This window comes from Saccopteryx leptura, chromosome 3, assembly GCF_036850995.1.
Source record: "Saccopteryx leptura isolate mSacLep1 chromosome 3, mSacLep1_pri_phased_curated, whole genome shotgun sequence".
NCBI classification, from domain to species: Eukaryota; Metazoa; Chordata; class Mammalia; order Chiroptera; family Emballonuridae; genus Saccopteryx; species Saccopteryx leptura.
The window spans coordinates 222,781,876-222,853,964 of NC_089505.1; the positions used below are offsets into that span (position 1 = coordinate 222,781,876).

General features: G+C 43.4%; 2 protein-coding genes across 4 annotated transcripts; both read right to left on the minus strand.

Moving 5' to 3' along the window:
- Positions 1–6,407: 6,407 nt before the first annotated feature.
- Positions 6,408–34,810, minus strand: MRPS5 (mitochondrial ribosomal protein S5). Of its 3 annotated transcripts, none has more exons than XM_066377680.1 (12): positions 34,587–34,809; positions 31,143–31,223; positions 26,138–26,275; positions 23,735–23,860; positions 21,431–21,664; positions 19,736–19,770; positions 17,780–17,870; positions 16,969–17,015; positions 16,475–16,532; positions 16,137–16,199; positions 13,080–13,216; positions 6,408–6,803 (listed from the first exon to the last, which is right to left on the minus strand). In XM_066377680.1, the coding sequence occupies exons 1-12, from the start codon at positions 34,645–34,647 to the stop codon at positions 6,579–6,581; spliced, it is 1,296 nt and encodes a 431-aa protein (XP_066233777.1). In that variant the 5' UTR covers positions 34,648–34,809; the 3' UTR covers positions 6,408–6,578. The 3 variants fall into 3 exon arrangements, with proteins under 3 accessions (XP_066233777.1, XP_066233778.1, XP_066233779.1); XM_066377681.1 differs by lacking the exon at positions 34,587–34,809 and adding an exon at positions 34,251–34,538; XM_066377682.1 differs by lacking the exon at positions 31,143–31,223 and having other exon boundaries at positions 34,587–34,810.
- Positions 34,811–49,517: 14,707 nt separating this feature from the next.
- On the minus strand, positions 49,518–53,269 carry ZNF514 (zinc finger protein 514). Its single transcript, XM_066372697.1, is given in 7 exon segments — positions 49,518–49,615; positions 49,618–49,681; positions 49,683–50,068; positions 50,071–50,411; positions 50,413–50,584; positions 52,555–52,645; positions 52,994–53,269. Coding segments are annotated over 7 exon segments (1,428 nt in total).
- Between the last annotated feature and the right edge of the window lie 18,820 nt (positions 53,270–72,089).

The window sequence follows — 72,089 nt, forward strand, 5'->3', positions numbered from 1 at the left end:
TGGGGGGGAGTCTGTCCCCAGGGTGAACTCTGTGCCCTGGCATCATCCCCCAGAGTAATGGAAAGAGCAAGGGCTTCTAGCCTCACTAGGTAGGTGGGGAAGGGGTGATGGTGGGGGAGGAGCTGCCATGTGGCCAGCACTGGGCCCCATTCAGGCCAGCACCCTCTGCTCAGCTTTGTTTCCTCAGCGTTAGATATGAGGTCCACAGGCCCTGGGGTCATTCTCAGTGTGACTGAAGGTAAGGGCTCTCCATACGTTCTTCACTACCATCTCATGATAGTTCTATTCGGTAGGTGCAATGGTGAGTTCTGCTGTGCAGACAAGGAAGCAGGTTTTTCTGACACTGAGTCATGCCCTCTGGGGCCTGCTACATGGTTAACCAGGTCTTGAGATAGGGCAGGACAACCTGGAGCTCAGGCACGGCCAAAGCCATCCTGTAGGAGTGTCACATAGATGAGTGCCTCCCCCATGTTCCCCTGCCTGCCTCCCCAGCCTCCCACCACACCCAGCCCCTGGGCTTGGCTGAGTGCAGGCTCCTAGCTTCCCATTCACCTCTGGGCTTAGAAGGTCCACTGCTCTGGGAGGACCCTGGAAAATCTGAGAGAAAGGCCTTACTGGTAGTGTTTCAGACACAGGACCTGTTCTTTCCTGTCCCAAAACTCTTCTCTCAATGAGAGTCCCTGCTGAGGTGGCAGAACAACCTAGCCATCAGTCTTGAGGAGCAGGAAGAGCTTGGGTAAGTATGCTTTGTTCTCTTTGGGCCCTGATGAGTTATTTCCCAGACACAACACCTGTGAGGAAGAACAGAAGTGGCTGCCGTAGCCGTCAGGGTCTGCGTGTGGTCAGGTGGCTGGAAGAGGTGGATGGGACTAGGATAGATAAAAAGTACCCTTCCTTTCTTGGGCATGACCACATGGCAGATGTGGGCTTGATGTCCTGGTTTGTCTGGCTTGGTTCCCTGACAGTTTCCACATCAGCATCAGGACCAAGGCATCATGCAAGTCCTTCTGCCAGCACCCAGAGGGTAAACACCAGAGAGAGAACTTTTGTTCCTCAGTCTTTTTTCTGTTTCGTTTTGGGTATTTTTTTTATTGCTCTGTCTTTCTTTTTTTTTTGTATTTATCTGAAGCTGGAAATGGGGAGAGACAGTCAGACAGACTCCCGCATGCGCCCGACCAGGATCCACCTGGCACGCCCACCAGGGGCGAGGCTCTGCTCACCAGGGGGCAATGCTCTGCCCCTCCAGGGCATCGCTCTGCCACAACCAGAGCCACTCTAGCGCCTGGGGCAGAGGCCAAGGAGCCATCCCCAGCGCCCGGGCCATCTTTGCTCCAATGGAGCCTTGGCTGCGGGAGGGGAAGAGAGAGACAGAGAGGAAGGAGGGGGGAGGTGGAGAAGCAAATGGGCGCTTCTCCTATGTGCCCTGGCTGGAAATCGAACCCAGGTCCCCCACACGCCAGGCCGACGCTCTACTGCTGAGCCAACCGGCCAGGGCCTTATTGCTCTGTCTTTAAGTTCACTGGTCTCTTCTGCAGTCTAACCTGCTCTTAACCACATTCAGTATAGTTTTTATCTCTAGAAGTTTGATTTGCATAGTTTTGGCTCTTAACGCGTTAGCTTTTTCTCTAGTTTTTTGAACATATGGAATACAGTCCTTGTCTACTAAGCTGTTCAATGTCCTTGTTTACTAATTATTGTGATTTCTGGGTCAGTTTCAGGTGGCTGCTTTCCCCTCATTATGGGTTGTATTTTCATTCTTCTTTGTATCCCTAGTGATTTTTTATTAGAAGCCAGGCACTGTGAATTGTATTTCACTGGGTATCATATTTTATATATACATATTATTTTATATATATTATTTTTTTGAGAGACACAGGGAGAGAAGTTCCTATATGTATCCTGACCAGGGAATTGAACTGGCAACCTCTGTGCTCCAGGATGATGCTGTAACAGACAGAACTATTTGTCCAGGGCTTAATTCCTTTTGATTTTTTGTTTCAGAGAGACAGAGAGAGGAATGGAAAGAGAGGGGAGGGGGAAGGGAAGCATTCATTTGTTGTTCCACTCAGTTATGCATTCATTGGTTGCTTCCATGTGTGTCCTGACTGGGGATTGAACCTGCAACCTTGTTGTTTCAGGACAATGCTCTTAACTGGTGGAACTAAATGGCCAGGGCCATAAATATTCTTTAAAATTTTTTTAAAATTGATTTTAGGTCCTGGCCAGTTTTCTCAGTGGATAGAGTGTCAGTCTAGCATGTAGACATTCTGGGTTAGATCCCCAGTCAGGGCACACAGAAAAAGCAACCATCTGCTTTTCTCTCCTTCCCTCTCCCCTTCCCACAGCTGAAGATAGCTTGTGGGTTGGAGCTTCAGCCTCAGGTGCTAAATATAGTTTCATTGACTGAGCATCGGCCCAATAGGGGTTGCTGGGTGGATCCTGGTCAGGGTGCATGTGGGAGTCTATTTCCCCTTCTTTCACTTAGAAAGAGAAAAAATTTGATTTTAGAGAGAGAGGAAGGGGAAGAGAGAAACATTGATTTACTGAAACATTTATGCATTTATTGGTTGATTTTTGTGTGTGCCCTGACTGGGGATCGAAGCCACAATTTTGGCGTATTGAGATAACACTAACCAACTGAGTGACCCAACCAGGCTCTTACAAATAAATATTCTTTCACTTTGTTCTTGAACACAGTTACTTAAAACAGTCATGTTCTAATTGGGTCTTGCTTTTAAGGTCTATGAGTTGGAACCAGAGGTAGGATTAGTGTGGGATTAATTCTTCCACTCTTAAGAGTCTTCTTATTAATCCTCCAATGCCACACAAATTATGAGGTTTTTCATTCTAAACACTGTTTCCTCTAACACTTTTGGGCGGGTCTTATCCTGGCCCTGAGTAGTTTCCTCACCAGTATGTGCTGTTTCATACACAAGTGAATATTTGATGGATGTCTCTGTGGACCTCCTCAGTTCTCTTGCTGTGCAGCTCTGTCTTCTAAGGAATTCTCTCCAGTGAACTCTAGCCACCTTGACTGCCCTTGACCCCAACTCCATCTCCTCAACTCAAAGAGACACAAGGTCACAACAGGAGGACCCTTCCTGGAGCCTTGGACTTTTTCTAGATATTATGTAGGGATAATGTTGTTTCCCATCTCTTAAGAGATCATTGTCCTTTGTTGCCTGAAGTTCAATGTCTTGATATTCCTTAGATATGTAAGGACAATAATCCAGCAATGCAAAAAACTTCTTTACTCAAGTCAAATATCACACACACACAATGTGGCCCCGTTCTCATCTGATGTCACGGGCTGAGCACTTTCACTACCATCCTGCCTGGCAAGGCCTTCTCCCTGTCCTGCAGTGTCACTGGGCTTCTCCCCCTGCATCCAGGCAGTACTGCTTCCCAGAGGGGAGCCATTTCCATCCCCACTGACAGCAGTGAGGCAGTACTCCCACCCCTGCCAGATAGGAGGCTCCTTAGAAGAGATTTAAATAACACCTTGAATTTCATAACAATTTTCTGAAAATGTCCAGTCTACAGCCAAAATCACTTGTCATAGCAGTAATCAGGAGATTTTCACCTTGAATGAGAAAAGACAATCAGAGGATGCCAACACTGAGATGACACAGATGTTGAAATTACATAAAGATTTTAAAGCAGCCTCCACAAACATATTTCAGCAATTACAAACACACTTAAAACAATAAAAAATCTCATCAAAGAAATATAAAGAAGCAAATGGAAGTATTAGAACTGAAATACGCAACAGTCGAAGTAAAAATTTTGAATGGATGGGCACAAAAACAGAATGGAGAGGAAAGAGGAAAGAATCAATGATCCCCGAAGATAACACAATAGAAATGACTCAATGTGAACAACAGAGTAAGAAGACCATAAAAAAATGAAGAGCCTCAGGAATGTGTGGGACCATAACAAGATCTGACATTGGTGCCAAATATGTCCCAGGAGGATGTGGGTACAACTGAAAAAACACAAGAAAATAATATATCCAAGGAATGGGAGAAAACTTCTCCAAGTTATATATCTAATAGGGGGCTTGTATCTAGGATATCTATTAAAAAGTATTCCATTCAATGAAAACATGAATAAATCCATTTTTTAAATGGATAAAGGACTGAATAGACATTTCTTCAAAGAACATAAACAAATGGCCAATAAGCACATAAAATGTTCAACATCATTAGCCATTGGGGAAATGCAAATCAAAAACATAAGATACCAGTTCACATCTACTAGAACAGCTACCATCAAAAGAAAAAATAAGTGTGGAGAAAACCTCATACATGGCTGGTGGAAATACAAAATGTTGTGGACACTGGAAAAAGTCTGGCAGTTGATCTTGGTTCCTCTTGGTTCCTAACAGAGTTCCTAAATCTTTGTCACTTCCTGGGTGATAGAAATGTCTTTTGTTCTAGTGAGGTGACTCTGGGTGGGTTCCTGGGTGGGGGCTGGCCACCAGAAAGGACAGGTCATGATTCAAAGCTTTGAATTTTCAGTAACACCCTCCCCACTCCCATCCTTCAGCTAGAAATAGAGTTAATGCTCAATTGGTCATGCCTGTGTTAATGAAACCTCCATAAAATCGCAGGTGTATAAGGCTAAGAGCTTCCTTCCGGGCTGGTGAACACAGGAGATGCTGGGAGTAGCACCTGGAGTGGGCCTGGACGCTCTAAGCCCACCCCACATACTTTGCCCTAAACGTCTCTTCCCTCTGAATGTCATCTGTACCTCATCACATCCTTTTATAATCAAGTAATAAATATAAGTAAACTTCATGATTCTGTGAGCTGCTCCAGCAAATTAATAGACCCTAATGAGTTGATCGTGGGAACTAGTTTACAGCTGGTCAGTGGCACAGGTGACAACCCAACGTGGGTTTGGCATCCGAAATGGGAAAAGGGCAATCTTGTGGGACTGAGCCCTTACCTGTAGAATTTAATGCTATCTCCAGGTAGAGTGTCAGAATTGAGTTAATGTAGGACACCCTGCTAGTGATGCAGAGAACTACACTGCTCACAAAAATTAGGGGATCAGGAACGTGCAGATACTCCCGTACTTTCAGCCTTTTGTCTAGTGCACTTTCACCAATGAAATAAAAGTTGGTTTTTCATCTTATTTGCATAACCAACTTCTTTGACTTGTCACTTTTCTGATGAGTTTATTAAAAATAATCAAGTGCTTTTTTTATTCCTTCAGATTTATTTTGAAATATCCTCTAATTTTTGTGAGCAGTATACTTGGTGGGGGAGAAATCTCACATCTGGTGTCAAAAGTGTGAGTGTGGTGGCGGTGACAGTCAAGGAGAAACAATGAACTGGGTTTTCCCTCAATATGAGAAAAGGACTCTTGAAGTATCAGGAAGAAATAAAAATCAATGGAAAGAGTAAACCTATGGGTAAATATAATAGGCTTTTTTTCTTTTCTTGTGTGTGTGTGACAGAGACAGAAAGAGACAGAGAGAGGGACAGACAGGAAGGGAGAGAGATGAGAAACATCATTCTTCATTGCGGCACCTTAGTTGTTCATTGATTGTGTTCTCATATGTGCCTTGACCAGGGGGCTACAGCAGACCAAGTAACCCCTTGCTCAAGCCAGCAGCCCTGGGCTCAAACTGGTGAGCCTTGCTCAAACCAGATGAGCCTGCACTCAAGCTGGCAACCTCAGGGTTTTGAACATGTGTTCTCTGTGTCCCAGTCTGACACTCTATCCACTGCACCACCGCCTAGTCGGGCTAGGCTTTTCTCTCTTTTTGAGTTTTCTATATTATGTCTGATACTTGAAGCAGGAAATACAAAATTGTCTAAAGTGATTTTCAATGTAGGTAAAAAAATTTTTTTTAGAGGAAATTTTAAAACAATTAGAATTGGGGAGGGTGAAGGGATTTAAAGGGAGATAAAGTTTCTACATGTCACCTGACTGGTCAAGGCATCATCAGGAGACTGGTGGTAAGTGAAGTATGCACAATGTAAGACCTAGAGCAACCACTAAAATATCTATGCAGAGAGGCTTAATAAAAATAAAATTTCTAGAGTCAAAAAGAACAAGGTTTTGTCCACTTTCCTGTATTTTCCAGTTACTATAGTCAAATAACTACTACTTGACTGCATATTATTTTTGATTAGGTCAGACTATAAGCTCTGTCTCACTAACTCATTTATTTTTACTGGCTTACATGAATATTTAAAGTAGTCTTTTGTTGTTGTTCCACTTATTTATGCACCCATTGGTTGAATCTTGTAGATGCCCTGTCTGGGAATTAAACCCACAGCCCTGGTGCATTGGGACAATGCTCTAACCAACTGAGCTAACCGGCCAGAGTAGTTTTGAACTAAGGTATTATGTATAGTTCCTATCATAGTGACTGGCATATACCACATGTTCAATAAGTTAAAACTATAATTATTTATTATTTGTAAATAAAGAAGTTATAGTTGGTCTTTCTTTTAAAGCGAAACAAAACACAAAAACCCTGACGGTCCAGGTCCAAGGCATGGGAGTCGAGTCCCCTGCAAGCATGGAGCTGACCAGCACTGGTGGATGAGGCCAAGGGAAGCTCAGGTGGCAGCTCGCTTTAAATCTGACCACACAGAGCGCTTCATTCCCTGGGTCACCTTCACCTCCTCCCAGTCCAGTCTGATGTTCGGAACCTCGTCTTCTGGCTCTGGATCCTTTCTCACGGCCCCCTGGGGCGAGGCAACCACGATGGGCAGGGGTCCACATTCCTCTCGAAACTCCACAACATGGAGACTCTTCTTATCAGCCAGCTGTTGGTGGGTTTCCTGGGGGAAGACAAATGGAGAACAGCAGTTAGGTGAGGCACAGCTGTCATTCCAAGAGCAGGAGGTGCCTTCAGCCACAGGGAAGCCAGCAGAGTACCACTTAGGGACTTCAAAACCCTTTCAGACCCTGGCCGGTTGGCTCAGTGGTAGAGCATCGGCCTGGCGTGCAGAAGTCCCGGGTTCGATTCCCGGCCAGGGCACACAGGAGAAGCGCCCATCTGCTTCTCCACCCCTCCCCCTCTCCTTCCTCTCTGTCTCTCTCTTCCCCTCCCGCAGCCGAGGCTCCATTGGAGCAAAGATGGCCCGGGCGCTGGGGATGGCTCCTTGGCCTCTGCCCCAGGCGCTAGAGTGGCTTTGGTCGCAACAGAGCGATGCCCCGGAGGGGCAGAGCATCGCCCCCTGGTGGGCAGAGCATCGCCCCTGGTGGGCGTGCCGGGTGGATCCCGGTTGGGCGCATGCGAGAGTCTGTCTGTCTCTCCCCGTTTTCAGCTTCAGAAAAATACAAAAAAACAAAAACAAAAAAAAACCCCTTTCAGTTGATTCTGAGGTGACCTGTTATAGGTGCAATCACCTCAGCCCCACCTCCCCACCTCCAACTAGGATGGAAGGGCCTTGGCCTCTGGTCTCCGGTGTCTAAGCCCTCCCAATTACATGCCATACTGTGCCCCAAATCAATCGGAATCTCATCAAGCCCAGCCTAGCTTTTGATTCACAGGACTCAAGGGAAGAAAAGATGTGAAGGACCCACAGACATGTAGTCAGCACCAGACTGGGAAATCACAGGACGAACAACCTGGTTTCTTCAACAAATCCTTCTTTCAGAGATGGGCAGATGTGTGTATGGATGAAATAAAATATCTGAGATTTGGCCCAAAATAACTGGAGCTGGGTGGTGGTAATGAGAAACAAAACTGACCACAAGCTGCTCCCTGCTGGCAATGGATGAGAGTGCCAGGGAGATTTATGATAGAAGGCAGCCATCAAGGCTGGAGACAGGCAAATAGATCTAGTAGATGGTTTATAGATGGTTCATTAAAATACCTATGTTCAATCTCATGTTTCCAGACTCTGTCCACCTTGTAGTGTTCTCCCTAATTCTATACATGTTTGAAATTAGAAAAGAGATGGGCTATTTCATAAGAACAAAATAACAAATTGGTGCCTTATAATCAATAGCATTTTATTTAAATTGGTGTCCTTTTTTCTCTTGAGTAGCACATAAGTAACTCAACTTCTTTATAGCTGATGATATTTGAGATAGTTTGTGATACAGTAATTACATCGGAAGATTCAAAGTACTACCACAAAACAAAAATATCACATAAGTGACCAAGTATACTTGGTCATAATATGACCTATTTAAAACTAATCTTAGTCACATCAAACAATTAAACCTCTCATAAATTTACTGTATTTTTCGCTCCATAAGATGCACACCCCCCAAAAAAAATGGAGAGGAAAAGGCCCATGCATCTTATGGAGCAAAAAATACGGTATTTTATTAAATATTTTAACACACCATTTGGTTCAGAATATTTTTTTTCTTATTTTCCTCCTTAAAACCCTAAGTGAGTCTTATGGTCAGGTGCATCTTATGGAGCGAAAAATACAAAAATACAGTAAATTTAGAAGTTCTTTTGAAGGATGTTTTGGACAGTGTATACACACAGCTGTTTTAAAAAGATCTTTTAAATAAAGCTTTTTCTTTTAATTAACTTTCCTATTTTAAACAGAGAGATCTATAATTATTGCTAAGTCATTTTATTCAAAAACAGCCATCAAACTCTAAGTGTCAGGAAACCTGTCAAAATCCTCAACAAACGGAAACCAGAATAAGGAGTCTCATGAACCTGGTTGTCTTCTGCTCATAGCTCTGCTAAGATTTTTTCATCCTTCCAGGGGACAGTCAGCCCTTCCTCTCCACAGCAGTGCAGTGACTGTGAGGTGAATGGACCCCGTACATTCGTGCTCATGGCTCCTCCCAGCTCAGGTGTCTGTCTCAACCACTATGCAGTCCTGTGAAAACTGCTTCCACTGAAGACAGCTCTCATGAGGAGAGGGGGCTGAGGGGTTTCACCCCAGTCCCAATGAACAGAATAAATTAGGAAATAAACTTTCTTTTTACTTTAATTTTTATATTGTTGGAGATTTAGAAAAAGCATGTATTCTTAATAAAACACAGATTATAATTAATGGCTTTTAAAAATACTTAGTTTTGAAAGTTCAAAACACCCACAAAGTATTTTTAATCACTTTTTATTTTTCAATTACAGTTGACATACAATATTAGTTTCAGTTGTACAACCCAGTGATGAGACATTATATAACTTAAGTGGTTATCCTGCTAAGTCTCACACCCTTCTGACACCATACATAGTTACTAGAATACTAGTGACTATTTCCCATGCTGTACTTTACATCCCTGTGACTACTCTGTAACTACCAACTTGTACTTCTCAATCTCTTCACCTTTTCACCCATCCCCACAATTCCCCTCCCATCTGGCAACTATCAAAATGTTCTCTGTATCTATGAGTCTGTTTCTATCCTGCTTGTTCTTTTGTTTTTTAGATTTATATGTTGATAGATATGTATCTATCATCATTTTATTGTTCATATTTTTTATTTTTTTTCTTCTTCTTAAGTCCCTTTAAACATTTTATGTAAGAATGGTTTGGTGGTGATGAACTCCTTTAGCTTTTTCTTGTCTGGGAAGCTCTTTCTATGTCCTTTGATTCTAAATGATAACTTTGCTAGGTAGAGTGACCTTGGCTGTAGGTCTTTGCTTTTCATCACTTTGAACATTTCTTGCCATTCCCTTCTGGCCTGCAAAGTTTATGTTGAGAAATCAGCTGACAGTCTTATGGGAGCTCCCTTGTAGGGAACTGCTCTTCTGTTGCTTTTAACACAGTGTTGACCAGCAATTTTACACAGAAGTTATCTCATGTCACCAGCTATATTTTTGTAATTGAGTAGTTAAACAATCTAAATAAACTTCAGTATACTTTATTTATACATAATAAATTTAAATGAAACCTTTGCACTTATCTGCTACATATTATATTTTGTACATATTATATATTTTAGTAATTTTTTTTTGGTGTGGTATACTGTATAGCAATCACCTACGTGTAATGGTAAAACTGTTCCATTTGGTGGTGGTATAAATTGGTTTGAGAAACAACTAAATCAAAAAAATCATCACTAAAAAAGTAATTCCGTCACTTCCCTGATGCTCCGTGGATCACTAAGATTGGCAGTCACACCCAAAGTATTTGAATAATCCTCCAAAGCTGGTGTAATATCATTTTCAATCCACTCTTCTTCAAAATCACTTTCACTATCAGATCTTATTACATTTCTTTTTTGTCGTCTAATATCTGACTCATTACTGTCTTCTGATAACTATCAATTTCTACATCACTACAATATATTTCAAAATCACTCAGAAAATCAGATAAAATGTCTGCATATAATTCATTGAAAAGTTCTTCACCTTCATGATCCATCATGATTGAAACTTTTGTAATACTATAATTGTGATAAAAACCTAAATATTAAGAAAAATCACTTATTTTATAATAAACTGAACACGATTGAACAGGACTTAGAAGGATTTTACAACATCCTTGATATGTATGTCCAAACTGCGAGCAGTCAGAAGATAGTCCAAGTTTAGACGGCTAGACACTGTGATTGTTTTTGTTTACTGTACCTTTGATTTTGCGGTCTCACGCCTGGAGGAGCAGGAAAAGGAGTCCTCATGAGAATATAGAAGGGAATGCTGTTTTTTGAACTTTGACTCTCAGAGCAAAAAGTCACAAATACAATAATCCTATATTACTCTGAGCTTCAAAAATTGAAATAACTAATGTAAGTGCAAACACGAGTTAACTCGTGAGTGGTCAACAATTAAGATTCTCTCTTTGTCTTAAACCTTTGGCATTTTAGTTATGTACAGTATCTTGGTGTGGGCCTCTGTGGGGTCCATCTTGTTTGGGACTCTCTGTGCTTCCTGGACTTGTATGTCTATTTCTTCACCAGCTTAGGGAAGTTTTCTGTCATTTTTTCAAATAGGTTTTCAATTTCTTGTTTTCTCTTTCCTCCTTCCGGCACCCCAGTGATGCAACTATTGGTATGCTTGAAGTTGTCCCAGAGGTTCCTTATACTACCTTTCTTTTTCTTTATTATTTTTGCTGTTCTGATTTGGTGTTTTCTGCTTCCTTATATTCCAAATTGCTGATTTGATTCTTCTTTTTTTTTTAATGACAGAGACAGAGAGAGGGACAGATAGGGACAGAAAGACAGGAAGGGAGAGAGATACGAAGCATCAATTCTTCATTGCAGCATCTTAGTTGTTCATTGCTTGCTTTCTAATATGTGCCTTGACCGGGGAGCTACAGCTGAGCTAATAACCCCTTGCTCAGGCCAGCAACCTTAGGTTCAAACTGGTGAGCTGTGCTCAAACCAGATGAACCCATGCTCAAGCTGGTGACCTCGGGGTTTCGAACCTGGGTCCTCAGCATCCCAGTCCGACACTCTAGCCACCACCTGGTCAGGCCTGATTTGATTCTTGACTTCATCTCCTCTACTGTTGATTCCCTGTAAATTATTCTTCATTTCAGTTGGTGTATCCATTTCTGACTAGTTCTTTTTTATAGTTTCTATGTCCTTACTAAATTCTTTGAGCATCATCATAACTCAGTGTTTTGAACTCTGTATCTGATAGTTTGCTTGCCTCCATTTCACTTAGTTTTTTTTATGGAGATTTATCTTGTTCTTATTTCTATGTATTAGATAGAGCTGCTATATCTCCCAGACTTGGAAGAGTGGCCATGTGTAGTAGGTATCCTGTATGCCCCAGTGACACAGCCTCCTCAGTCACCCAAGCAGGGCACTCCAGGTGTGCCCCTGTGTGGGTATGTGCACTGTCGGTTGTGACTACAGTGGAGGAGGACTTGCTGCGATGGAGTAGGACTTGCTTCAGTGGGGCTTTGGTGCCCACTGAGTCCGTCCGTCTCTTGAATGTGTCACTTGAGGCAGTACAGTTGTAATCTGGAGTAGTCTCAAGCTGTCCACCAGGTGCACTGGCTCTGGGGCCTCCCATGAAGTACAAGTTCAGCCTTTGCCTGTGCCCTGCCTGGGCCACACACACAAGCTACAGAGCAATGTGCAGACGGCTGCTGCTGGTGCTAGGCTTGGAGGTGCCCAGGAGAGGCCAAGCTGTGAACCGGCCACTGCTAGCATCTGGCCTTGGGCCATTTAGCAAGAGGTACAGAGTACACAGAGGCCAGATGCTGCTTGTTTGATAGATTTAAGAAAAGTCCAAAGCATGAAGCAAGAGAGGCCATTTGTATGGAAAAGCCACTGAAACTGCTTGGTGGGCCTGCAAGTTGGGTGGGGCAGGGTCTCAAGGAGTCAGCCAAGCAGGGTGAACAGTGTGAGCCAGGTTGATGGAAACTCGGATATGGTGCTTACCTGCTGGCTGTGTGTGTGTGTGTGTGTGTGTGTGTGTGAGAGAGAGAGAGAGAGAGAGAGAGAGAGAGAGGGAGAGAGAGATGGTATCTCAGACAAGGAACAACAGCCTCTGCTAGCACTTTTATCGGACAAAAGCCTGCCCTCCACATCAGCTCTCACCGTGATGCCAGACAATCCAGTTCTCCCTTCCACTCCCCCAATGTCCCTGGTTCCTTTCAGGCTGCTACCCCAGTGCTGGAGCTCAAAGGGAGTGAGTCTAAGTAAGTCCGTATACAGGCCCTTTAAGTGAAATGCTGGGTACTCCAGCAGACCTCTGCCTCACTCAGCAACTTTTACAGCCAGAAGTTACGGGGACTTTTCTTCCTGGCACTGGAACCCTCACTCCACAGGGGGAACCTCGGCAGCTGAGCTATCCCTCCCGATTATAAACCACCACATGTGGGCTAAAAACCAGACTGGCCCACATCTCCAGCCCTTCTGCTTGTCTCAGTGCGACGTCTTTAAATCCTTAGTCTTAGGACTTCTACTCAGATAGATTTCAGGTGGTTTTGAGTGATGGTTGTTCTACAGTTCTGATGTGGTTGTGGGAGAAGGCAAGGATCACGTTTACTTACACCACCATCTTCACTGGACCCCATGAGATAATTTTTTAAAGGTTAACCTTCAGGAACTGATTGTTCAGTGATTACTTGATTATACAGCACAGAACCATGTCCTCAGGTGGCCCCAGGACATAGTCTCAATGCATACAACTGAAATGCAAACCAGAATTCTGTTTCAGACCCAAGGTGGGGTTACCTGATGAGAGAGCCCATGGAAGAGGCCGCGGGTGAGGTTGAGCATGTTGACGGACCCAGAGACCTTGGCATACATGTCTTTGATGCCAATGAGACGGCAGATGGTGATGATAGCCCGGTGGCAGTGGAGACCATAGCCTAGAAAAGGGGAAAATCGAAGTGAGTCACCCTGCTGGCTATGCACAGCTCCAGACTCTGGGTTTAGGAATCCTCATCATAATTTGGCTTCATCACTCCCCAGCAGGCTGACCCCGGACAACTTATTTAACTTCCATGATGACCCTTATTTAAATGAGACAGTCAGATTAAAGAAATAATATAAATTTTCTGAGCACATGGGCAAAACAATAGGGCTGTGATGAAGATGAACTGAGCTGCCTAAAGTTTATGGCATGCTACTAAGAACTAAGGACCAAGGGACACACCTGCTGTCACTCTTGATTGCATGGTTGCACTGAGCAGTGTGTGCACTTTCTCTTCCTGGAAAGCCTCTTCTGCATTTGGTAACACTCTCCAGATGTTCTTCTGTCCTGTCCTTCTCACCTCCTGTTGTCCTTCCCTCCAGCCACATGCCCTACTCATGTCTACTTATAAATTATAAATTATCTTCTCTAAGAAGACCTATAAAAACAAACCAGGCCCTGGCCAGTTAGCTCAGCTGGTTAGAGTGTAGTCCCGAAACATCAAGATTGAGGGTTCGATCACCAGTCGGCACATACAGAAGCAACCAATGAATGTACAACGAAGTAGAAAAACAATGAATGCTTCTCCCTCTCTTCAATCAACCAGTCAAATCAATAAAAATTATATCGATATAAAAACACAAACCAAACACACCACATCCCCTTTAAACCCCTCACTTCTCATTGTTCTCTGAATTAAAAGAAAAGAAAATAAGAATAAAGAACTCCATCCCCACAAAACCGTCTATGACCTGACACTTTGCTAACTTCATGCAGAGACCCCACCCTCCTGGTAGTGGCTTTCCCACCTCAGGGACTTTGCACTTGGAGTTTCTCTGCCTGTTCTCCCATATGGCTACTTCTCACCTTCAAGGTCTCACTGAACACATCCTCAGAGAGCCTTCTTTAACCACAAGACTGAAGGTGTCACCCTTCCTTCTCCAAGACCAGGATCCCCCCCAAACTGGCATCCTAAATGCTGTTTCAGGCCCTCAGCAGAACCTGTCTATCTAATGTTACTCTTGGCAGAATTTAGGCACCCTGATTGCTGGATATTACTGCTGTGTTCCTGGAGTGTAGATCGGTACTTGGCAAATGCAGGTGAGAGTGAGAAAGAACCCACAGTTAGATGCTAACATTCTGAACAGCCAAACATAAAACTCAGCAACCTCTCCTCACTTTAATGCAGAGCACTTGTCCTGGTGATTCAATATATGCATCTAAAAACTATTTAAATACAAGTACCTAACACAGTCTTACCCAGCACTGTCCTTTCTGTTTGAAAGAGAAAACCGTGGGCTCTACAGTATGCCAGATCATTTGAGAACTGAGGGCTTTAGAGGGTGGCTAAAGACCGGTTACCAGTGGGGTGGTCTGTCCTCCTGGGTGTAACGTGTCCATGGTGAACAGTGCATGCATATACTGACATGTACAGATGCACATCCACCTGGAGATGTGCACATGCAAGGAAGTACAAGGCGGATGTCTGGAGGGGCCTCGGAGGCAGACCCTACCCTGCCACTGCTCACTGGATGGCCCCAGCTGCTGGGCAGCCCTTGAGGAAAGGCATGTATGTTGGACAACACCTGGACCACACAAGACACTCCAGCAATGGTAGCCACTATTTTGAAGAACCTATCAACAATGTCACATGGGGGCTTACTGTATGTACTTTGATTGCGAAGCTTCCAGGCAGGGACTATGTAAAAAAACACTTGTTAAATAAAAGCTAAATTTGTATGTATACTGTATGGCAGGGGTCCCCAAACTTTTTACATAGGGGCCAGTTCTCTGTCCCTCAGACCGTTGGAGGGCCGGAGTATAAAAAAAACTATGAACAAATCCCTATGCATACTGCACATATCTTATTTTTAAGTAAAAAAACGAAACGGGAACAAATACAATATTTAAAATAAAGAACAAGTAAATTTAAATCAACAAACTGACCAGTATTTCAATGGGAACTATGCTCCTCTCACTGACCACCAATGAAAGAGGTGCCCCTTCCAGAAGTGCGGTGGGGGCCGGATAAATGGCCTCAGGGGGCCGCATGTGGCCCGCGGGCTGTAGTTTAGGGACCCCCGCTGTATGGGAAATGCTTTGTAGTGCTATGTGGGAAATTAAACACTGCCATGCAGCCACGGCAGAAGTGTCCGTGGTTAAGGAAGTTTGGGAATGGTGCATTCTTGGTCCCCCTCTGGGAGATGCATATTGTACAGCAGCGCATCAGAGATACACAAACATATTTTTCACTTTCCTTAATTCAGTTTTCACACTTGGCGCTCTTTTTGAAGTAGCACCTATTAATAACTTCTCATAGAAATAATGACACACATGTACTTACTTTAGGAAAAACTATCTATAATGTATCATATTATTTGAGTTTCAAAATCAGAATATTTAATCCCAACACATAGGTAATAGGTTAAACTATACGGAAACCTGAAAAATACAGCATGGATTAGAAGACAGAGAAGACAGGCCCTGGCTGGGTGGCTCAACAGATAAAGTGTTATTCTGGTGCACCAAGGTCGCAGGTTCAACCCCCAAACAGGGTATGCGTCACAGGCAGTCAATGGATATAAAACTAAGTGGAACAAGTTGATGCTTCTCTCTCTCTCTCAAATCAATGGGAAAAAAAGAAGATAAGAGAAGAAAAAGTGGTAACTTCTACAATTAAAATTGGGGCAATCTTTCAGAAATCATTTAGGTATAAAAATCATTCAGCCTTTTTAAAATCTAACTTAGCACTTTCTGTTTGGCATTTTAAAAATGAGGTCAAGGTAAAAGATAGTGAAATGAAGGGCATGATAGAAATACTATAACGGCTCTGCTTAATCTGAAAAAAAAAAAAGGATAAAGAGTGTTTTAATTACCTCTGGGTTTTTTCTTCATCTTGATATGTGTCCTTTTAAACGTTAAAGAGATATCATGGAATACTGGAGGGTGAAAACACAGATGAGCAGGATTAGGTGTGCAGCTTTAATGACCTTTCAAATATTATAGAGCAACTAATACGACCTTCAGCAGCCAACACAGCGGCCAAAGGTGAGTGACCAAGTCTGATTTCACCCATGACCACCCTGTCAGGAGAGAAAGTGTGTTTATTGTAAGAATGTAGCAACAAGCAGAGAAAAACAAAGCTATCATAGATACACTGCCACACATTAAGAGCAAGGACAACCCTGTAAATTTTTAAAAGATTAACACTCACTTGTATGGTCTTCATATCGTTCTATGTAATGTAAATAGTGAACTGCTCTGTTCTTTGCCTGAAAAGAGAAAAATATTTTTCTCAAAATCTACTATTAGAATTTACATTTTCTCAGATTTCCATAAAATATTTTACTATGAAAAATTCCAAACTTACACAATTTCCATATACACGTCTAAAAGCTAAGAACTTAAAAGCAAAATCTTAACCACAATATTCCTATCACATGTCAAACAATGAATAATAATTCCTTAGTGTCCCTGAACATTCTGTCAGTGAGAGACACTTGTCTCACAATTTTGGTAACAATCGCAGGTCTGATGAAAATGATGTAATAAAAACACAGTCATTTCAGAAATGGCTCTTTCTGAGATACGGAAACTCAGACAGAAAGCCTCAAGGAGGGTTCTTGTTTTCTTTTGCTACTGTGCGTGCTTCCTTCACATCGTGTCTAGCACACAGCCTTACTGTCAGCAGAGGAAAAATACACCTACTTTTCTGAATGCATCCATCCGTTCAGTGGCTTTCCCAATGGCGAAACCTTTAAAAGAAAAAGCCAAAACATGAAAAGGGGCATATATTTGGCACATAATACCTCTCACCACATTTTAAGTTCCAGCTCCCACAATATTTCACTGCACTTCATTTTTCTTCTGCCCACAGAAAACCTGCTATCCAAAGCAAATGACAAAGCACAAGGCTACAGAGATTTGCCTATCTGTTTTGGGGCACCTGGGAAATAGTACACTTGAATATCTATGAAATCCACGGCTCAAAAAAGGTTGAAAATCACTGAATTAGAGTAAATGTTATTAACCTTTTTGGTATATATCCTTCCAGTCTTTTCTTTGCATATAAACATACTTGAAAAAAACAAAAATTGGGATTATATTTGGTCTTTTACCAAGTTGTTTTTTTTTTACTTAGCATTATTTTGTAAGTTTCCATAACTGTTTAGTGGTTGCAAAATATTACAATGTATGGCTGTATTTTTTTTTAACTTTGTCCCTACTGTTGAAAGTGTAGTGGTTTCTCTCCCCCTCATTTTTCACTATTATAACACAGTAGTGTCTTAAGTTTTTAAAAATATCCATTGGTCCTCACAGGAAAAGGCAGATGTGGGAAAATCTAGTCTTTCTTTTCCCTTTGAAGGATTTTCAGGGGCTGACCACAGGTTTGTGAGCGCAAACCCTGAAAGATCTCATTCATCAGTATGGCCAGAGGCATGAAGCCAGGGACTCAGAGCTGAGTACAGGCCACACCCACTCCCACCTCTGCCAGCAGCACTGCAGGGGCTACTCTCACCTGCAGCTCCTCTGCCGTTCCCCACAGCGACCAGGACACGGACTGATTTCTTTCTTCCCTCTTTTGCTGTCATATTGAAAACATTTCTTACCTAAAAGACAAAATGTTTCATAAATATCACAACTTAAGGAAATTGTGAAGTGGGGAACTGGAGTAGCTTCCTTACATGTGCACACACACACACTTGTGGTGAGACACATTACCCTTGAGTCCAGGGCACAAACTGCAGACTTCCTCTGCAGGAAGCCTCTCCCTAGGCTGCTTCCTCAGGAGTAAAATGGAAATAAGACACTCTTTTCCTATTTCTTAAGGTTGTTAGCAGTTCAACTGAGGTAACTTGAAAGGATCTGAAAGTGCACAACTCAATGTACCGCATTTCAATGACAAATGTACACAACTGTTGCTGATTAAACTTTGACATAGTTTTTAATTGGTGGCTATAAGACACATCCCAGTATCAGAAATGCTGAAATATGAAAAAATCTATACTTAGAAACAATAAATGCCGTACACAGAACAAATTAGCATGCCCTGGCCAAAATGCAAAGGTTGCAGGTTCAATCCCTGGTCAGGGCACATACAGTAAGCAACTAATGAATGCATGAGTGGGTAGAACAATAAATCGATGTTTCTCTCTCTCTCTGTCTCTCCCCTTTCTCTCTCTTAAAAAAAAAGAATTAGCATAAAACTGGATGTCTATGCTAAGGATTAGGCTTGCCTGAAATTAGAAAATGTTAAATATCTGCTTTCTATGAACTACAGGAAAATGTGCTTTATTGTTACTATTATTATTATTATAAAAGGCCAGGAACCTGTTAACTGAACTGCTTACATAATACCCTTTTTTCTCAGAAAATGAAGTTAAAGAGAAGGGAGCTGGAGTACATTGCCTGGGCATCATCTTACAGAAAATCACCCACATTTACAAAATTTCTTTAATGGAATTAACTTCCAAAAGGTATACAGTGGCACCCAAAGACATAAAATACTTGGAAACATATTTTAAATTCTCTAATACAACTAGTATTGAAGAAACTATATACAAATTCAATCACAAACTCAATAAATTATTACTCCCTGTGGCAATGAACTTGGACCAAGTCAGCAGCACTGGCTCTAAGGCAGGGATCGGGAACCTTTTTGGCTGAGAGAGCCATGAACACCACATGTTTTAAAATGTAATTCCATGAGAGCCATACAATGACCCATGTACGTTATGCATTATCCAATAAAAATTTGGTGTTGTCCTGGAAGGCAGCTGTGATTGGCTCCAGCCACCCGCAACCATGAACATGAACTGTAGGAAATGAATGGATTGTAATACATGAGAATGTTTTATATTTTTAACGTTATTTTTTTTATTATTAAAGATTTGTCTGCGAGCCAGATGCAGCCATCAAAAGAGTCACATCTGGCTCATGAGCCATAGGTTTCCAACCCCTGCTCTAAGGGAAGATGACTACTGGTATTTTAGGGACTGCCCTGGAAGCAACTGAAATTTACCTGACACAGGCTTCAGTTTCAAAGGCCTGCTAGGTGATTTCCCATCAAAAGCTGCACACTATATCAGCTCCAGGCCTCCCCCCCCACACCCCATGGCTCCTGCCGTCTCTGCTCCCTAAACTGAAGCCAGATACAGCTGGTTCATAATTTCATGACAGACTGCTAATGCTACTTTAGCTTTAGGAAGCAGGAGGTGTACATGCAATCACCAAATTCTTTTTATCAAAACCAAAATTGCCTTGCCATAAGACCCCCAAAAGGCAACAAGAAAACCAGTATCAAGTGACTGAAACTCAAGTTTCATTATTTTCTTACCCAGATCAGCTATGTCTTAGAAAAGGTCACGCATCAAGGCTTTTCCTCACAGCCCTCTTGCCCTATCCCTGCTCCACCTGCTCCAACTCTCCCGATTTCTCTAAAGCCCTAACTGGGTACTGAATTCAGCATGCCTACCTCAAGTATCCTGGTATCAAAATCATCATATGTTTCTGCAGAAAGAAAAGAAACAGGTATATAGATATGTGTCTATATAATTACTGTACAAAAGCACTTTCAACACAGGCATGGTTATCAATATACATGTGAGAAAGAACTTGGATCTTTGGTGCCACTCCCCAGGCCACGCCCTGGTCCTCTGCCACCACCAGACCGCTCCAGAATTAAACTCAAACTCAGCTACCATCCCCTTGGCTGTGTCCCCAGCCTTCCAGACCCTTGACCAGTTTCCTTTCCCTCTCAGCCCCTCTGGTTTTCACAGCCTCTCCCACTCAGCCAACACACCACAATCCACCATTTCCTCCAGATCTTGTAACTATCCTCAACTCCCTCACTCTTTTCTCTCCACCGTGCTGTCCAGGACTGAATCAATGTAGCTGTCTGGCCACCCCTGGCCTGCTGGGTGCCACTGGAGGTCAAAACATAGTACACACATGGACCCCTAAACAGTTACGCTAAGTCAACCAAGCGCTCCCTGCCACCTGTTGGCCTTTTATGTCCTTTTAGTTAGGCCTCTCTCCTCTCACCACACAGCATTTCAAATACTTTGTCCTTTTGATTATAGAAAATTTCAATCATATACAAAAAACAGAACAGCAGTTCAATAATCAACTAATGATCAGTCTTCTTTCCTCTAAACTGTTCAATTCCCACTCCACTGGATGATTTGGAAGCCAGTTCTAGATACCTTACTTTTCATCAAAATATCCTGGTGGCCATGGTCATCGTGTCCCATCCTCCCTTCAGCAGATGGCCCCTTCTCCTCACAGTCTAGCTGAAACCACCAGGCAGGCACCCCTCACACACCCTGCCCCACACCAACAGTACAAGCTTACCTGAGTCCATCACCAGTTTATTATCCACTTTACTCTGGACCCCAATTAGGGACTCAGACACCCTGCCCCACACCAACAGTACAAGCTTACCTGAGTCCATCACCAGTTTATTATCCACTTTACTCTGGACCCCAATTAGGGACTCAGCTGATTGCATTTTTCTCCCTCCTATAATCTTTCTCCTCCCAAATGAAGCATTTTGTTCAGTTCTCTGCATGTTCACCAGAGCTGCTCCATCTCAACCTCTGCTCTTCTTTTTAAGCCAAACTTAAGAAAGCAGCCACACTCTTGTCTATTTCTCCATTTTCCTCCTTAAGAATGAATTTTCAAGATAATTTTTACTTTTCTACATACACAGGGAGTGGGCATGTGCGGAGTACTTTGTTTTCTAATTTGGCCTAGTAAGTGTTGACAATTTTTTTTTCATGTGTGCTTTCATAAGGCTTAATGACAACTATCTGGTTTGTCCTGTTACAGAAACAGCACTCCCATGCCACACAACTCCAAGGCATCCCATGACCAGCTGTGTTGGGAAACTGCCCGTGTAGAGCCACACGCACACCACCACACTTGAGGTTCTGAGCAGCCACATGACAACCATGTCAGAACCCAGTGCTCTGCATCCTGTTCATGGAATGCTTCTTGGTTATGGGCCTTCAATGTTCTATAAGATACAGCTGGATAATACTGTGAAGTTATTTCAATGATGTTCAAATCCTTTTTTGGAAAAAAGCAACCTAAACAGGTAAATAAAATCATATTAAGGAATACTAAAACTACAAGTACTCTCTTGTAACCAAAACCAGGACTCTGCTACCTCCATTGGGACCAGGATCAGGGGGGCCAAGACTGACACCTCCCCACGAGTTTCCACTCCAGCCTCGCTCCCGCTTAACCTTCATCTTCCTCTTCCGGTCCCACTCTTCTCTCTGCTGGATGATATCAGCTTCCACCTTCTCTTGCTCTTCCTTGCTTCTCTGGGCAATGGTCTGCACAGCTCCATCCCTCATAAGAGGGACATTCAGACCAGGCCACAGGAAGCCACTACGCCCTGAAGGGTTAAAAACATACATGAATAATTTTTTTAAAGCATTCCTTTCTTGAGTGTTAAAATGCCAGGCAATAGGTATACAGATGACACTGCTGCTAGGAGCTTAAGCTAACATAACCACTTGGCTGGCCACCTGGCATATTCATTAAAATTTCCAATGTACCTACCCTAAGAGCTAATAATTTCACTATACAGTGTTGCCTACAGAAATACTCCCACACAGGTAGGCATATGTGTGCCTGAATAAGGATGTCCACTGAAGTGTTATTTATAAAGACAAAAAAGTGAAAACAACATGCTTGCTACATGTCCAGCACTACTGGAGTGGTTAAATGAATCATTGCATATCCAACCTATGAAATCTACACTAAATTGAAATGAGGTAGTTCTATAGGTTCTGATATGGAACAATTTCTAAGACCTATTATTATAATAATTATTATTATTTCTTGACAGAGACAGTCAGAGAGAGGGATAGATAGGGACAGACAGACAGGAACGGAGAGAGATGAGAAGCATCAATTCTTCGTTGTGGCACTTTAGTTGTTCATTGATTGCTTTCTCATATGTGCCTTGACCATGGGGCTATAGCAGACCGAGTAACCCCTTGCTCAAGCCAGCGACCTTGGGTCCAAGCTGGTGAGCTTTGGTCAAACCAGATGAGCCTGTACTCAAGCTGGCGACCTCGGGGTCTCGAACCTGGGTCCTCCACATCCCAGTCCGACGCTCTATCCACTGTGCCACCACCTGGTCAGGCTCCAAGACCTATTATTAAGTGAAAAAGGTAAACTGTAAGACAGTATGTGTAGCACATGATATAATTTAATTATTTTTAAAAAGAAAACATTTTTTTTTAGATTTATTTATTCATTTTAGAGAGGAGAAGGGAGGAGAGGGGAGGGGAGGGGAAAGAAGGGGAGGGGAGGAGAGGAGAAGAAAGGAGGGGGGGAGGAGTAGGAAGCATCAACTCCCATATGTGCCTTGACCAGGCAAGCCCAGGGTATTGAACTGGCGACCTCAGCATTCCAGGTCAATGCTTTACCGACTGTGTCATTACAGGTCAAGCCTATATATTTATTTTAGGGTCTTTATGTAGATAAAAGCATTTAAAAATGTCAGAAGGAAACACACTAAAATGAGAGGTCTCTTTGGGAGGGGCAACTGGGAAGGGGGGGGTATCAAAAGGCACCAGGATTTAGGTTTCTCCTAGTCTGAATTTTTTACTGAGAAGTATACATATATAATAGTTATAATTTTTTTAAATATTAAAAAATAATATAAAATACATGGACAGTGGACATGCATTAACTAGAAGAACAGTGAAGGTATTTTTTACATGCCTGAAAGTTGATTCCTGTCAACAACTTGTCAACAACCACAGTACAAAATGCCAATTCAAGTACATCACACTATCTTTGTCTTCAAAAAAAAACAACAACACAGAATAAACAATCATGTGTTCCCCGGTTTGGCAAACTAAGGGCCATGAACCAAATCCAGCCCACCACTTGTTTCTGCAAATAAAACCTTATTAGAACAAGCTATGCCAATTTGTTTATGTATTGTCAGTGACTGTGTTTGTGCCCAACAGCAGAGCTGAATGGTTGTAACAGAGACCTGGAGGTTCACAAAGCTGAAACTATTTACTATGTAGCCCTCTGCAGAGACAGCTTGCCACTCTCCATTTACTGCATCTTTTATCCTGAATCATAGGCTAAGAATGGGAAACGTGAAAGCAGATCCACACCACAGGGAAGGCGGGAAGGCGGGCAGGACTTCCTTTCTATAAAATTTTCTTCCTTCAGAATCCTGGAACAATAAATATGCAGCAGATCCTAATGCCCTTCAAGAGAAATGTTTTAATGCTTCTAGATTGTAAAAATACCTGTAAGATTTGGGGGGGGGGGGGAGAGTACATTAGCTGTTTACTGTATTTTATTAAATATTTTAACACACCATTTGGTTTAGAATATTTTTTTTCTTATTTTCCTCCTTAAAACCCTAGGTGTGTCTTATGGTCAGGTGTGTCTTATGGAGCGAAAAATACTGTATTTTTTAATGCAAGTTTACCTTCACCGATGATCTGACCCCTGTTCAAATCTTTTCTTCTCTTTCTCTTAGTTCTCTTGCCTCTTCCTTTTCTTGCTCCAGCACCAGTCTCTGCTAAAGCACCTTTCCATAGCTCATCTGCTGTCACTGTAATGAAACAGGTTTCTATTTATCTCCTTTTCATTTACTTACTTATTATTTAAAAAAAGAATTTTATTTCATTTTAAAAATTTATTTCACTAATATTTAGAGAGAGGTAGGGGGAAAAAGAGAGACAGGAATGTCGATCTGTTCCTGTATGTGCCCTGACTGGGGATCAAATCAGCGACCTCTCTGTACTTCAGGACAATAACCAACAGAGCTATCCAGTCAGGCACTTATTTATTTTTAAGCAATGATCTATGGTCTCCCATTGAATCAAAAGGAACAGAAGAGAGCAGCTCCACTTGCACCACTGCAGCAATGAAAGCAAAATTAAATCATTCTTGGCACATATCATATGGTTACTTTGGAAAGCCCAAGAGGAGATGATTCTGCTACTTTCAAATTTGACTTCCTTCACAGAAAATAGCCAACATTTAAATCCCAATCAGCAAAAACCAAAACAAACAACAAAAAAAGCTAACCAAACCAAACCAAACCAAAAATCAACACACACACACACACACACACACACACACACACACACACACACACACACACATACACACACACACACACACACACACACACACACACACGTGCGCCACTCACTAGCATATTTGCTTCCCAGACATTTTACCAACTATGTTACAGGTGTCTTCCCTGCCCTCATGCCTCCATTATAACCACTGAGATAATCAATAAATTTCCTTCTTAAATACACATTATTTTAGCCCAAACAAGAATCAACATGTCAATCTGAACCCATAAATCTTAGTAATTTGAATGTTTTGCTCTACTCTTCTATGAATACCCTAAACATCTCTGTGTAGCCTTCAGAATTAAATGCCCAAATTCACCTTCAACTCTGACTAAAGTATAGCCCTGCCTCAGTAGTAGAGTGTCGGCCTGCCATGTGGATGTCCCAGGTTTGATTCCTGGTCAGGGCACACAGGAGAAGTGACCATCTGCTTCTCCACCCCTCCCCCTCTTGCTTCTTTTTCTTTCTCTCTCTCTCCTGCAGCCATGGCTCGACTGGAGCGAGTTGGCTCTGGGCAATAAGGATGGCTCCATGGCCTCTGTCTCAGCTGCTAAGAAGAGCTCAGTTGCTGAGCAATGGAGCAACACACCAGATGGACAGAGCATCACCCCCTAGTGGTCTTGCCGGGTAGATCTCAGTTGCAGCACATGTGGGAGTCTGTCTCTCTGCCTCCCCTCCTCTCACTGAATTGAAAAAAAATCCCCAAGGCCTCTGAGTCTGATACAGCCCCTAAGTACAGAATCAGCTCTGAGAAACACTTGGGGGCAGGGGCACTAAGAGACTCCAACTTCATCCACTTCTCTTTTCTCTTCGCATCCAAATTCGCAGATACATTGAAGCCTATGCTACTTGTAACATCCCTACCACCTGGTCCTCTTTCCTTCATTGCTGCACAAATTACCTAGTTATACCAGACCTCCACATTACAGTGAATACATTCACAAGGAAAATACTCCACTATCATAACACTGCACTAGAAGAGCCTATCAATGAATGTAGAAAAATATATACTATACTGCTGCATGAAAAGATGGCAAACCCAGGACTTCAGGGCAGTGGTTACAAGTGCTTTTCTTTTTAGATGTTCTGTATTTACCGAATAGTTTAAAATAAATTGGCGTTATAATTCTAATTTTTAAAAATTTTGCCTACTGCTGAGTTGTAACTTCAATCTCCATTTATTTCAGTTCAGATTGGACTCTTTCAAATACTATCACAAATAGGAGTAGTGTTAACAAAATATCTACTTAAAATGAACTTTTTCTGATTAGATGTCCTACCTCAGTGGTTTTCAACCTTTTTTAAACCTGGGGACAGATGAAAATAGGAGAATCACAATACTTCAAGGATCCCTAAGGCAGAAATTACCCTGAGCATAAGTGAATTCGACTTATGCTCACTGGGATCACGGGGTCTATAATCTTCATACAATAGCAGGGTAACTCTACTGCAGACCAGCACAAAACTTCTGGCAGACCAGTCAGTAGACCGGCAGTTGAAAACATGGTCCTATCTCACCTAAAACACAATCGGAAAGAAACTCTGAGTATACTCTCATTGGGAATGTAAATCAGCCTCAGGTGCCCCATGAAGAAACATTTTTACTTTAATAGCACATCACATACTAATAATTGAAGTCTTAATTCATTTAAGGAAGAGGAAAAATAAAAATAATTAAGATATAAAAGCACCTTTTATTTCCCTGTTTCATGAAATGGGAAGTTTGTGGCCAGTCTACGTACATTTAGTGAAGAAACTATAGGATCTGTACTGTTGGCCCATCGAGTTGCTGGCAGAAGAAATCCAGCATTGTGTCTGTAGTGCGTGGGTCAAGCTGCTGAAATGACAACTGTCCCTGGTTCCTGAAGTTGGCAACAGACCTGTAGGAAAATAAAAATTTGAGTTAGATGCTCCATGGCTGTGAGAAAACATTGCCAACACCAAATAATTAACTGTTCCTAATAAGAGTAAGTCATAAAATCCTGAACTTTTAAGAATGATATTTTGAGGACAGTATTTCTTTTAAAACTAAAACAAAGTGTTGGACTGATAACCTAAATGGCCATTCTAGTTAGAGAAGTTACAGTTCATTCACACAATGGATAGAGCTGTCTATGGAAGGAACTAGACCTGCCCAAGCAGGGATGCTATACTGCAGGATAGGACCCCATGCTGCGTGCTGTCTACTCCCAGCAAACGGTGCCCTCTGCTGTGCAATGCCAGACAATGGAAAGACCCACATGGAAAGCAAAGACCTGGTTAGAAGAGCAAGGTACAGAACAACATCTTACTCCTCTTATTTAAAAAAATAAGGGGGGGGGGGTGGGTATGAATATTTTACAGACTATATAAGAATCTGCTAACAGTCATTGCCTCTGGGGAACAAAACAGATACATCAAAGGCTGGAGATGAGAGAAGACTGGCTTTTTTGTTTTGGGAATTTTTTTAAAACTATATAAATGTATAATTTTGAAATGTGTTTTTAAAGAGCTATGTCTTAGAGGCAGTCATTTTATCAATGCCATGGACGGTGGTATCCTATGAGAAGCTGGCAGGGGTGAGAGGGACTAGTGAACTCAGGGATGTGGAAATAGTGATTTAAAAGTACACATGCTTGAGCTTTTGTATTTTGATGGAGAACCTATTGACTATAAGAAAAGTCAGAATGAGAAGAGAAGTGAGCTCTCCAGAGAAAAAAAGGCAGTTTATGGGTACCGGGGCTGAAAAACAAGAAGCCAAAGAGTGACCACCACTATCCTCCAGTCTGAGAATTTATGAATAATATGGTAATGTCCCACAGAGCACCAAGAACCAGAAATGATCTTAGTGGCAACAAAAAGAATCTGGTTGAGCATATAAGGAAAATTAATACTAAATGACTACAATAAGCTATCAAAATATCTCCACCATAAATCGACATTAAAAAAAATAAAGTAATAATCTCCATTAATAACTAAAAACCGTATCATCCAACCTCTTCATTTCACAAAAAACTTAGACCTACAAAGTTAGGGATTTGTCAAAAGTCATGAGACAAGTTAGTACTTTAGATTTAATCACCAACTTCAATCCCAAATGAATTACTCAATGGAATAAAGGTGTAAACTGCCTCAGATAACATCGTCAGGTAGCTAATTACTTAATAAAAAAATAAATATGAAATACTGGCTTTTCACTTTATTTTTTTGTACTTTTCCGAAGTTAGAAGCTGGAAGGCAGACAGACAGACTCCCGCACGCGCCTAAGATCCACCCAGAATGCCCACGGGGTGGGGGAGGGGGGAGCAGGCCAATGCTCTGCCCATCTGGGGTGTTGCTCCACTGCAATCAGAGCCATTCTAGCACCTGAGGCAGAGGCCATGGAGCCATCCTCAGCACCCAGGCCAACATTGCTCCACTGGAGCCTTGACTGCTGGAGGGGAAGCGAGAGACAGAGAGAGGGAGAGGGGGAGGGGTGGAGAATGCTTCTCCTGTGTGCCCTGAGCGGGGAAACGAACCTGGAACTTCCACACACCCGGCTGACCCTCTACCGCTGAGCCAACCAGCCAGGGCCCTGGCTTTTCATTTTAAATAAATTCAGGGCTTCAATGATCATTCCAAATCCCATTCTATAGGACACATTTTAGCTTTTCTTGTAACCTCCTCAATCTACAAGAAAATATTAACTGCACATAAATTTTATCTTGCACTGCAATCTCTGATATACTTCCAGTGCAAAAATCACTCCTATCAGATTTAGAATTCTTTAATCTTTTTTCAAAAGACTGAAACTATTCATCGCTAAAAAAGTATTTAGCTTAAAAAGGTCCAACTATCAAAAGTAGAAATTCTAGAAGTTGATTTTAGAATTTAGAAACAATCTTTAGAAAATGATTTTTTTATTGATTGATTTTTTTTAAAGGGGTGGGGAAGGAAATGAGGGAGGGGGGAGAGACAGAGAGAGAGAGAGAAATATTGATTTGTTGTTCCACCTATTTATGCGTTCATTGATTGCTTTTTGTATGTGCCCTGACCAGGAATCAAACCCACAAACTTGGCATATTGGGACAACATTCCAACCAACTCAGCAACCCCACCAGGGCTCCAGAAATAATCTCTTTTAATACACAATTGTTACAACTAAGTTTACTTAAATTGTGTTGTCATTTTTGGCCCTAGCTGGTTAGCTCAGCCTGTTAAGAGTGTCATCCTGAAACACCAAGGTTGCAGGTTCGATCCCTGGTTAGGGCACACATGGGAAGTGACCAACGAATGCACAACTAGGTGGAACAACAAATGCATGCTTCCCTCTCTCTGTCTCTGTCTCTCTAAAATCAAACAAACAAAACAAAATAATTGTGTTGTGATTTTTAAAACAGGAGATGGCAGCAGCTCTTGCTAAGTCACAGATATTATCCACTGATGATCGATGACCACTTTTGCTCTTATCCTTTGAATTCTTATTAATTTCAAACCATGACGTCCCCATCTGAGTACAGAGCCACCATGAAGTCCACAGAGGAGCAAGCCTAGGCAGCCCCTGTGGGTGGGCCTGTTAAAAGACCCAGAGACTGCCCCGAAGGTCTCACTTCTTCATCTAATAGTTTCACCATGAATAATTTCTTCCTTCTAATTAAGTCTCTTCTATTAAATCAAACTGGCTAACTAGTGACATTTAATTGATTTTAGAAAAACTGTGGTGCCCTGGTTAGCTCAGTTGGTTAGACATCATCCTGAAACACCAAGGTGGCAGATTCAATACTTTGGTCAGGACACATAAGGAAAGCAACCAATGAATGCACAACTAAGAGAAACAACAAATAAATGCTTCTCCCTTTCTCTTTCTCCTTTCCTCTCTCTGTCTCTCTAAAATTAATCAATACACAAAAATTATGGCTATGTGTATAAACAATCTGTTCAGGATTTAGAAAAATATCACAATAGGTACAAAGAAACAGCAACTTTTAAAAATCAAGGCCATTATTAACTATAGAAGAAAATGTTGAAGAAAAAATGAAATGACAGAATACTTAACTAGCTCAGCTGTGATAATAATATCCACACAACCTTCATAATGAAAACACCATCCATACAGTTCATCAGAATTGTGCAGACGACTAATAATGGGAGAAAGCAGGGATGGAGGTGTGTTAGCTCTTCAATTAGCACAACATTGGGTGGTGGGCACACAATGCAATAAGCAGGTCAATGTTCTTATGGAAATGTACACTTGAAACCTGTATATCTTATTATCCAATGTCACCCCAATAAATTTAATAAAAAATACTAAAAATTAGCATAACAATGTTAACAGACAAAAACAATAAGCGCAATCTATTAAGAAATATAACCAGAAGAAAGGTGAAAGAATTGAAAGTACCTGACAAGATGAAAGTTGGGAAAGGAGTAGGAAAGGGAACTGGTTCTGAGATATAAACTTAGTATCTTGGAGAAATCTAATACTTTAAGAAATAATACAACAATCTTCAGAGCAGGGATTAGTCCATATTTTATAGATGTGAAAACTGAGAGTCTAAGGGGTGACATTTGCTCATGTTTGAAAAGGTAGAAAGTGGTGGAGCAGAGAAATGTGCCACCATTCTTCCTCACGCAGGGCATTCCGCAGGGCTACCCTCAGCCAAGAGCATTCCTCTGACCTTCCTCACATCAGCTCAGGTCAGGGGCACTGCCTGGCTCATAGTAAAGGGCAGAGTAAGTAGTTTATAAATGAATCACCCAACCAACAAACAAATGAACATAAAGGGAAGAGCCCAGGTCCACCAGATACCTCTACTGGACCTCTCAAGCAAGGTACACAGGCATCTCGACAGGGGGCCTACCAATGAAAGGGAGTAACAGTAAAAGTAGTCCAGCACACAGAGTTCAGAAACTCAGACACAATGAGACTTCAATTCTTCCATAAGAATAGTCCATGTGGTAAAGGAAGAAATTAACTGACCAGAGGTACAACATGGGCTCAGCAAGGCTTAGCTCCCTACCCTCCTGGAGACTGACTGAAGAGACGGCCTGCACTATGTCAGTGCAGGAGCAGAGGCCTCTACAAAGACTCTGTTACATGGAAGCATCAGAGTATCCAGACAGCTCAGGACCCAGTCCTGCCATTTACTGTCAGTGTGACCTCATCCAAGTCACTCAGCCTCTCAGAGTTACTTCACCATGTGTAAAATGGGAAAAACAACTTCCTCATAAACACTGGTGTGAGAGTTAATCAAGATTACATGTTATTGGCCCTGGCTGGTTGACTCAGTGGATAGAATGTTGGCCTGGTATATGGATGTCCCAGGTTCAATTCTTGGTCAGGGCACACAGAAGCAACCATCTGCTTCTCTCCCCTTTCCCCTTCCCTTTATCTTAGCCTCCCTTAGCCAATGGCTCAATTGGTTCAACTATGCCCGGGTGCTAAAAATAGCTTGGTTAATTTGAGCATTGGCCCAAGACAGGGTTGTCAGGTGGGTTCCAGTCAGAGCGCATGTCGGAGTCTGTCTCTCTATCTCCCCTCCTCTCAAAAAGAAAAAAAAAAATCTTAAAAGAAAATGATTATATGTTATAAGCCTGACACACAGTAATCACTCAATAAATTGCAGCTATTTTAAAGCCTTGAACTATAACAATTGCAATCATAAATAATAATCTTTAGACCCTATGCATTTCCACTAGAGAATGTGCTCTGTTCATTTACATTTCTAAAAACTACATAAAGTACCCTAACAAAGATCTTATAAGAGAAGGTAGTTAGATAAATCTCACCATTGCTGAGAAGAGTTTTCAGTGCCAAAGTGGAAACTCTTGGGAAAGTGTTTAGGTAAAGCTGCCTGGACCATAAATGACCTTTAAAGTAAAAAAAAAAAAAAGAAAATTTTAGGGGGTAGGGGAAGGTAGAAGAAGATAAAGAGGGAATAAATGGATGGAGACTTGTTGTGGGGGGGACATACACAATACAATACATCTGAAACCTACATAATTTTATTAACCAGTGTCACCCCAATAAATTCAATTAAAAATTTTTTTTAAATAAAAAGAATCATACAACAATAATAATTTAAGATACATTTTTAAAAAGGAACTTTAGCCCTGGCTGGTTGGTTCAGTGGTAGAGCGTCGGCCTGGCGTGCGGGAGTCCCGGGTTCGATTCCCGGCCAGGGCACACAGGAGAAGTGCCCATCTGCTTCTCCACCCTTCCCCCTCTCCTTCCTCTCTGTCTCTCTCTTCCCCTCCAGCAGCCAAGGCTCCATTGGAGCAAAGTTGGCCCAGGCACTGAGGATGACTCCATGGCCTCTGCCTCAGGTGCTAGAATGGCTCTGGTTGCAACAGAGCAACTCCCCAGATGGGCAGAGCATCGCCCCCTGGTGGGCATGCCGGGTGGATCCCGGTCAGGCGCATGCAGGAGTCTGTCTGACTGCCTCCCCATTTCCAACTTCAGAAAAATACAAAAAAACCCAAAACAAACAAACAAGAAAAAAACTTTAAAACCACTACACTCCACATTAATCTACAAAATAAAAGAGCCAAGAGAAGTAAATGAGTAATTTCTGGACTCCATGACCATTTTGCCCAAGTGACATCAAATCACATCTCCTTCACTCTTGTGTCCAACTATAGTAGTTACCAAGCCCAATATATTCTTCTTAAAAATTGATCCACCTATCAGCTGAATCCCCCTATAATCTCACAGTCCCTTCTTAGTTTAGGCCTCACCATCCCTCAGCCACATGGTGAACTAGATCTCACTGCTTCTGGTCTGTCTCCCCGTAATTCACCATCTGCTGTTAGGCAGACTTTTCTAAAATAACAAGCCTGGTCACTTCACAACCCCAATATATCACTCTTTGGCTCCCTACTGCCTGCAAAACAAAGCCAAAACTCCTCAGCCTTGCCTGCAGGGCTGCAACTTGGCCTCTCTCTACCTTCACATCAGCCTCATTGACCTCTTGCCCTCCTTTTAGCCACACCAGACTCATGGTCTTGAGCACATTCTACACTCTGCTCTTGTATCCTTTCGTGACTCTGACAAATGCTTTAGTTTGTCTGAAACAGCACCTCTTGTAAAGCCTCCCTGATTCCCGTAGTGCTCCCCCAGCACCCTGCTCCTCTCCTCCCTGATTCCCGCAGTGCTCCCCCAGCACCCTGCTCCACTCTCCTCCCTGATTCCCGCAGTGCTCCCCAGCACCCTGCTCCTCTCCTCCCTGATTCCCGCAGTGCTCCCCCAGCACCCTGCTCCACTCTCCTCCCTGATTCCCGCAGTGCTCCCCCAGCACCTTGCTCCTCTCCTCCCTGATTCCCGCAATGCTCCCCCAGCACCCTGCTCCCCTCTCCTCCCTGATTCCCGCAGTGCTCCCCCAGCACCCTGCTCCACTCCTCCCTGATTCCCGCAGTGCTCCCCCAGCACCCTGCTCCACTCTCCTCCCTGGTTCCCGCAGTGCTCCCCCAGCACCCTGCTCCACTCTCCTCCCTGATTCCCGCAGTGCTCCCCCAGCACCCTGCTCCTCTCCTCCCTGATTCCCGCAATGCACCCCCAGCACCCTGCTCCTCTCCTCCCTGATTCCCGCAATGCTCCCCCAGCACCCTGCTCCACTCTCCTCCGATTCCCGCAGTGCTCCCCCAGCACCCTGCTCCACTCTCCTCCCTGATTCCCGCAGTGCTCCCCCAGCACCCTGCTCCACTCTCCTCCCTGATTCCCGCAGTGCTCCCCCAGCACCCTGCTCCACTCTCCTCCCTGATTCCCGCAGTGCTCCCCCAGCACCCTGCTCCACTCCTCCCTGGTTCCCGTAGTGCTCCCCCAGCACCCTGCTCCTCTCCTCCCTGATTCCCGCAGTGCTCCCCCAGCACCCTGCTCCACTCTCCTCCCTGATTCCCGCAGTGCTCCCCCAGCACCCTGCTCCACTCTCCTCCCTGATTCCCGCAGTGCACCCCAGCACCCTGCTCCACTCTCCTCCTTGATTCCAGCAGTGCACCCCAGCACCCTGCTCCTCTCTCCTCCCTGATTCCTGCAGTGTTCCCCCAGCACCCTGCTCCCCTCTTCCCTGGGGAGCCTTGCAGCGCCAGGCTGTAACAGTGCTGTATGTACTACTTCACACAGTGGTGCTGGGACAACTAAACATCCACATGGAGAAGAATGAAGTCGGAGCCCTACTTCGACACCATATATTAAAATTCATTGAAAATGGACCAAAGACCTGACGGTAAGAGCAAAAACTATCAAACTCATAAAGAACACATAAGGGTAAATAATCATGACCTTGGATTTGCCTGTGGTTTCTTAAATACAACACAAATAACATAAACAACAAAAACCCAGATAAATCAGATTTCATTAAAATTTAAAACTTTTATGCTTCAAAGGACACTATCAAGAAAATGAAAGGACAACACACCGAACGGAAGATACTTTTTGCAAAATACATTATATGGCAAGGAACTTGCATCTAGAAAATATAAAGGGCTCTTACAATTCACTAACAAAAATGGCAACCCAATTTAAAAATGGGCAAAATCTAAACAGATATTTCTCAAGACCATATACAAATAAATGGCCACTAAGCAATAAGGAAAGATGCTCATTAGCCATTAGAGATATGCAAATTAAAATCAGAGTGTACCATTTGACAATCACTAAGATGACTCTATCGACAACGAATGTTGGAAGGATGTGAAGAACCCTTTAGCATTGCTAGATGATAGTTGCAAACAGCCAACAGGGGTGGGGGTCGGGGGTCAACGACAGCAAAACAACTGACATTCGAAACGTCCCTCTTGTTAATAATGGCACTGACAGCCCAGAATCTAACACGAAGACATTAATCCCAGGCGACTCAAGCTGCAGAAAGGTCTCTCTCCCTTAAGCCATCCAGCTCGAACCTCGCGTCGACATCACGGAATGAACCCGTGGGTCGCGGCTGTCAGCAGGGCGACGCTTGCTCGAGGTTCCAGGCCCCTCTGCAGAGCACACACGAACGGTCGGGTGAACTGGAAGGAACCCTGGAACGCGTCAAGTCCTCCCTCACTTTACAGACTGACCCTGAGACCCAGAAAGGGCGTAAGCGCGCACAAGGTCACACAGCGGATCGGGACAGAGCCCGGCGTGAGGGGCCGTGGTCCGCGCGCCGCTCCCCGCTTCTCTCCGTTTAGGCGAGCTCCCCGTTCCCGCCCCTTTCCGCCCCGTTCGCAGGCCCCGCTCCGCGTCCCGGCTCCCACCTGCCGCCGTGCTGCACAGCATGGGGAGGTATCCTGCCGCGCGCACCACGGTCGCCGCCATGTTGGAGCCCCCAACAGCGCCTCTTCCAGGCAGCCCTCCTCACCGCCTGCCGGTGCTGTAGCTTGTCGCACGGGGGAACCTCCGCTGCCCGCGGCTGAATTCCAGAGGCCAGCGGCTGTGGCGCGGCGCATCGCAGGCTAGGAAACTGTCTGAACTTGCTCGAGGTAGGAATACGCCCGGCGCGGCTGCGGACAGCTCGCCGGGTCCTCGCGTGAGGACCCGAGGGCGGGGTTTGGCTGGCCGCCGCTGATGGGTGCGTGGCTAGGAGTGGCGCGGCGTTCTTTCGCCAGAGGGAGCGGGATCGGCCCTATCTCTGAGGGGACAAGTGGGTGCAGATGACTTCTTCCTCCTGCCAACAGGCGCGTGGCCCACGAAGCCCGCCCCCCACATACAGGTGGGCGAGGTAGAGAGGTGTCAGGGAAAGAATCTGAGGTCTACGGGGTAAGTAGACTAGGAATGTGAAGAAAGCGTTCATACGCACTACAGTAGCGTTCTGAAGTTCATTTGCTTTATTCTGAGTCTAAGATTTGGCTATATGTACATCTGTATCCCAAGCCTAGGCTACAGTTTTTATTCACCTGGGCCTGCCTGGATAACCCAATTATACAGAAGGGGAAAGACACAGACCTCTTGTAGGAATTTAAGAATCCTGCTCAGACAGACCACCGGTTTTTAAACTTCATGTAAAATTTTCAGACAGAAAAGCAAAAATGATGACAGGCTAGTCCAAGATTATTATTGATGCAGTTGCCTCACCTCCTACTATTTTTTCTTCGCTGAACTAAACAACTGTTTTCACTCCTGCCTATTTATAATGTATCCCACTTTAAAAAAGACTTTCAACACGTTGGCTCACTTAAAAGGAAAGATAAATCACACCCAATGGTGGCAGGGGTTTGGAAAACAGGCGCTCAGTGATTGGTTGGGGAGGGAAAATTGCTAATTAAATAATTCCTGTATGATAGGATGCCTGCAAATATGGTCCCCAAACCTTTCATGTACTTCCATATCATTCCTTTTACAAGTAGTGGAGTTTACATCTCCTTTCTTGAATCCAGGATGGCCTACCACTGCTTTGATTAGCTGAAAATGGTAGACCTCCTCAGGAGGTGGAAAACCATTGTTCCTGAAAATAAATCAATAGTGTCCACCATGGTCATTGGCATCAATTCAACACCAACAGGAATCCTCAGTTTGGGGAGTGGTGAAGAAGGGAACTTGATTCAGTGCTCAAATGTGATATAGCACAGCTGTGAGGCAGCCTTAGGGCCCTGCCCATCTCCAGTTAGACAGCTTTGTTCTCTCCTCCATGGTCTGGTCTGGAGAGACATCATCGGTGTTTCAGCTCTGCCAGGGAGACTAATCTTCTATTGTTGCTGGAAAGGATAAGTGTAAGGTCGGTGGATAATGGGGAAAGCTCAGGCTGGGAGCTTTGGCTAGGACCGCCCACAACCGCCAAAAGAAACTTCCCAGGAACCCTTTGGAAAACCGCAACCATCTGCCAGCCAGTGAGATTTCACCACGTCATATTAGCTCAACCACCCTAGGGACCCTTTAAATATATCCCTCACATGGGTCACTCCTTGCGACTTCCCTGGCTTCCATCTTTCCTCTGGGCCAGGGAACCTCGTCCGGTGGGATGCGTCCTCTGTACTAAATAAAGCTTTTGTTATTCCACACTTTGTGGCTCCAGCCCCTTCTCAGCGGGGGAAAAATAGCTTACAGTAAGTATGCTCCCAGAGTCAGAGGGAGGAGAGTTTATACACAGAAGGCCCACCGCTTATCCATGTTTCTGCCATCCCAGTGCAAAGAAAGATTTCAAGTACTCGCAGCTTGATTGGTTCAAAAGGCATCGACCTGATTGGTCAGAATAAAGCCACTGGTTGGTTGGAGCTTCACTCTGATTGGTCGGGCAAAGCCTCAGGTTGAAAGAGGATTCCAGGAACTTCTTTTTAAGAGATGTCTCAAGTGGCAGAAACACAGTGCAGACAGGCAGTTCAGTGCAGGGTTCTTCTTGAGTGCAGTTTGCGAGAGAAGTCCCTATATATAAAATGACCAACTTTTTTACGATGAAAAGGAGGACAAAAATAAATTGAAGAAAACAATATCGCAAATAAAATGAACATTTTATTCATTGCAAAAATAATACAGTATAGGCCCTGGCCGGTTGGCTCAGTGGTAGAGCGTCGGCCTGGCGTGCAGGAGTCCTGGGTTCGATTCCTGGCCAGGGCACACAGGAGTAGCGCCCATCTGTTTCTCCACCCCCCCCCCCTTCCTCTCTGTCTCTCTCTTCCCTTCCTGCAGCTGAGGCTCCATTGGAGCAAAAAGTTGGCCCGGGCGCTGGGGATGACTCCTTGGCCTCTGCCCCAGGCACTAGAGTGGCTCTGGTTGCAACAGAGCGACGCCCCGGATGGGCAGAACATCGCCCCCTGGTGGGCGTGCCAGGTAGATCCCGGTTGGGCGCATGCAGGAGTCTGTCTGACTGCCTCCCCGTTTCCAGCTTCAGAAAATTAAAAAAAAAAAAAAATAATAATAATACAGTATAATATGATAAATACATAATAAAAACATTTGTAATATTTTGTATTGTAATTATACTTACATGCCTATTAATTTTTAAAAATAATTGTAAGAAAAAAGTACTTATATACAAATATGTCACATCACACAATGGATCGACTCTGCATTGATCAAATACAGATGTTTACAGATTAGTCTTCCAATATCAAATAGGAGGACATGTAGGAGGACACTTTTCGAAGGAGAACGGAACTTACAAAAGAAGGACTTTCCTCCCTAAAGGAGGATGATTGGTCACCTTACTATATAGAAATGGCTACTAGGCTCTTTTGATTTTTAAAATAAATTTAGCTCAGTTACCCACCGGGAGCCCATCTTAGTGAGTGTCTTCGTTCTCAGAGTTCACAATAGAAATCACCAAATACAAAGAACAGAGAAAAAAAGATTTAAAAAACTTAACAGAGCCTCAAAGACCAGTGGGACAAAGGCATTCCAACATGCAAGTAAAGTGAGTTTCAGAACGTGAAGAGACAAAGAAAGGGACAGAAAAATATTTGAAGACTGCATTGGAAAGAAGTGTTTGGGGATGTCCAGCCATGGCCTAAAGAGGACTGGCAGCTTCCACCTAATCCCCTTGGTGGCCAGCCACCAGATAAAGACATGTAATTTAACCTAGCCAAGTTGACACATTTTACAGTCATAACAGTCCACCCCTTGTCAACTTGGCACCTGTATATACCTCCTTAAACCATACTTAATCTTCAAGTAAAGAAAAAAGTTATTCTTCTGCCTTACATAGTACAACTATGGTAGGGATCCTGGTCCCTATCGCCCACTAGTGGGCGTTCCAGCTTTCATGGTGAGTAGTAGCAGAGCAACCAAAGTATAAATAAAAAGATAGATTTAACTATAGTAAGTTGTTTTATAAAGATTTATTCTGCCAAACAACGAAAATCTGACATAAAGTACTTGGTAAGTAATTATTATTATATGCTTTAACTTGCTGTAACTCTGCTTTATAAATTTTATAAAGTTACTTCCCTACTTTATAAATCACCATTAGTGTGGAACCAGTGGGCGGTTAGAAAATTTTACTACTAACAGAGATACAAAAGTGGGTGGTAGGTATAAAAATGTTGACTAACCCTGCTCTAGACAATGAAAAATAAAAACTTTTTTCCCCAAGAAGATACAAAGGCTTTTTTGTTCTTGTGTGATATTTATTCTTCCTCTAGCTGATTCATACTATTCTCCCTTTTTAAAAAAGATTTTATTTATTGATTTTACAGGGATTGGAGGGAAGCAAGAAGTATCAACTCATAGTTGCTTCATTTTTGTTGTTCATTGGTTACTTGTATGTGCCATGACTGGACAAGCCTAGGGTTTCCAACTGGTGACCTCAGAATTCCAGATCAACACTTTATCCATTGTGCCACCACAGGCCAGGCCTTATTCCCCTTTTATGTCCTATAATTTAAATACTGAGATAAGCTATCATCAATATATCTTGTTAAGGAGATAAGAAAAGGAAAGAAAATATTTTGTTAACTTATGCAAACATTAAAATGAGGTAATACTTATAACTATCATAAATTCATTTCTGTAACTGGTCATGTGGTCAGTCATGGCTAGTATCTATAATTACCATCTACCCATTGGATATTCCCTTTGCCTTCAGCAAGCATTGCAGCTGGTCATGGTTCCTTGCTGGTAGGTTGACCCAAACCTTCATTCCTGAAGAATCGATCATTAGAAGTTCTGCTTGAACCAAAAATGCACTACTGAGTGGAACAACAAATGCTTCCCTTGTCCCTCCCGTAACCCATCCTCTCTGTCTCTCTTTAAAAAAAAAAAAAAAAATCATTAAGAATTAAGCCCTGGCCAGATAGCGCAGTTGGTTGGAGCATAGACCCAGAGCATGGAGGTTGTTGGTTAGATTCTCCAGTCAGGGCACATACAGGAGCAGCTCAATGTTCCTGTCTCTTCCTGCCTCTCTCAAAGGAAAACAAAGAAGAAAAAGAAGTTCTGCTTGGATTGGATTGTTGTGGTTTTCCACTGACTTTGATTATAGAACTTGAGAGTACTAAGTGGTCTCCTAGGGATCTCTTACATTCCACACACACTCTTCCCTGTACTTGTGTAGCAGCAACCCAGTTTCCCCTCTAGAGTCAGGAGTAATTGCCCCAGCCAGAAGAAATACTTTATTGTTTCAGTGGCAGGAGGAGTCAAAAGTGTCCAGGTAGCAATGTCAACTTCCAGTTGGATGGAATTGTGTCACCTTGCAGAAGGATTACTCCCTATAGAACTAAAATCTCTAGAAAAGCAGCAAGAAGAAGCAAAATTTTTGCCAGTTAATCACTAGGGATAATAGTGAGAGGAGACCTCCCATTCCCAGCCCTTGATAACTGGACCTGTAAATCCCAGCTATGGGAGAAACAGTATCATATATTGGACGCTGATTTAGAGTACATACCACATCCTGGAGGACCGTGCCGCAGCACACAAAGTGTTACCATCTACCTAACACCATAATCAAGTCTTCAAAAAGTAATTTTACTGAGAGGATTTCCTTTAACACTGTTCACTTTCAGGTGGTGCCTGCATATCAAGCAGAGCCCAAGTATTCTTCAGGCAGCTGGTTATGGGAACTTCCCATGGAGTTGTGTGTGGGGATGAGAGAGAAGATAGTGTAGCAAGAGTAGAAGCTGTGGTCATGAGGATATCACACTATTACTTCCACCTTCAGGATCTGCTTGAGCTCAATTTCATATAAATTGCTTTCATTTGATGATGGAGTACACCCAACTTCATGACCTGGTGGAACAGACAGTTCAGGATAGACAGCTCAGGTCACATGGAAACTTGCTGGCCCATGGTCCAGCATTCAGGTTTTGGTTAGTGTGTTTCTTGTTTATTTCTAATGTTTTATTTTAAAATAATTATAGCTTCATAAGAAGTTGCAAAAATAGTATGTACCGTTTTACCCAGTTGTCCCAATTATAACATTTAACTACCATACAATGACAAAACCAGAGGATTGACATTGGTACAATCCACAGTGTTTATTTAGATTTTATCAATTTTACATGCACTAATTTGTGTGTGTGTGCACGTAGTTCTGTACCATTTTATCACATGTAGATTTCTGTAACCACCACTATTAAGATATAGAACTGTTCTATCACCAAAAACATCTCTAGAGCTTTCCCTTCCTTTAGAGTCATGCTTGTCCTTTTTCTTCCCCTCTCCATCCCTAACCATTTGCAACAATCTGTTTTCCATCATAATTCTCCCATTTTGAGAATGTTATATAAATGGACTCCTACAGTGGGTGACCTTTGGAAGTTGGTGTGCTTTTTCTTTTTGAAAGACAGGGACAGGCAGACAGGAAGGGAGAGAGATGAAAAGCATCAATTCATTGCGGCACCTTAGTTGTTCTGGAGGTTGCTTTTTAACTTGTCTTAATGCCCTTGGTGTTCATCGGAGTTGTTGCGTGCATCAGTAGTTCCTTTTTGTTTAACCATGTACCCACTGGAAGATAGTTAGTTTGTCTCTAATTTTTGGCAATTTCAAACAAGCTGCTCTAAACATTCATGTATATTTTTTGACATTAAACATTTTTAAATTTGTGATGAAACACACATAACAAAATGTATCATCTTAACCACTTTTAAGTGTACAGTTCAGAGCATTAAGAACATTCACATTCTTGTGCAACCATTTTCACCATCCATCTCTAGAACTCTTCATCTGTGCTGTTAAACAGCAACTGCCCTTTCATTTCTCTCTCCAGTCTCTGGCAACCACCATTCTACTTTGTCTCTATGAGTTTGATTACTCAAGTTTACTCATATAAAAGGACTCATACAATTTTTGTCCTTTTGTGACTGGCTTATTTCACTTAGCATAATGTCTTCAAAGATCATCCATGTTGTAGCATGTGTCTGAATTTCCTTTTTAAGGCTGAATATATTCCTTTGTGTGTGTGTGTGTGTGTGTGTGTGTGTATTTTTGTTTATTTATTTTTTTATCCATTTTTGTTTATCCATTCCATTCATCTGCCAACAAACCTTTTGGCTATTGTGAATAATGCTGCTATGAACATGGGGATACAAATATCTCTTTGACCCCACTTTCTGGTATATACTCATGTATGTGTTTGGGTATGCATGTGCTTTCATTTCTCTGGGATGCAAGGCAAGCAGAGAGATTGCTAGACTGTATGGTGTTTAAACTCTAAACATGTATAAGTTTAATTTAAAAAGTTAAAAGTTTAGGGTAAAAACTAAACCTATTGTTTAATGTTTAAGAAATTTCCAAACTGGCCATACCATTTTATATTCTTACCAGCCATGTGTGAGAGATCTGTCTAGTGTCTGTGCATTCTCAATAGCACTTGATATAGTCACTTAAAATTTTTTTTTAGCTATTCTAATAGTTGTGTAGTGATATCTCATCATAACTTCAATTTACTTTTCCCTAATAGTTAATAATACTGAACTTTTCATATTCCTGGGGGCCATCTATATGTCCTCTTTGGTGAAGTGGTTGTTCACTCTGTAGTTGGATTGCTTGGTTTCTTTTACCATTGTTTTGAAAGTTCTTTATAGATATGAGTACATTTTCAAACAGTTTATTAGTAGATAATTCCTCCTAGTTTGAAGCTTTTTATTCTTATAACAGGGTCTTCCACAAAACAAAAGTTTTTAATTTTGTTAAAGTCCAACTTATCAATTTTTTTCTGGATCAAGTACATAAATATTATTTTTTGCATATTGATCTGATTGTATACAAAAACTTTGCTGAACTCATTTATTCTAGTAGGTTTTCAGTGTATTTCTTAGGGCTTTCTGTATATAAGATCACGTCATTTGTGAACAGAGATAGTTTTACATTTTCAACCAGCTAATTAATATCTTATGATAATCTGTGACTCTCTCCCTCACATTTCTGCACATTACTGCAGCATCCTGAAGCCTTCCACTCACCTGCTTTTAACAGGAGAACCTCACAATCGTCTTAGCACAGTTAGGGAACTTTCCATGCTATGCTCAGATTTATTAGAGATTGTTACGAATTTCTTCACGGTTCAGACTCGCAAGGCAAAAGACACACCAGATTCTATATACACCGGGCAGAGGTTTGAAATTCTTACGCAGAATCAGCCCCGAGAAACAGCGCCTCTGCATAGTTATTGAGTTCCAAAAACCATAGCTCAGCAATTAAAACTAGAAAGTTACACAAGCCATTTTTCCCATCCGTTTCATCCCCAACCCCGCACATCTACTGTTTCTTTTCATGAACAAGGACACAAGAAGAGTCAGAGTCTCAGAGCTTATCAATCACAAAGTACATCTGGTTCTTGCAGGCATTCCTCCAAGAATCCTGCGTACATGCACTTGAGTAACCCAGGCCAGTGTCTCTCCATGGCCAACACACTCCAAGATCTCCTGTCTCCAATTAACCCTTGCTCTGCGGTTAACTGCCATTTATACTGGTGCAGAGTCGTCTCCTACGAGAGATGCCAATGAAAAACTGAACTATTTTTTTTGTTAATGAATCATATCTGAAAAATGAAACTGGAGGATATCAAGCAGGATATGCTATTACTAATTTACATTCTCTTTAGAATATAGTCCTCTACATGAGGTAAAAGCAGCCCAGATGGTAGAACGTATTGTTCTTACTGTATATAGTTTGTCAACTAATCAAAGACCAGAGAATAGGCATGTACACAGATAGCCTATTATATACTTGAAATCAGTAAATGGCATTAAGATGCTTTGAAAACAAAGTTTTCTTGATCTCTGCTAGAATCCTCACCAGCAATGAACTACAAGCTAAGGAACTCATAGATTTGCTCCTACTTCCTGGAGAAGTGGCTATTAGAAGGGCAGAGTCTAATGCAAAAGAGAGAAGATAGAAGTGAATGGAAATGCTCTAGAATATCACCGTGCCAGGCAAGCAGCCTTAACCCAAGTGCGGTTTCTAACTGGAGGAATTCAAGGAGGCCATTATAAGCTATCAGTGGTTAGGCCTTGATTCTGAAAAAATGTTAACAATTGGACCCTTTCACTCAGGTCATCTCTGGTGCTCTCACAATGGCCCCTTGGTGGCACTAGATGATTTCAAATGGATTATCAGCTAACTTCCATGGAACTACCCATCATGATACAAATTGGTTACTATCTTAAATTACATTGGTAAATAAACTTTTAAAAGACAGATTTCTAACAGGTTATTTTAAAGTTATGTGTCACCTATAAACATAATACTGGAAAAACAATGTAGAGGTGGGACACGGCCAGGAACAAAAGCCTCAAGGGTCCTTGGACACTTCCATACGAATTTTATCCAGCCTCTACTCTTCATGAGATTTGAATGTTTTAGTTGTTATAGATGCGTTTTCAGGATGGGTTGAAGCATTTCATTGCTGAAAACCTATAGTCTTACAGTCACTAAAACATGCTTGATGTGTCTAGCCTGGGGCACACTTTACAGGAACATTATAACAGAACTCCATAAAGCAGTGGTCCCCAACCTTTTTTGGGCCACGGACCAGTTTAATGTCAGAAAATATTTTCGCAGACCGGCCTTTAGGGTGGGATAGATAAATGTATCACGTGACCGAGACAAGTGTCAAGAGTGAGTCTTAGATGTAACTGAAGGAATCTGGTAATTTTTAAAAAATAAAACATCATTCAGACTTAAATATAAATAAAACAGAAATAATGTAAGTTATTTATTCTTTTTCTGTGGACTGGTACCAAATGGCCCACGGACCAGTACCGGTCTGCAGCCCCAGGTTTGGGGACCACTGCCATAAAGCACTAACCCTTACTCAAAAACTATGTTGTCTTTGCCATTCACAATATTCTAGAAAGGCTGAAAGAACCAATAGCATTCCTAACTTAAAATGAGCAAAACTTTCAGAAACCCTCTAGCTTCCTGGCCAAAGGTATTGCCAGGAACCCATATGGCCATATGGTTCACTCCCTTGAGCATATATCAGTTATCCCCAGAAGTGATAACTAGAAGGGCCGTTTAGTGATTTTTTTCACGTTCAATACTAAACTCTACCCTGCTGCATGCAGACATATAAAATACTGAAAGGGATTCAAGTTCTATCCCCAGGTGAAGGCCACCTTCCCACAGACTTTTCCTAAAAAGCCTCTATGATCTTCACATGGGATTTTGTCCATTGGAAAAGATATCAGAGAAAAACTTCTCTTGAACCTTGTTGTATGGGACCTTGTTGTTAGGTACTGCTAACAAATATAGTAGTGAGACTCCAGGCAGTCCATTCTCAGTACATATTTCACAACTAAAAGTTTAGAATTGACACAACTGGAAGCCTACTCCAATAGAGCACTTCAAACTGAGAATTCTCCTAGACATTCTGAAACAGCTGATCTTAGTCTGTAAACAGAAGGAATATTGCAGTTATTTGTTGAGAAATGTCTATAGTCTTAACATTCGTGACTTGTTTATTTGAATAACAACTGAAGAAGCATTTTCACATTGTTTTGAAACTGTGCTTGTGTATAAAAGAACTTGGCCCTGGATGGTTGGCTCAGTGGTAGAACATCAGCCCAGTGTGGATGTTCTGGGTTCAATTCCCACTCAGGGCACACAGGAGAAGTGCCAATTTGCTTCTCCATTCCTCCCCCTCTTGCTTCTCTCTCTCTCTCTTTCCTTCCTGCAGCCATGGCTCCATTGAAGCCAGTTGGCCCCAGGTGCTAAGGATGGTTCCATGGTTTCTGCCTCAAGCACTAAAAGAGTTCTGCTGCTGAGCAATGGAGCAACACCCAAGAAGGGCAGAACATCATCCCCTAGTGGGCTTGCCAGGTGGATCCCAGTTGGGGTGCATGTGGGAGTCTGTCTCGCTGTCTCCCCTTCTCTCACTGAAAAAACAAACAACAACAAAAAAACTTGTCAGGCCTTTGTCCCTGGTTCCTGGGAGGTAACCTCTCAATCCTTGGAATTTCCTGAGTGATATAGTGGGCCCTTGGGACACACCTCATAGTTTATGATAATGAGTGATCCATAGTTGGCCTCTAATTAGCTTATGCTAATGAGATGACTCAAGATGGAAGCTGGCTATGCCAGAAAGACAAACCAAGTGATGAGAGAGCTAGGACTTTGAGCCTTGTACTGTCATGAGCCTGATCTCCAGACAGGGGAGAGGCACTGGAGATGGAGTTCAACTGTGTGGTGTATCAATCATTTCAAGATAATAAAATGTCAATAGAAATTCTGGAGGAGACTCTGGTGTCTTCCCTGGTTGACAGCACTGCATGTTACACATCAATATCCAAGCAGGGTAATGTGTTCCTGGGAAGATGGAAGCCTCAAATTTAGGATGGTTTCAGAGATCACCTCATGTGTCTCCTCCTTAGGCTGGTTTGATTTGTATCTTTTTGCTATAATAAAATTATAATAGATATAATGCTTTCCTGAGAGTTGTAATCTAGAGAATTAAAGAGTAATGTGGGAATCCCCAAATTTGTAGCTAGCTGGTCAGAAATTCACCTAGGGACCCCCAAATTTGTGGCTGGTCTCTGAAGTGATAGCAGCCTTTTTCATTTCTGTAGTCTTAACCTGGGTTGTTGGTATGAGAAGTCATGGTAGCACTACAAAATAAAATAATGAATTTTTATGTACACACACACCAGTTCACTCCAAAAAATGGAACAGCGGTAATCTGTGTTTGAGTGAAAAAATAACTATAGGAAGCACCATTATATTTTTCTAAGAAAATATTAAATTGGTAGTTTTCTAGAAGGAAAACTTTTTATCTAGTATGAAAGTGTTAAGTCAGTCAGAAGCACAAAAACCTGGGCAATACAAGTTGTTTGTCAAATCAACACACAACACATGGTTAGTAAGCACATATCGTGTGCTCCCTACTGAGAGTAACCGTGAGAAATGATCTGAAGCAGCTGATCATTGGTCAGGAGATAAGTGACAAGATGAAACACAACAAATGACTTAATTACATCAAAACAATGATAAAACTACCCCAAGTCTAGATAGCTTTCATTTTTAAAAACAAATGCAAATAACATACTTTTTTAATTGCAAATGAGTATGATATAGCTTACATCAGTATTCAAGAGACTTTTTCCCTGAAGTGGGGGCATCTGAACAGTTTTGGACTGACTGATTATTAGACTTTATATAAGTGGAGAGGGCATTCCAGGCTGGTGGAGCTGTTTATACAATCGTCTACAGGCTGGGAAGTATGGAGGCCCACCTGAGGTATGGCAAGCAAGTTCCTTTGCCTAAATTCTGGGCTCTGCCTCCTCATCTGGATTTAAAATTTTTACTTATTGATTTTAGAGAGGAGAGAGAGACAAAAAGGGATGGGGAGGAGTGGGAAGCATCAAGTTGTTGTTTCCCATATGTGCCTTGACTGGGCAAGCCCAGGGTTTAGAACAATGACCTCTGTTCTATGTCAAGGTTTTATCCACAGCACCACCACAGGATAGGCCTCATCTGAATTTCAAATGCTTGAAGGACTGTCTTAGTACAAGCAAACTCTTTTTAGACAAGATGTCTGATCTATGCAAGCTCCTGGTCTTGGCTTCCCAACCTAAGTTGCAGAGGCAACATATGAACTTGAAACCCAGTAAACTTAAGGGTAACTATTAAAGACAATAAAATGTGACACCAAAGATACACAGATGATTGAAGTAATAGATGACATAGGAAACTTAGTTTAGCAATAGTTGGTATATATGTTTTTTGTTTTTTTTACAGTTTTATTCAATACCATAAAATTCTTCCCAATTTATATGTATAATTCAATGATTTTTAGTTAATTTACCAACCTGTTCAACTATCACCATAACCCAGTTTTAGAACACTTCACCACCCAAATAAGATCCCTTGGAACATTTGCAGTTGCTCCCAATTGCCACTCACAGCTCCAGGTAATCATTGATGTACTTAACTCTCTGAAGATTGACCTTTTCTGGACAGTTCATATAAATGGAGATTGACAATATCTGGCCCCTGGCATCTATCTGGCTACTTTCATGAATAATGTTGAGGTTTTGAAATTTTTATAATGCCCATATTTTAGTGATTTTAATATTTAAAATGTTTTCATTTCAAAATTTCCAGTTTAATAGCATAAAGCTAATAAAAAATTACTTTTCTTAAACTTAAAAATACCACTGTACGCCTCTTAGAGAAAGGTAACATGCATTAGAGAGAAACAAGTGCATGGGGGTTTTGTGCAGGGAAGGCCTTCAGTTTCTCAGTCCCCAAACAACAGCTGTGAATCAGGAGAGGCCCAGCCCAGAGCAGGCCACAGTGTGGCACTTTCTGAAAATCACTTTCCTTAGCTCTAAAATATGCTTGGGCCAGATCACTAGCAAATCTCTCAGGCTCCATTTTTTTTTTTTTTTTTTTTTCATTTTTCTGAAGCTGGAAAGAGGGAGAGACAGTCAGACAGACTCCCGCATGCGCCCGACCGGGATCCACCCGGCACACCCACCAGGGGCGATGCTCTGCCCACCAGGGGGCGATGCTCTGCCCATCCTGGGCATCGCCATGTTGTGACCAGAGCCACTCTAGCGCCTGAGGCAGAGGCCACAGAGCCATCCCCAGCGCCCGGGCGATCTTTGCTCCAATGGAGCCTTGTCTGCGGGAGGGGAAGAGAGAGACAGAGAGGAAAGCGCGGCGGAGGGGTGGAGAAGCAAATGGGCGCTTCTCCTGTGTGCCCTGGCCGGGAATCGAACCCGGGTCCTCCGCACGCTAGGCCGACGCTCTACCGCTGAGCCAACCGGCCAGGGCTCAGGCTCCATTTTTGTCACCCACACAGTAACACCCCTGCTTCCATCAGTGACAGGATAGGGAGGCAGGATGCAATTGCACTTACAAGAATAGTCCCCATAGGGTGAAAATCTCCACTTCTTTTCAGCTCTAGTTTTACCAATCTCCAGTCTGAAGGAACTCTCCTCACATTCAGTAAGCTTCCAGGGTTCCTCTTTTGAATAAAGCCTAAACATGTACTTGGGCCTGAACTATACTAGTGGGTTTCCCAGTTTAGTTTCACTAAATTCAAAGTCACATTAGTGACTTTGTTCTCTGATGTGCAAAAAGGGTGGGACATCCAAAGGATTTCCCACATTCCATTCCCAGGGTTTCTAACTTGTAGGATGAGTTCACTGATGTTCATCAAGGCTGAGGGCTCTCTCACATTCACCATGTCCATGGTGTCTTTCTCAAGAATGAATTCTCTTGCCTGACCTGTGGTGGTGCAGTGGATAAAGTGTCAATCTGGAATGCTGAGGTCCCAGTTCAAAACCCAGGACTTTCTAAGTCAAGGCACATATGAGAATCAACTACTTGTTGATTCTTCCCACTCTTCCCCACCTTCTCTCTCTCTCTCTTTCTCTCTCTCTCTCTCTCTCTCATCTATAAACCAATAAATAAAATCTTAAAAAGAATGAATTCTCTGATGAAGGATGAGCTCTGATTATAGACCTTCCCACATCTGCTGCTTTCATAGGGCTTCTCTTTAGTGTGTCCTTGATACTTAGTAAGGGAAGAAGTATTGCTGAAGTCTTGACCACACCTGCAGAGTTCCTCTTCAGTATGTTACACAATTTTTTTCTGAGGGTAAGTTGCTGCAAACCAGCATGGCTAGTAATTCCAGGTCCTGAGTGGGAATGGTGCAAAATTAAAAGTATAGGCTTAAAGTAAAAGGATGGGCTCAGGAGGGATTTGCAATTGCTGATGGCAAGAACAGAGTGCTCCACACCTGCTTCTTGCTTTATTTATAGGGGAAAATGAGGCCATTAGCAAATCAGAGATCTCTGATCACATTTTCAAGGCAACCCAAGAATTCTACCAAGTGCAGAAAACCCCCACCATACATAACATCTTAGCTTCACAAACAAGAATAAAAGAAACTTGCCTCCAGTCTTGCCGGGGGACATGGGAGTAGGATGAGTATAAACAACCCAGCACCCTTAACAGCCTTTAGCAACTTCACAGAACAAGTGAGGTGGGGGTTGGGCAGACTTTCAGCTTACTGCCAGTTCCCCACACCTCTGTCCCCCAAAAATCTAAACTGCAAAGACCATGTTGGCTTTCGGTCCCCAACAGTAAGTGACTGAAGGGCTTCTCCCCCATACGATGCTGAATAATGTATATCCTCTGACTAAAGCCTTTGCAAATTCATTGCATTAACATGGTTTCTCTGATGTTTGATGGGGAGGAGGTGTGACTGGAAGCCCACTTTCCCCCTTGACATTGACAGCACTAATCTTCAGGATGTATTATCTAATGTTGAACAAGATGTGTCCTCCAACCAAGTCTTCCCTCATACATGTCACTCATAGGATCTCACTCCAGCATATAGTCTCTGAGCTTGAGTGACATGTGTACTTCAGCTGAAAGCCTGCCTGTATTCGCTGAATTCATAGTGTTTTCTTCCAGTGTGACTTTTCTGATGTTTCATAAGGGATGCAGTGTGAGCAAAGGCTCTCCCACACTCGTTAACACTTGTAGGGGTTCTCTCCGGTATGATATCTGTAATGTTGAGTGAGAGATGAACTCTGGCTGAAGGCTCTGCCACATTTATTACATTTGTAGGGTTTCTCTCCAGTATGAAACCTATAATGTACAATAAGAGATGAGCTCTGGCTGAAGGCTCTCCCACATTCCTTGCATTCATAGGGCTTTTCTCCAGTATGAGTTCTCCAATGTTTAATAAGGGATGAAATATGACCAAAGGCTCTCCCACATTTATTACACTTGTAGCATTTCTCTCCAGTATGAAACCTATAATGTAGGACAAGAGATGACCTCTGGCTAAAGGCTCTCCCACATTCGCTGCACTTATAGGACTTTTCCCTAGTATGAGTTCTCTGATGTTTAGTAAGGGGGAAATGTAAGCAAAGATTCTCCCACATTCACTGCACTCATAGGGCTTTTCTCCAGTGTGACATCTCTGATGGCGCCTAAGTTCTGACTGGAAATGGAAGGACTTCCCACATTTATTGTATGTACAAGAGTTCTTCCCTGGATGGATTCTCTGAGAATTATTTCTCCCTGAAGTCTGTCTGAATTCCGTATTGCATGTAAAGGATCCTTCTCCAGTAGGAACATCAAATTGGTCAACAAGGACTGATCCTAAGCCTACACCTGTCCCAAATTCACTCCATTCATGATCTCCCCTAAGGGTGGTAGCAACTTTCTGAGTGAGAGACTTTTCTTTCAGATGTCTCTTGTTTTTCTGGATATTTCTCTGACTGGTCATCACAACCACAAGTTGCTTTCAGTTTGTAGCACCAGAGTTCATCTCTACTGTGTTTTTCCAGTGATGCTATCTGGAATAATTTTTCTTTGGAATTTCTCTGATTTAGCATTGATCCTATGGCTTAAGGCCTTCTCTCCCAGTCTGGGGAGGGGTGCGGGGAGACATTCTAGTATTAACTATTCTCTGTGCCAAGAGGAAGTGAAGTCCTAGAATGGATGTCAGATAAATAAGCTTTAAAGTAATATCTAAAGGAGCTATACAGTTTCTTCCAAAAATGGTATATGTCTGAGGAATGTTTTGGAGGGTGTCAAGCATAAGAAATAAGAAGATGACTGGTGATTAGGAAAGCCTGAGAGAACAGTGTTTGAATTCTAGGCATAAGGTATGTCCAAAGATTGTAAATATGAGAGAAGAGTGGAATGATGCATGCCAAAGTCTTCCCTCAACACCACAGTTAGTACCATATATTCTTGTTATATGCATATACATATGACATGTACTGTATTGCTATGCACAATGAGGTAGAGGCAGAATAATTCTCCCCAAAGATGTCCATGCCTTAATCCCAAGAACCTATAAGTATGTTACCTTACATGGCAAAAGAGACTTTGTAAATGTGACTAAGGGCACAGACTTTGAGATGGGAGAGAATCCTGGATCACTCAGGTGGGCCCAATGAGTCATTTTGAGAGAACATTTCCTGCCTGAGTCAGAAAGATGTTGTGTGAGGTCTCGACCCACCATTCATGGCTTTGAAGGTAGAGTAACTGCACCATGAGACAAGGAACGTGGCAGTCTCTAGAAGCTGGGAACACACCTCAGTTTATAGCCAGCAAGAAAATGAGGACCTCAGTTTTACAACTGCAGGAAATTGTTTCTGCCAACAACTCAAATGAACAGAAAGAGATTCTCCCCTAGACATTCCAGGATGGAATGCAGCCCTGCCAATGCCTTGGTTGTAACTGTGCAAGACCCATACAAGACTTTTGATGTAGGAACTGTAAGATAATTAACTGTGGTCTTTAAAGTTAAGCTTGTGACAGTTTGTCTCAGCAACAGTAGAAAATTAATACAATAATAATGACACTTCCACAGAAAGAAATGGCTGCTGAGGTCTCACCAGTGCTCCCAGGGGCCAGCTTCTGCACTAGTCGGTCTCATGTGGCTCTTGGGGATCTGAATGTCTAAAAAGTTCCCCAAGAGATTCTGAAACAGAGCCACATTTATAGACCACTGTAAACACATATTGATCATGAGACTAGATCCAGACGTCAGACCCTTGCTCTCATTCGGGAAGGAAAAAAGATCAAGAAAGTATGAATACAGAGGAGATCAGCAGAGATCATCATCTTCCCTCTCTGTCCTTTGTTCTAAGTTCCTGTGATGAGGCCCAGTCTGTGCTCTCAGATTTGAGCACTACTTTCCTGAGCTTTAACTCTGGCCTGAGGCTAAGATCTGCCTCAGAGATGAACACTGGCATAGACTGCCATTCGCTCCAGTATGCTTGGGCTATGTATGGTAGTAAGGAGAGCTTTGAGTCCAGAATTCTTCCCCAAGGAGTGGAGCCACCTGGGTACTCTCAAGTCACCTAGGAATAAACAGTCTCGGAGAGATGCCATTGACAGCTTGCAAGGAATAGTCCTTGTTCCTGGAAACTGCTGGTGCAGCTCAACTTTAATCAAGCTTGTCCTCACCTTGATCTTCTTTACATCATCTGTCTGTCTTGGCCAATAACCCTTTCATTTCTGGGCTCCTGAATTGTTCTGTTTGATTCCTTGCTGGCTAATATGTGATTGCCTGGCCACTTGTAACTGTTGATTTTTAGATTCCATCTAACATTGATCGTATAACATCAGTGATGATGTGTAGCACCAAGAAGCCAGAAGAGGTGGGCAGAGATGGGTACCAGGAAGGTAAACACTAGAGGAAAAAAAGAACATCTCTTTCTGACAGAGATAATTTAAAAAGTCTATGTATATTCAAAGTACTGGAGGTAAGGACTCCTAGCAAGTGGACTCATCTCAAGGGAAAGCCCCTGACCAAGGGTTCAGGGCAGATTCCCACCCACAGCTGGTTCTTAATATGTGTAATGAAGCTTAGGTCTCACTTACCTGAGTGGGCATTTGCTAAGATTTCTCTCTCTAACATGCAGGGCTCTTCTTCCTCCAACTCGCAAATCACATATGGTTTGGCCACTAGAAGCTCTGATAGTAGAGAAAGAAAAGATTGTGCCAGTGCATGTCAGAGGCCAGGCTTTGGCCACTGGTCTTCAGGGTGGAGAAGTATGATAGGTGTGGACAGCTTCCAAAGAATGGGCAATGTGAACTGTCAAGGGGAATAGCCTTCAAACTTCTTCAATTTGTAAGAAGCAGGACTTTTCTTAGGAATAAGCAACAAAAATATTATCTCTGGGTCCCAAAGAAAAGGTAAATGTCTTATCTCAGAACCCCAGGGCAAAACTCAGCAAGCAGGCCCAGACACCCCTAGCTTTTAAATAGAATAGTAATAAAGATGGCCTGATGGGCAGGCTTTGGAGGAGCTGAGCTCAACAAGGGAAGCCAGGTTCCTGAAGTTCTCCAGCATGACCTCCCTGTACAGGTCCTTTTGAGTATGGTCTAGCTGCCCCTACTTCCACTGGGTAAATTCCACAGCCATATCCTTGAATGTCAACAGGTCCTGAAACACAGAAAACACTCTTGCACCCTTGGAAGCATATCCTTGGCCCTGAGGAGATATTGGCTGGTATCTGAGCTCAACCGTAGGATGTGCAATAAGGGATTCCAAGAGTTCTTGGCTAACCCAATGCCCAGTGTTGGACTCTGTCATGTCAAAAATAGTTTTAAACTACTCCAAGGATTGTAGCATCTCACTCATTGCCCACTTATATAGACATTAAGATGTTCAGAAATGTAATCAGGGTCTTAGGAGAATTAGGCACACAGAGACATTCTGTTTAGTAGGGGGAGGTAAATGCAATCTATTTCCTCAGTTTTCAAGAGGTTTATTCTCAATTTAGTTGCATTTAATTAGAATCAATTAAGCAACACATTAGTACTGGTGCATTTGATAATGCAAAGATTAATTCTAGTGGTTTGTATTCTCAAATGCACTAGTATTAATAGTCTTCTAATTAAGTATTTTAAAATTTCTGACCTATAATTTTAATGACAATTCTTACTAACATCAAATCAAATAATTTGGGGTTATAATAACTTATTCCCCTATCTGCTGGTCAGAACACAGTTCAGCAAAAATGTATAAAAATCAAATCCCACTTAGACACTAATGATTCCATAGAATAAGTTAGAGTAACAACTTTACATTAACAAAAAAATCTCAAAATAATCAAATGATGAAAACTCACTACCATAATAACCTCTTGTGAAAAATTATTTGTTCAAAATATTCACTGCCCCTCCTCCCGAGGATATAGCTTCCCACCCCACTGACTCAGGTGTGGTCAAATAATCATTCACAAGTGGACTGTGAAGGAAGTGACAAGAGCTACTATGGGCAAAAGCTTTTAGAGCTCATGGGGTTTCTGCAATTGTTCTTTTCCCTTTTCTCTGAGAATCGGTAAAACCACCTCGTGTGTATGATGGGGCAAGAAATAAACCTTTATGGGTGTAAGTCTCTTAGGGTTTGCTGTTACTATAGCATAATTAGCCTAAACTGACTTGTTAAAAAAAAACTGGTGCTCCAACTGGGGTTCTACCCTAACAGAAAGCCTAAAATATGTGACATTGGCTTTAGGGCCAGGCTGTGAGGAAACTACCAGCACAATGGCGGCCCCTGCAATTTAGTGGTTAACTCTTTGGTAGCATTGTTGCCTACGATAAATTGAAAGATGACCAATGTAAGAGCACAGGTTTGTGATATTATGAGAAGAGGCTGGAAACACCAGTAGTGTGAATTGGTTGTCAGTGGCAGCACTGGACAAAGTAATGAGCTCAAGAGTTTGCTGGTTTGCAAAATAAAAATGGAACACAAAAGAAAATGTCCAGAAATTCCAGGATTTGCAAGGTTGGGCATTTAACTAATTCTCATTTCCAACTGGTCAGACAATATAAATAAGATTTCTGCATAACACAGGACCTTTAAAACTCAGCCTAATGGCAAGGACCAAGTCATGGGTGTGTTTTTCAAACCTTTTGTTTAAACCTCTAGATAATTTCATATGGCTCCCAGTAAATCCTTTCAGTGGGACCAAAATGCTTAGAGTGACCAAAAGTATGGCTTTTCTAAGGGAACCCAAAAAGCTCCATAATTAAGTCTAAACTGAAGGACATATTTCAAAAAAGAACTGTGTGTAGCCTGACCAGGCAGTGGCGCAGTGGATAGAGCATTGGACTGGGATGCAGAGGACCCAGGTTTGAAACCCTGAGGTCGCCAGCTTGAGTGAGGGTTCACCATCTTGAGTGCAGGGTCACTGGCTTAAGCCCAAGGTCACTGGCTTGAGCAAGGGGTCACTAGCTTTGCTGCAGCCTCCAGGTCAAGGCACATATGAGAAAGCAATCAATGAACAATTAAGGAGACTAAGGAGCCACAAAGAAGAATTGATGGTTCTTCTCTCTCCCTTCCTGTCTGTCCCTATCTGTCCCTCTCTCTGTCTCTGTCACAAAAACAAAACAAACAAAAAAAACTATGTGTAAAGCTCCTGATACATGGAGCTAACAGAAGCAAATATATAAAAAGCTAATTAAAGTTTTGAATTACACTTGAATGTTCATATCTGAAAAAAATCCCTGAGCCAAAAACCTACTTAGGAAAGATTAAAAAGGCTGCTTGACCCTAAAGAGAGCTTCTTTTCCTTGATCACCTTCATCTGTGACCAAGGAGAACACTGCAAAAGGAAGTGACTTCCGAGGACTGAGCCAAGGGCACAGAACACTGGACTGAGAGCTCCACTTAGGGAGCAGAACCAGGGCAGAACCAGAGATGTCCCTACTCCCAAGGTCAGTGAAGTCTTCCCAGTGGAATTTCCTGTCATGGCCCTGGGATTGCTGGGCACCTCCCATGCTCCCCCTTTCTGAACAGGGGTGTTTGTTGTGGTTATCTTGTCCCCACTTTATATGCGGATTTGGGCAACTTGTTCTTTTAGTTCACAGGTCTCCACACCCAGAGGAGAAATATCCAGACCTGATGCTAAGACTATTTCACCACCCAGGACTTTGATCTTGATGCTTTAATAGGATGAGGCTTTGGGGTTCTCTCTCTTGGGGAGTTTGTGTAGAGGGAGGTAAATTAATATTGGAAGATCACTGAGAAGAGAAGACTAATTATTTGTTCAAAATATTTATTACCCTGCCCTTTGGGCCCCTCACTATAGTAGGCTTATACTACCCACCTCATGGACATAAAACTTGGCTACATGACCTGCTTGGGACAATAGGTTGTGAGCAGGGGTGATACATGCCACCGAGGAGTGTAAGGACCAAGAGAAGATCAGAATATCTAAAATAATAGGATATAGGCAGGGCACTGATGGAACAGGGAACTTAAGGGTTACAGGCAGGTCCTGCTCCTGTTCTGTTAGGAAGACCATGCCCAAGGTCGTTCAAGAAGCAGAGACAGATAGGGACCCTGTGAGGCTGAGAACAAAGAAAGACAAACGTTTGCATTCCATTGGTTAAAGACCCTTATCAGAAGTTTATGTTTGGAATTCGCCAATGAGCTAGACCCAGCCCCTGTTGCTATGCTATGTGCAGCCCCCTTAGCGAATAGGTAACTGCCACATCTGCTTCTGTAGTATGCTTGCTTACTTAGGATATATAAGGAACTAGCTGTAAGCGCTAGGCGCAATTCCCGTTTGTAGCTCCCTGTGAGTAAGGTGTCTCCAGACACCTGGGAATTCGCCCCTGCACAGGTTAAACTGGCCAATAAAGAAACATCTATATTCCTGAAAGTCTCTGACGTCTGTTATTGTACCCGGTGCATGCTACCCACTGGGGGCTTGCCCGGGATTCTCCCTTGGCGGAAATTTGGGTCAGAAGCCTTTGAGCTCTAGAGCAGGGGTCCCCAAACTATGGCCCGTGGGCCACATGCGGCCCCCTGAGGCCATTTATCCAGCCCCGCCGCACTTCCGGAAGGGGCACCATCATCTCATTAGCCAAAAGCAGGCCCATAGTTCCCATTGAAATACTGGTCAGTTTGTTGATTTAAATTTACTTGTTCTTTATTTTAAATATTGTATTTGTTCCCGTTTTGTTTTTTTTTACTTTAAAATAAGATATGTGCAGTGTGCATAGGGATTTGTTCATAGGTTTTTTTTTATAGTCCAGCCCTCCAATGGTCTGAGGGACAGTGAACTGGCCCCCTGTGTAAAAAGTTTGGGGACCCCTGCTCTAGAGTGCACATTCCTGAGGTGGTAGGTGGGACGCTGCCGGTAATCCACCCAGGGCTTTCAGAGGCGGGACTCCGCCCTCTGAAATTTGGATATTTGGATTTGTTAACTCAGAAGTGACCGGTCACATTAGGAATCCTTTTTGCGCTGCGCTGCGCTGTGCTGTGTTTTGTCTGAGCCTGAATGACTGAGTTGAGTGTGAGAGAAACAAGTGTGTTCCCCGTGTTATTAGTGTGTTGCCTGTATCTAGATGTGTGGATTAATATCGCCACTGAGAAGCCGGTTGTGGTGGCGCGTGCCTGTAGTCCCACCTACTTGGGAGGCTGAGGCAGGAGGATTGCTTGAGCCCAGGAGTTCTGGGCTGTAGTGCGCTATGCCGATCTGGTGTCCGCACTAAGTTCGGCATCAATATGGTGACCTCCCGGGAGCAGGGGACCACCAGGTTGCCTAAGGAGGGGCGGCGGCCCGGGGGTGGCGCACGGCTGCTCCAGGGTGCTGGGACTTCCTCGGGGCAGCTCAGTCTGGCTGGGTGCGGTGGCACCCCACAAGTTGTCCTGCCTGCGGCGAGGTGAGTGCGCGGGGTCGGCAGGCTGGCGGCGCGGGGAGGGGGCGCAAACTTCTCGGGCTGGGGGAAGGGAGGCACTCTTCCAGTACCGCCGGGCTCTGTTACGGGGCTTAAAGGCAGCAGCCAGGAAACCCACTAACTTTAGTAAGGTTAGTGAAGTCATCCAGGGAAGAGAGGAATCCCCAGCAGCCTTTCTAGAAAGACTCATAGAGGCTTATAGAGTATATACCCCTCTAGATCCTGAGGCAGAAGAGAACAGGAGACTAGTAAATATAGCCTTTGTGACTCAGGTCGCTTCAGATATTAGGAAAAAGCTTACAGAAGATAAAGAGATTTGAAGGAGAAAATAAGAGTAAGCTATTAGAAATAGCCCAGAAAGTATATATTAACAGGGATGATCCGGAGGTTGGCAGAGCAAAGGAGGCAGCCTAGAGGTAACGGTGCCCATATCTGAAGAATACCTGTTAGCAGCCCTCCAGGAAGGTAAGGAAGAAACTATCGGGGTTCCAGAGGAGTTGCAAAAAAAAGGTGCCCAGGGTGTGGACAGAAACCAACCCACCAGACCTAGCCGCTCATCAGCCACCTGTCATAGTGCAGTTGCTGAGCACCGCTAGCCCAGGGCGGGTAAGGCAATATCCCATACCTGCACGGGCTAAGCAAGGCATAGCACAGCATTTGAAGCACTTATTAGCGGCAGGTATCCTCCGGGAATGCCAGTCAGCCTAGAACACACCTTTGCTCCCAGTCCAGAAGCCTTGGACCCAGGACTATCACCCGGTGCAGGATCTGCAAGAAGTAAACGCCTGGGTAGAGACTATTCACCCCACAGTGCCAAATCCCTACACTTTGCTAAGCTCATTGCCCCCTACTCATATCTATTACTCAGTACTAGATTTGAAGGACGCTTTCTTCTGTATTCCATTGGCCCCAAGAGCCAGGAAATATTTGCTTTTGAATGGAATGATCCAGAGAATGGACTAGTGGGGCAGTATACATGGACCAGGCTTCCCCAAGGGTTCAAGAACTCCCCCACTATCTTTAATGAAGCTTTGAGCAAGGACTTGCAGGGGTTTCGCACTGCCCACCCGTCAGTTGTGCTACTCCAATATGTAGATGACCTCCTCATCGCTGCAGCAGAAGAACAATGTAAGGAGGCCACCCTAAACCTGCTCCAGGAACTCCAGCAGATGGGGTATCGAGTCTCTGCCAAGAAGGCCCAGATTGTCACCCAAACCGTAAGTTATCTGGGATATAACTTACAAGGGGGACAAAGGACATTATCCAGTCAAAGGATTCAGACTGTGTTATAGATCCCAGAGCCCACTACCAAGAGGCAAGTACGAGAATTTCTGGGAGCAGTAGGCTATTGCAGACTTTGGATACTAGGGTTTGCAGAGCTGGCCAGGCCCCTACACGAGTTGACTTGGGGCAAAGAAGAACAGTTTATTTGGACAGACAAGGAAAGGCTTTCCAAACACTGAAGGAGGCCCTAGTAGCTGCCCCAGCGTTGGCCTTACCAGACATGGCCAAACCCTTCCAGCTGTACATTGCTGAAAAGGGAGGGGTAGCCTTAGGAATCCTCAGCCAAGAGCTTAGGCCATGGAAGAGGCCCATAGCATATCTGTCCAAGAAGCTAGACCCTGTAGCGTCTGGCTGGCCAACTTGCCTGAGGGCACTTGCTGCTACCTCAACCCTAGTTAAGAAAGCTAATAAACTGACATTGGGTCAGGACATTCAGGTAATTGGAGAACATTATCTAGAACAAGTGCTGTGAGCCCCACTGGATAGGTGGCTTTCAAATGCTCGCCTGACACAGTACCAGGCACAGCTATTGAATCCCCCGGCAGTGCAGTTTTTGAAAACAGCAGCCCTAAACCTTGCCACCTTGCTACCTTTGCCAGACCCAACAGTGGTCCATGATTGCAGACAGATACTGGACACTTTCACAGGGGCCAGACCAGACCTTCGGGACCAGGCCTATGAGAAGACGGACCTCACGCTGTTCACTGATGGAAACAGCTATGTCCAAGATGGACAGAGATATGCAGGAGCAGCTGTAACCACCCAGGACAGTGTCTTGTGGCAAAGGGCATTGCCAAAAGGTATGTCTGTGCAGCGAGCAGAGCTAATTGGACTGACACAGGCCCTCCAGATAGCTGAGGGCAAAATAGTCAACATTTACATGGACAGCAGGTATGCCTTTGCCACTGCCCACATTCATGGTGCCATTTACAAAGAAGGAGGTGCTGCGGAAGGAGGGACTGCAGACAGTCTTCCGCTCTTGCCTCAACCCTTGCTGCCTCCAGACCCTAAGTATGCTCCTGAAGAAGAGCAGGAGGGAAAGCAATTAGGGGGTAAAAAGAATAAGCAAGGATGGATAGAACTTCCAGATACTAGACTATACCTACCCCAAGGAGTTATAGGAGAAATTGTAAAGGAAATCCACGCAAGTTCCCATCTAGGGCAGAACAAGCTAGAACAACTTGTCAAGAAGTACTACTTGGGACCTCAGATTAGAAATATAGTACAATCTATAGTTTCCAGATGTAAGGCTTGTACTAAGGTCAATGCCATTAACAAGAAGCTCCCCCTTTAGTTAGGTATAGGGGAAAGTGCCCAGAAAAATTATGGGAAATAGATTTTACAGAGATGACTCCAGGGAAAATAGAATTCAGATATCTATTTGTACTAATAGATACTTTCACAGGATGGACAGAGGCCGTTCCCACCAAGGGTGAAACTGCTTCCACAGTTTGTAAGATTCTGTAAGGGAGATCATCCCTAGATATGGGATCCCCATAGCTATAGGATCTGATAATGGACCAGCTTTCATCTCTAAGATTTCCCAGGAGTTAGCTAAGAGGCTAGGAATTGATTGGAAATTACATTGTATTTACAGGCCTCAAAGCTCAGGGCAAGTAGAAAGAATGAACAGGACTTTGAAAGAAACTTTGATTAAGTTGAAGGAGGAGACCGGTGAAAACTGGGTAGAGTTACTCCCTTTTGCCCTCTTCCGGGTTAGATGTACACCTTACATTAATAAGTGGACTCCCTATGAGGTCATGTTTGGACAACCAGTTCCTCTGGTTCCCCAGCTCACCGGAGAGGAAATAGAAGTGTCTAATCATAACTTCCTCAAGTCCCTACAGGCATTGCAGCAGATTCGGAGAGAAGTAAGGGAGTTGTGGGAGCAAAGGACTGCAGCATCGGAAGACAACACCCAGAGGCTCTTGCCACCGGACCCTGAGCAGTGGGTTTGGATTCTTAACCACCGATGAGGGAACCTAGAGCCGCGGTGGCAAGGACCGTTCCAGGTACTGCTCAGCATCCCTTCTGCAGTCCGGGTAGCTGAAAAGCCCTACTGAATCCACCTCTCCCACATGAAGCCAGCCTAACCACCCGACGAAGGACCCCGGAAATGGCAGGTCAAACAGACCCCTGGAGAGCCTTTAAAGCTCACCTTCTCCTCCATTTAGGACTAATAACTCTGTGTAATTTACCCAGTAAGGAACTAAAATAAAATTAAAAAAATGGGTATTAATTAGGACAGCTGATGGAACAGTAATAACACAAAACAAAACATGGGGTAACCAAGTAACTTTTAGAGTAGATTTTTCAAAGTTCTTTGATAATGAATTCTGTAATTCCCCCGCAGCACACAGGTATGTGGGATGGAAACCTAGAACGCCTTTAGGCTCACCACAAATAGAAAATGTTGAAGTGTGTACACCCTCTCGCCATAATAGGGCGTTGTGGTATACTCCACATTATGTGTGCCCTGAGCCTCTTCCAAGGCGACGCCACACTTGTGGATCTACTGCTGATTATTATTGTAAGGCATTGGGTTGTGAAACACTTGCTTCCCAATGGAAGCCATCTAAATCTGACCCAGACATAGATCTCTTCCGCCTGAGTTTGGAGGGAAAAGGCCTAATAATGAAAGGGATTACCAATGTTCTATAAACAATTGTAACCCTACCATTGTTATCATCAAAAGGCCACAAGACCCAAGTTGGAGTAAGGGAAAAACATGGGCAATAAGACTTTATATCAAAGGTGCAGATCCAGGAACCTTCTTTACTATCAGAAGATTACCCACCAAGAATAAGCTTCTCTTTGAAGGGGAAAAGAATAAGCTAGCCCCTAGAGTGCCCAGACCATCAGCCACTTCCTTGACCAGTTCTTCCACAAGCAAAATAGACTTAGTTAGTCCAACTTCATATAATGTACCAGGAAGAACAGATTATAAAGCACCCTATCACACTGTCCATCCGTTACTTAATGGACAACAGGAAGAACTGGGATTATTAGACAAGGTGTTTACTTACTTTAATAACACTCAACCTAATATCACTGAGTCTTGCTGGCTGTGCCTTAGCCCTAAACCTCCCTTTTTACATTGGGATAGGGGCTAATACATCAGAAGGAGGAAATTTAGTTCCTAGTACTATAATCCCTCCCAATACTGGAAAACAGGACCAAATAAAAGATTGTTTTTCTGGGGGATCTCTCACCTTAGCTGAATTCCATGGAAAAGGGACTTGTTATCCCATAGCTAATTTTACTGTAATTAATTCTAATTACAGTGATTATTGTCTTAATCAAGAAACTCTGGTTAGTGATCCAGAAAAACCTAAGGTAATAAAAGCACCAGAGGGATTATGGTTTGTGTGTACCCAAGGTATATTCAAATGTATTGTTCCTACAAAACCTGAGCTCTGTATAAATGCATACATCATCCCTCAAGTGTATCTATATGGAGGCAATCCTGATTTCCTCCTTTTTCCACCTCTAAGAAGAGAAAAACGAGCTCCCACTCTAATACCTATCATAGCCACTATAGGTGTTGTAGGATCAGCAGCGGTAGGAGCTGCTGCTCTAATTCAAGGGGACTTGAATTTAAAACAGTTGTCCCATACCTTTTCTAGGGACATTGCCATACTTCAGAACCAGGTAATTTTCTTAGAAAAGCAAATAGATTCTTTAGCAGAAGTAGCCTTACAGAACCAGAGAGGGCTCAATCTCCTTTTCCTCAAACAAGGAGGATTATGTGCTGCCTTAGGTAAAGAATGTTGTTTTTATGCTAATCATTCTGGAATAATTAGGGAGAATATTAAAGTATTAGCAAACAGGTTAAAAAAATAAAAAAAGTTAAAAAAAAATAACCCAGGCTGGTATGCCTCTATTATGTTCAAGAGATCTCCATGGCTAACTACTCTCATATCTACAATTGCTGGGCCATTACTAATACTTTTGTTAACTCTTACTGTTGGGCCTGTAATTTTTAATAAACTCCTCGCATTTATTAAAAAGAGAATTGAGACTGTAAAAGTAATGGTCCTATCTCAACCTACTTATACCATCCTTCCTTCTGATGAAGAATCAAGGGTTTGATTTATGCCCTAACAGGAGTAGGGAAAGTAAGGACCAAGAGAAGATCAGAATATCTAAAATAATAGGATATAGGCAGGGCACTGATGGAACAGGGAACTTAAGGGTTACAGGCAGGTCCTGCTCCTGTTCTGTTAGGAATACCATGCCCAAGGTCGTTCAAGAAGCAGAGACAGATAGGGACCCTGTGAGGCTGAGAACAAAGAAAGACAAACGTTTGCATTCCATTGGTTAAAGACCCTTATCAGAAGTTTATGTTTGGAATTCGCCAATGAGCTAGACCCAGCCCCTGTTGCTATGCTATGTGCAGCCCCCTTAGCGAATAGGTAACTGCCACATCTGCTTCTGTAGTATGCTTGCTTACTTAGGATATATAAGGAACTAGCTGTAAGCGCCAGGCACGATTCCCGTTTGTAGCTCCTTGTGAGTAAGGTGTCTCCGAACACCTGGGAATTTGCCCCTGCACAGGTTAAACTGGCCAATAAAGAAACATCTATATTCCTGAAAGTCTCTGACATCTGTTATTGTACCCGGTGCATGCTACAAGGAGCAGAAGCTTGAAGAGCCATCTCCTGCTTCTGATGTTGTGCTGTCCTCCTGCCACCAGAACAGCATAGCCCAGAGCAGGGGTGATCCTTTAGCCTGAATCCCAGAGCACAGAGTGTGCAGAGCAGGGTCACAGCCAGCCCACTGCTGATTTGTTAAAGAAGAAGTATACCTTTGTTAGTGTAAACCACTAAGATTGAGGCAGGGGGAGCTGATCTAGACTACGTTCTGTGATATACCTGTCAATGGTGTGCATCAAGGCCAAAGAGGTTTAAACTATACTAATTACATGGGAGGAGCCTGACCTGTGTTGGCTCAATGGATAAAGTGTCAACCTGGAATGCTGAGGTCGCTGGTTCGAATACCTGGACTTGCCTGGTCAAAGCACATATAGGAAGCAACTATTACTAGGTGATGCTTCTTTTTCCTCCCCTCCTTTTTCTCTCTGTCTCCTCACTCTAAATCAGGGGTCCCCAAACTTTTTACACAGGGGGCCAGTTCACTGTCCCTCAGACCATTGGAGGGCCACCACATACAGTGCTCCTCTCACTGACCACCAATGAAAGAGGTGCCCCTTTTGGAAGTGCGGCAGGGGGCCGGATAAATGGCCTCAGGGGGCCACATGTGGCCCACGGGCCATAGTTTGGGGATGCCTGCTCTAAATCAATAAAATATTAAAACATATATAATTACTTGAAAGGATTCCTTATTGGTTGGGGTTTGCCCCATTGGCTAGGAAATTAAATGTCTATCTTCAAGCTAGAATACCACTAAACTACCATCTTGGATGCATTCACAGCCCTCCACCTGGTGCTCCTTCCATTTCCAGCCCACCACAGCCAAACCTGAATCCACCTCTGGTGTCAGTCACCACTGTCACCATTATCCATCCATATCATCACTGAAGCTGACAAGAACAAAGCAATTCCATTTGCTAAAAGACTCCAACAACTACACAAGGTAGTCATATAATTGAGGGGTTAAGATCTTGTAGTTAGATAGCCTGGTTGTGAAACCGGGCTCCCTTCCTCTCGAGCTAAATAATCATGTACAAGTTACTTTATCTCTGTGTGACTTGCTTTCCTCAGTTTACCTCTGTATGTCTCAGTTGTCAGTCTTCAAAATGGGAATGTTTTAAAGATTAAATAAACTAGTATAAACAAATTGTGTAGAATAGTTATTGACACATATATACTATATTTGGTTGTCAGTAAATAATAGCTATTGTTATCTTCATCATTATCATTAACAGCATTATCCTCCTCATTTTATTTTTGGCAAAACTAATGCATAGAGTTTATGTGATTTGTCTAAGGTCATGCAGCCAAGAAGTAGTGAAATCTGTTTCCTCACTAATCCAGGAAGGTAACATTTGAACAGGGACTCAGCCTCCAACAGCTTCCTCACCTGTCCACACCCTCAGAACCTCCTTGTTCTCTCTTCTCCACAAGCCTTCCCCAACCTCTCCAGCACAGGTTGGTTCTCCTTTTCCCACATCCAGTAGCCCTAATCTCTACAAGTTACTGGCACACATTCCCTCAAACACCACTCACTTCACGGTCCTAGACCTCAAGAATGCCTTCTTTACCATTCCTCTACACCCTGACTCTTACTTTCTGTTTGCCTTTCCCCGGACACTAATGCAGCCCAGCAATTTACGTGGACTGTCTTACCCTAGGGGATCAGAAACAGCCCACATCTGTTTGGGCAGGCACTAGCTCAGGATTTAGCAGCATGCAATCTCAAAATTAGTACTCTTTTACAATATGTAGATGACCTACTCCTCTGCAGCCCCTCCCTGCCTGCCTCAAGGAGACACCCTTACCCTTCTTAACTTCCTCTCTGTAAAGGGATATCGAGTCTTCTCAACTAAGGCTCAACTTCACTCTCAGTCCATAGTCTATCTGGGTATCACCTTAACCCCCACCTCCTGAGGTCTCACCCTAGATCAAACTCAGACCCTCCGCAGTCTCCAACCACCTACCACCACAGATCAAATTCTTTCTTTCTTCAGTCTAATAGTCTTCTTTAGACACTGGATTCCCAATTTTGCTCTCTTAGTCAAGCCCCTCAGTGAGATCTTCTGAGCATGGCTTTTAAGGTTTATAATGGTCAAGGAAGTAACAGAAAAGGCAAATAAGGTCCAAAAGAAGTCAGGAAATACCAGCTTTTGGCATATGCTCTTAAAGGCTCCAGCGCCCTAAAGGGCTTCATAGGACTCCATCAGGGCCCTGCTCCAGAGTGGAAGGAAAGGTCATTGAACTGAAGCCTGCCAGGCTTCCCGGCCCCATCATGGGACACATCATTGCTGTGGAAAGAGGGACATGAGAAGGTAAGCTGCCCCCTTGCTCCATGAAGGGAGGGTTCAGTCTCTTCTAGCCCTGCTCCAGCTACCTGTGACCTGACCTTGCCCAGCATGCTGGGAATTGCCACTGAAGGCCCAAGGACATCGTTCAGGAGCCTAAGGTATTTCTTCCAAGTAGCACATAAACTGATCTCATTTCTTGTGTACACAAGGGCCATCTACTATGCCTTGCCTGAATATTTGAGTATTATTTATCCCTCGAAGATCTCTACTGTGGTATTGGCAGTCTGATTTTGTTACTTTATTTAATGTATAGCATCTCCTTTATTCCTCTTGTCTCAATGCCCCATGCCTATTTTAGATTGGGACCTGCTGCTAATTCCAGCTAGAAGCAGTGGTCACTAAGACTTAAACCCTAAGTGCAAAGTGTAGAAATGTAACCACCCTTTTCCTAAGTACTTACAGAATTTACAGATTACTCAGCAAACTGTTCAAAGACTGTCCAAGAGGCGCTTCCAGCATTACCTCACCCAAGGACTGACTTTCACGTGGACAGGTCCACACACCGTGATCCTGACAACTCCCACTGCTGCTAAAGTAGAAAAACGGCATAGCACCTATATGTGTCTCCCTACTAATTGGACAGAAACCTGTACCCTAATCTATCTCACCCCAAATATCAACCTAATCCCACCCCATGAGCCTCTTTCAATTCCTAATACACTACAGAAGTAGGTCTAGGGGCAGGGGGACTGGCCACTTCCCTGTTATGTTCCTACTCTCTCTCTCTCTCTCTGAAGCCTAGCATATTCATAAAAAAACAAACTGAGTCATGGAATCAGTGGTTTTGTATAAACTAGGTGTTTTGACTATTGCCTTTTATTGGTCCACTCACTCTCCTATTTATTTTTCAAACTTTTGGACCCTGCCTCTTACGTTTGTTCACTGCTTTCTTACAGAACAGCATGCAAACCTTCGCTAATCAGAAAATTGGAAAAATTGCCTGACCAGGCAGTGACGCAGTGGATAGAGCGTTGGACTGGGATGCTGAGGACCCAGGTTCGAGACCCTGAGGTTGCCAGCTTAAGCGTGGGCTCATCTGGCTTGAGCAAAATAAAAAATGCTCACCAGCTTAGACCCAAGGTCGCCAGCTCAAGCAAGGGGTTACTCGGTCTGCTGAAGGCACATATGAGAAAGCAATCAACAAACAACTAAAAGTGTCACAATGAAACACTGATGATTGATGCTTCTCATCTCTCTCCATTTCTGTCTGTTCTGTCCCTATCTATCCCTCTCTCTGACTCTCTCTCTCTCTGTCCCTGTAAAGAAAAAAAATAAAAATAAAAAAAAATTTGGAACAATCTACCAAACCCTACACACCAACCCTGAAACCTGCCCTCATGAAATAGAAAAATCTGGAACCCTATAAATACACCCCTACTCTGAACAAAAAAAACCTTATTCTCCATGCTAGCACCAATTATAGGACCAATCCTAATTTTGTACCTAATTTTAATGCTTGCCCCTTTATCCAGTTCCTGCAGGCTTGAATGAGAGAAATCTCCAGGATTACCTACAATCAAATGCTTTTACAACCCCTACTTCATCTTCCCCCCCCAATAGGGATAACTTCAGGCAGTAGCTCTAGAAGATGGCCGGTCCGAGACAAACCTCCTTCCTGAACCCCATACCCTTTCCTTCCCCCCACCTCTTTTCATTTTTTATCATACCACAGAGTGGAGAAATGATAGAGATATGAAATTCCAACTGCCCTTTGGTTGTCCCACCTGGCTGCCTGACCTCACCCTTACTTACTGGACAATCACCCCCGAGGCAGAAGAGTTCCAGAAAGCTGATCAACCGCCCAAGGAGGAGGATTCCAGAAAGCTGAAATCCTAACCATAAAAGGGAACATACCAGAACTTCTGACTCAGTACCCCCTCAGGATCTCCCAAGCCCTATAAAATTTGCCCCTAGTCTGTAAGCAGTGCCCTTCTCCCCCAGAGAAGTGCATGGCAGGGTTCCTTTCTTCCTTTCAATAAAAGCCTGTTATTCTGGTCTTTTTGGACTCCCATGGATTCCAACACACACAAGTGTTTTAAAAGTGTTGTTTTGCCTGACCTGTGGTGGCGCAGTGGATAAAGCGTTGACCTGGAAATGCTGAGGTGACCGGTTCGAAACCCTGGGCTTGCCTGGTCAAGGCACATATGGGAGTTGATGCTTCCAGTTCCTCCTCCTTTCTCTCTCTCTCTGTCTCTCTCTCCTCTCTCCCCCTCTCTGTCTCTCTCTCTCCTCTCTAAAAATGAATAAATAAAATAAAATAATTTTTTTTTAAAAAAGTGTTGTTTTGCTGTGGTTTTACAGCTTAGTGTAATCTCTCTCCTACTGCTTCCAACGGACAAAACAACAGAGTGAAGACTCAAATATAGCAGTAAACCACAGGGGAGAGACGGCTCTCGCAGCCCATTCCTTTACAAACTTGTTGCCAGTCCTGTCTGCACCATCCTAACTCCTAGGTTTCTCTGGCCTCCAGTCAAAAGTATCATTTTACTCTGAGTGAAGAAAAAAGTTTCATTCTTCCAATCTTGTACTACATTCACCCCAATCTTGTAATCTTGTTTTTCCACGTTTCTAACTGCTCAAACAAAAGCCTTCCCCCTAAAATATTTATAAAGGATAGGGAAAATGAGAGAATGGGAAGGAGATGTTCTTGTTAGAGATAGTACTCATAGTCCTGGTGCTGTTTTAAATACTGATAAGGGCCAGCAGGGAAGCAGGGACTCTGCTTGCACCAGCGAATTCAGGTGATGCATCCATTGTTCCATGTTGCCATGGTCTGGTGACAGGAACCCCAGCTAGAACAAGCTTGCCCTGCATTTTCCTTTGCATTTAGATGCCAACTTCGATTAGATCATGCCTTGAAAGATCCACACAGCATGCAGAGCAGATAGCAATAAAGCCTTTAGCCATTCACATGCTCAGATAAGACATTAGAAAGGAGAGGAAATCAGAGCAACATTACACACACACACACACAGAGGCACAGCCAACCCATTTTTAACTACAGCTGTCCTAATCCTTCCTTACACCAGGGACCTACATGAATCCAACAACAAAAACAGTGGAGAGAGTCTGTCCCCTCCCCCACCCCTGCTTCCAACCCAGAATTCTCTCAGTGGGACTCACTGCTTTCCCTCACGCGTCTCCTTGGAGGACTGTACAAAGGAATGCCTGCATTGCTCTTTTCCTTTCAATTCCAATGACTCCCTGAAATGTCCAATTCCTGACCCTTTTTATCCCTGAGCCTCCCAAAAGATTTGACTCTTCTCCTATGACCGAGCTCTTTCCCATGAGCTACCCATAGAAACCAATTCCCCCACTGCCTTCCCTCCTAAACATTCCCCAAAGATCCAGTCCTCTTCTCCCCTGCTGTTTTCCTTCCCAGCTGCTCCCAGAAGCACCTGACATCACTACTAGTGAAAATACACAAGAGGTTTGGGAAAGAGAAGAGAGAAGACCACTGTAGCAAACACACACACACACTCACACTCACACACACAGAGTGAAGGAATGATATTTAATTCCTGTACTGGTTTTTCTCTTATCTGAAATTTTTTTTATACATTGCATCATAATGTTATAAAGTACCTGTAAAGCCAGTAGCCATGGCCACCATCATAGCAGCCTGGCCCATGCAGGTTCTCATTGGATTTGGACAGACGGTAATGAAACAACAGAGTCACGAACTGGTGGGCCATCATCTTTAATCCTAGCTTGCACCCAGTGAGCAAGTAAAAACATACACTGGGCTCCAAAACCCACTCATTCAGTGCTCACAGAGCTACTGACTTATCCGAGTTTCCTAGAATCAAAGGTTTCTAGCTCACTAGCCTCATTCTCCTTTGTTCCCCATCTCCTTCTCTCTACACAAACTCTGCACTAACTGGCTTCTCTTTCAGCACTCCACCATCTTGGCTGCCTTTCCTCTCCTCCATGTGGCCTTACTCTGCTCTCCAACCTGCTCTCTGCTCTAATGCTAATCTCAGGAACTGAGAGAGCAAGCTCCCGGTCTGCCCCACTTTATAGTGCAGAAATCAAAACCTTTAACCCAATATACAAACTAGGGAAGTCTCTAATACAAAGTCACTTATCTGAGGCATGATGGAATTCATAAAAAATGGTGGGAAAGGCTTAGTCCTAAAACCAAGCCCCAGGCTACAAGGGTCCTGCCTGCCCATAGCCCACCCCAACACACATTAATATCACCTGGGCGATGGGCTTCCACGTGGGCAGTGCCATCTTTAACAAAGTGAGCATAATGTATTTTATCTGCCCAACAATCCACCCCTATGCTCACTTTACTACCCACAATCTACACCACCAGCATCTCTGTGCAAAAAAATTAGGCACATTACACAAATTAAAACAACATGACAAATCATACAATTTCTTTCTTTTTTTTTTTTTTTTTTAAATTTTTTTTAATAAATTTATTTTTTATTTATTCATTTTAGAGAGGAGAGGGAGAGACGGAGAGAGAGAGAGAGAGAGAGAGAGAGAGAGAGAGAGAGAGAGAGAGAGGAGGGAGGGAGGAGCTGGAAATATCAACTCCCATATGTGCCTTGACCAGGCAAGCCCAGGGTTTTGAACCAGCGACCTCAGCATTTCCAGGTCGACGCTTTATCCACTGCGCCACCACAGGTCAGGCAAATCATACAATTTCAACAATTACAAAGATACACTTCACCAGTCTCTGAGCACTTTGTCAAAAGCACAAAATGTCCTCGGCCTTCTTTCTAGCCATGGGAAAAGCTTCCCAGGGCAGGAGAGTGCTTCCAGCAAAGCCACCCCCCACCCCCATCAGGGTATTTCACATTGTCCAAAATTCCTAAGTTCATCCAACAAAGGAGCCAGTGCTCACTCCGGTTATAGTCCAGGAATCAGTCCATGCACACGGGACCTCAGCCTCCCCTCTCATCCCTGCTGTCCTAGCAGGTCTTACACTGTCCCAAGAAGGAGCACGTGGCAATGGCAGTCAGTATTTCCATCTCTCCTCCAGAGAGCATGATGGCATCTACCCTTATGTCCCAAAATTGCAGACCTACCAGGGGTATAATAGATACTCCTTGCTGCTGGCCTCTCACCTTCTGGAGACTGCAGATGGCAACTCCAGCCTGATTCTCCTCATCCTCCAAAGAGGAACTGAAAATATCAGCTCCTGCTGCCGGGCTCAAGCCCTGGGCCACTGCCATCTTTTGCTCAGCAGGCCTTGTAGCCCCAGCTCTGGCCTCAGCCCTGGCCTCCCACTGCTGCTGGTGTTCCACAATGTCCAGGGCAATCTGCAACTCAGGAACCTGTGAATCCTCCTCCAACAGCTGTTCCATTTCCAAGTGAATCTCACGAACCTGGTCGGCCTCCGGTGCTTGCTCCAGCTCCAGGGTCAGCATCTCTTTCTCCCATGTCTGCTCCAGCTCCTTCCACTGCTCGGTTTGCTAGTCCCAGGCAGCCTCTTCCACAGAGCTCTCAGTTTCCTCATGCATGGCTGTAAAAGTCAGCCAGCCTACGGCTCCCAAAAGGACAGCCATGGGGAACCATAACAGCAACCAGTCCTCTACTCCACCGCTCAAAGGTGGTGGTGGCTCCATACTTATCTGTATCGAATCCTGTCAACTATGCCAAATGTAAAGCCAGTAGCTACGGCCACCATCACAGCAGCCTGGCCCATGCAAGTTTGCATTAGATTTGGACAGTCAGTAATGAAACAATGGAGCCAAGAACTGATGAGCTATTAGCTTTAATCCTAGCTTGCACCCGATGGGCAAGTAAAAACACACACCGAGCTCCAAAAACCCCACTCATTCAGCACTCACAAAGCTACTGACTTATCCGAGTTTCTTAGAATCAAAGGTTTCTAGCTCGCTAGCCTCATTCTCCTTCTCTTTACACAAACTCTGCACTAACTGGCTTCTCTTTCAGCACTCCACCATCTTGGCTGCCTTTCCTCTCCTCCATGTGGCCTTACTCTGCTCTCCAACCTGCTCTCTGCTCTAATGCTAATCTCAGGAACTGAGAGAGCAAGCTCCCGGTCTGCCCCACTTTATAGTGCAGAAATCAAAACCTTTAACCCAATATACAAACTAGGGAAGTCTCTAATACAAAGTCACTTATCTGAGGCATGATGGGATTCATCAAAAATGGTGGGAAAGGCTTAGTCCTAAAACCAAGCCCCAGGCTACAAGGATCCTGCCTGCCCACAGCCCGCCCCCAACACACATCAATATCACCTGGGTGATGGGCTTCCATGTGGGCAGCGCCATCTTTAACAAAGTGAAAGCATAATATATTTTATCTGCCCAACAGTACCCAATCTACAATTCCACAGGATGTCATAGAGGCACCAAGTCCAAATAAATTTTTGAAGAATTTTATTAAAGGAGGAAATTTATTAAATATGCTGGCCGCATATATTTTACAAGGGGCAGTAGTCTCAAATTGT

Bases quoted from the DNA above. Each gene is read 5' to 3' on its own strand.
- MRPS5 (XM_066377680.1), bottom strand. From the start codon at position 34,647: ATGGCGGCGACCGTGGTGCGCGCGGCAGGATACCTCCCCATGCTGTGC. The intron at 21,665-23,734 runs GTAAACTTGCAT...TTAACCCTTCAG, and splicing joins GGGTCAGATCATCGGTGAAG to GGCGTAGTGGCTTCCTGTGG. The intron at 17,871-19,735 runs GTAGGCATGCTG...TTTGTCTTTTAG, and splicing joins TTGATACCAGGATACTTGAG to GTAAGAAATGTTTTCAATAT.